The sequence below is a fragment of the Amblyomma mixtum genome, chromosome 8 (genome assembly GCF_055824585.1).
Source record: "Amblyomma mixtum isolate Tamu chromosome 8, ASM5582458v1, whole genome shotgun sequence".
NCBI classification, from domain to species: Eukaryota; Metazoa; Arthropoda; class Arachnida; order Ixodida; family Ixodidae; genus Amblyomma; species Amblyomma mixtum.
The window spans coordinates 115,106,345-115,178,433 of NC_143019.1; the positions used below are offsets into that span (position 1 = coordinate 115,106,345).

The window sequence follows — 72,089 nt, forward strand, 5'->3', positions numbered from 1 at the left end:
CTGTGTGAGCAGGGGCATTGCCATGATGGAAAAACCAGTCACCCGACCGCCACAAATCTGGCCGCTTCCACCGCACACTGTTGCCCAATCTTTTCAAAACATCCAAGTAGAAAGCCCGGCTAACTGTCTGACCCTGCGGAACAAATTCTCAATGGACGACTCCTCTCACGTCGTCGAAAATACAAATCAGCATTGTTTTGAGGTTTAGTTTCACCTGACGAGTTTTCTTGAGGCGAAGAGAATTTGAAGTTTTCCATTGGCATGATTGTTGCTTTGATTCAGGATTCGATTCAGGAACACTTGAGTTGTCCCCATAGCATCTTCCTTGTACGTCTTTCTTAATATTTCAAGAGTTTCTATTCAACTTTTTCCGTGCAAAAATCAAAATTTCACCGGCGCACGCTGTTCACGAAAATCAGCCATTGCAAAAACGACGTTCACACAAAACAGTCGTCACTCTAAAACTCTGCCTAAACTAGTCTGACCTCCTTCAACGATGAAACTCGGCTTACTGACTCTGGAATGTTCGTTCTATGCGCTCCTAGTGGCAAAACGCGGTACCACAGAAGCTTTGCCGACCAAAAAATTTAGTCTGGTTTCTTTTGGGTACCCCCTCGTAGAAGTGGTAAACAAATCTGTAAGGTATTTGATGCATATCTCCAAGGCAATGGCTGTATGAGTAGCGAAGCCATTAGTCAATCTTCAACGGAAAGAATTTTCTCTTTTAGATGACGTGCTTGTATATCAGTGACAGTTATTTGTTGTCCTGCCTTTCGCTGGTGTGGGTCATGTGTGGTGCATCTTCATGCGAGCCTTCTTTTCCTTCACAAAAAATTCAGTTGATAGCCCAACCTGTTTTCTTCTCTTTTCCTGTGTTGCATCTTTTGGCTGGTTTTAAATCTGTAACTGAGCTCAGACCGTGATAATTACAGCCGGTAAACAGAGCTACTGAATGTGAGCTTGGCATACATGCGTACTGTATGTGTGAAAGTGCAGTTTACAATATTCAGAAATGCTTGATAGCCTTACAAGAATCTAAAATTTTGTTGGAATTCCTATTTGTTCTCTGTTCAAGTGTCGGAGAGTTTTTCCGCTTCATCGTGTAATTAGAGCCACTTTGGTACTTAAGCTGAAATCTTTTCTTTAGCCTGCATGTTTCTCACTTTTGGGACAGAAACTTGGAGGCTAATGAAGAGAGTTCAGCTTAAAAGAGTATAGACACCTAATCTTGGTGGCATGTTTTCTTCTCTGTAATGGTGCGGAAGACACTACTATGCATGAATCACCATCTGGTATTCGCGTGAGACCGCTAAATAATTTATAATCAACTTTTTCTGCCATCCTGTTTCAGTGAACAATTTGACTATGGCTATGACATCAAAGAGAGGTTATAGGTCATGTGAGGCGTGGGAAAACTGCACTTATAATCGCTGCTTCGTCATTTTAATTCGCTGCAGCGCTGACGCCAGCATTCCTTAAGAGCCAGAAGTACCAATTGTATTGCAGTTTTTCATGCCTCACGTGACCAATAACCTCGCTTTGACGTCACAGCCATCATTCAGCTGTTGAAACCGAAACAAATACAGCAGGAGAAAGAAATTTGATTATAAATTATTTAGCGGTCATAGGAGGATGCCATGTGGTAATCCGTGCATAATACTTTATGCCTTATTACAAAGAAAAAAACACGTGCCAAACGATAAGGACAGCAAAGTGAGCTATGGAAAGAAAAATGATAAGTCTAACATTAAGAGACCAAAAGGGGGCGGAGTGGGTGAGGGAACAAACGCGGGTTAATAACATGCTACTTGAAATTAAGAGGAAGAAACGGGCCTGGGCGGGGCTTGTAATGGGAAGACAACATAACCGCTGGTCCTTAAGGGTAATGGAGTGGATTCCAAGAGAAGTCAAGCGTAGCAGGGGGCGGCAGAAAGTTAGATGGGCGGATGAGATTAAGAAGTTTGCGGGGATATGGTGGCCACACCTAGCAAAGGACAGGGTTAATGTGGAGACATGGGTGAGTCCTTTGCCCTGCAGTGGGCCTAGTCAGGCTGATGATGATGGTATGTGTCGCACCTGCTGCTTCGTGCTATCAGCTGGCCCATGCTTGGCCGACCAGACTAGCCAAATTTGTGATGTGGGTTTTCTATTGCACCTGCATTTGTGTACACAGAGGACTTGAATGGTAGCAGGCGATGCTGTGCATGTGTTCACGCCACAGCACACATGACCCACACTGAAAGCTTCTCTGCCTTTAGTAAGACAGCTGCATCAGTCTGGGGCATAACGTATCCCAGTGCTAGAGTATGAGTAAATTGCTCTGGAATTTTAATCTGGTATCAGGTAGCATAGCACAAAAGAAGGCTAGCGCGGCTGCCTATATTCTCTTGGGCAGCTGTGTTGGATTTTCAGTGCCTGTTAGTGTAATCCGTGAAAGTTCACTGTAACCCATTCGTTTCGATGTAAATTAGGAAGTCCTTAGAGCCCTGTACTTTTTAATTATAATAACAAGGTAATGCAGTAATTCAATTGTACCTGTTCTCTTTCAACACAGTAAAGTGCTGCTGGGTCGAGATCACAGTTTTACTTTGTAGGTGTGCTCAGGCTGTGATCATCATCATCATCAGCAGCAGCAGCAGCAGCCTGACTACACCCACTGTAGGGCAAAGGCCTCTCCCATGTCTCTCCAATTAACCCTGTCCTTTGCCACTTGCGGCCACTGTATCCCCACAAACTTCTTAATCTCATCCACCCACCATTTTTTCCTGTGTGTGTGTCTTTTTCGCCATTCTGAAATTCAATCATACAAATAGATTGATGCATGTAGTGTCAGGTGCGTAATGTGATACCACCAGCTCACCCCAAGCTGTGCTCAGATTTGCCTCATTGCTGCAGGAGCAAGAAGGCAGGCTTGAGGCTGAGTGGTGCAAAAACATGATTTTTCAAGAATGTCTCTGTGGAAATTGCAATTAATCATGTGAATTTGCTTTCATTTTAGGAGCTGCACACAAGCTGGGCGCCTTTCCATGCTGATCATGCTGGCCAGGTACGCTTATGGTTACATTCCTAGGTTGTTTTCATAATGGCAGTTGTGGATTTCTGTGTGGTTTTAAAACATAAATTGTATAAGTATTTGGCCTGCCACAAAAGTATAGTGGTGCATTCAAGGCCAGTGTTACAAAGGGATGTTTTGATTGCTGCAAGAACTTGAAGGCCCCTGTGTGGTCACTGTGGAAGGCCCCCTCCCTACTTAGGAATTGCTATTTGGGTTACTCAGTCATTTGGCAGAGGAATAGTGTATAGAGATAAGGGATGGAAGAATGCTTCCAACTAAAGAAAAAAATCCAGCAAGCAGTCATAGAAGCAGAAGTACAAAAATGGCAAGGCTTTCTCTAATTTACATCGAATCTTTTTCACTTAGACTTCTTATTGCATACAACGGCTGATGCTTGGCTTACACACATATTTTCTTTAGGTATGCAGTAGGTCTCACATTCTTGTATGATATGGTCACGGTGCCAAAAAATGATGGTGGTGTTAGAAAACTCGGAATGTAGAGGAATTTTATTGCTGACCTTATGGAGAACTATGGTAGCTGTGCAGTCGTTATAAATATCTTCCAATATTTTCACATAACACTCTTCTACACCCTGATTCCACAATGCTTGCATGGCAGCTGTGGTTCCACCAAGTCAATTGCTGTGTGGTAGTCAATGAAGGCTATATATTGGGGTTGGTTATATTCTGCCCATTTCTCTATCACCTGATTGATTGCATGAATGTGGTCTCTTGTTGAGTATCCTTTACGAAAGCCTGCCTGATCATTTGGTTGATTGAATTCGAAGGTTGTTCTGACTCTATTAGTGATTACCTTAGTAAATACCTTGTAGGCAATCGATAGTAAGCTGATCGGTCTGTAAATCTTCAAGTCCTTGACATCTTCTTTCTTATGAATTAAAATAATGTTCGCATTCTTCCAAGCTCCTGATACGCTCGTGGTCACGAGGCAAGCGTGTACAGGGTGGCTAGTTTCTCTAGCACAATCTCTCCTCCGTCCTTCAACAAATCTGCTGTTACCTGATCCTCACCAGCTGCTTTGCCCCTTTGCATTGCTCCTGAGGCTTTCTTTACTTCCTCCCTCGTTACTGGCGGGATGTCCCATTGCTATGCTCTACTGCCTCTCTCCGTAACGTTCTGATTACATTCACTACTGTAGAGATTTGTGCAGAACTCTTCGGCTACTTTAACTATCTTATCCATATTGCTTATGACATTGCCCTCTTTGTCTTTTAGCGCATACATCTGGTTTTTACCTGTGATTAGTTTTCTCTTCACTGATTTTAGGCTACCTCCATGCTTTAGAGCATGCTAGGTTTTCTCCATGTTAAACTTTCTTATGTTGGCTACCTTGCACTTATAAATAACTTCGATAGATCTCCTAGTTCTATTCTATCTCTGAAGTTAGACGTCCTCATGCCTTGGCGTTTCTTCATCAGATCTTTCGTCTCCTGAGATAGCTTGCAGGTATCCTCTCGAATGATCTGACCACCTACTTCTGCAGCACGCTGCAATGAATTTAAATATGTATTTAAAGACAACAGTTGAGGTGGGAGATTGAGCTTCGAGATTTGCACTTCAACTCGGGAGTTATGCCACTGCTACACAGAATACTTGATCGCCGTAGAGATATTTCATCATCTCGCACCAAGCTGCTGTGGCGCCACTGTCACAGTTGATAATTTTGCTGGGAAGCTGTTGTAGCGCTCACACAGTTTTGAAAAGGTGGTATTCATTGTTTTTGTGCTATTGGCAACAGTGATAATATGCTTGCTGCAGTGTTTTGTGGCTAGCCTTCTTTTTTTTTAGTCAAATAAGTTGTACATTTCATGTTGAGTATTCTTTGAGCGATTAAATTGCTTTGATTTTATTCCTTAGTGTATAGTTGCGAGTGCTCCATGTCTGAGTGCAAATTTCTACCACTGAAAAGCCTTCAAAATCTTAATAGATGTCCACACTGTTCTAGGTTCTCAGTGGCTATTGGAAATGCCCATTTAGCTGTATTCAAGTGCCACTGAGTTAATAGCCATTTGAAAGCCTTCAAAATGCCTGTGTGACACGGTTATTAGATTTTGTGCAGGTTTGATGCTGAGCAGTCTGCGTGCTTGAGTCGGGTTTTCCAGTGTCTGTATTTCAAACCTGAAACTTTTCGAAATCATCATTAGTTCATTAATGGAAGAAGTACTTGTGCCCTTTTCTGGAATTTCCAGAAAACAGATTAACTGAATTTTTTTGCATATACTCCTACCTTTTTGCAGGTGCTGCATAGTGAGAACCTGTATCAAGACGCCAACCTGCTGGACTTGGAGAAACTGAAGAAATTGTTTAGCCACTGTGTGGCACCCATCATGAGGGATGTGGCATTAATAAAGCCAGTTAAGGTGACCTTATCTATGTCCTTTTGCAAGCATGCTACACACATGAGAACCATCCCACGAAGCACCGTTTCTGCAAAGCTTGTTATCTCACAACATGCATGCTGAATGAGGCAGTGACAGAGAGATGAGGAGGCCTTAATGCAGTACATTAGCGTACCGTGTTGAGCAGTGATGTAGGAGCCTTGCAGCCATGCAAGGTATTATCGGCATCATGATGGTAACTCCATTAGACACTGTCTAGTGCTCTGTGAGCCAGACTCGGCTCTTGAACATTCTGGGACTCACCCTTGGCTCTCGGACATTCTGGAAGCCTCACCCGGCTTGCGCATATTACGCGAGGATGTCTCCTGCTGTACGAGCCTTACGCGGCTTGCGCACTTACGTGAGAGATGTCTCGCGTTTGCGAGCTTGCTCAGCTTGCGCAAATTATGTGAAATATGTCTCGCGTTCTGCGACCTCGTTCAATCGTCGCATTTTGCGTGGCAATAAACACGCAAAGATAGGCACGCAGAATTCACGCTCAATATTTTCAATAGGGCTATCCTGCAGAGCGACCTTGATAAAATAGTAAATTGGTGTCAGCGTTGGCAAATGAATCTGAATATTAGAAAATGTAATCACGTCCATTTTTCAAATAAAAAGTTCGAACATCCTACACAATACATTGTTGAAAACATAACCATAGAAAGCGTCTCAGAGTGCAAGTACCTTGGTGTTTATTTTATGCAGACTCTTAAATGGAACACACACATACAGCAGACAATATCTAAGGCAAGTAAAATGTTTTACTTTATTCGCAGAAATTTCAAATCAGCATCAAAAGATGTTAAAGAAACACTCTATTTCTTGCACGTCAGGTCTATCCTCGATTATGCCTCCATTATTTGGGACCCATATCAGGCATACTTGATTGAAGCAATATAAAAACTCCAAAATCAGGCTGCACGCTTCGTATCCAATAATTATAACCCATTCCAAAGTATCACTGAGATAAAATCACTGCTGGGATGGGAACCGTTAAACAACAGAAGAAAAAATTTGAGACTTAAATTCTTCCACCGCATTTTCTATAATCAAACAGGAATTGATAGCCGTAACTACCTTTTGGAACCAACTTACGTCTCGACTCGGCACGACCACTCCAAGAAGGTGCGCGAATACAATACTAACACAAACAGTTTTTCTAAATCATTCTTTCCACAAACTGTGAAAGACTGGAACTTGCTGCCGGAAGAGTGTGTTTTAGTCTTTGATAATCGCGATTTTTACTGTCGACTGTATTCCTGACAATCTAATCCTTTCCTACTATTGTTCAAGATTTCTGTTACCTTTAATAATGTTCACTTATTGTTTTGTTTTACTTTGATGTTAACTTCGCTTAATGTTCTTGTTGCTTTTTGTGTGAAAATGAATGCGTTGTTTTGAAACTGTCTTCCCTGCGGTAATGCCTTCGAGGCGACGCAGGTATTCTGTAAATAAATAAATAAATAAAAACACATGATCCTGACGTTCAACACCAGCACACTGCCCGACACAGTCGAAGTAGGATATCTAAAAGTTAATGTAAGACCATACATTCCCAACCCTCGCCGATGTTTCAACTGCCAAAGGTTCGGTCACGGCTCACAAAGTTGCCGCGGCCGGAAAACGTGCGCGAAATGCTGCTCGAAAGATCATTCTGATCAATGTGACGCAGCCCCGCACTGCGCAAACTGTGAAGGAGACCATGCAGCGTACTCCAGGGCGTGTCCGTCCTGGAAAAAAGAAAAGGCGATAATCACCATAAAGACAAGGGAAAACATTTCATTTAAAGAAGCGAGAAGGCGTTTTTCACTCACGAACTCATTCTCCTTCACAACAAAACAAAACTTCGCCGATGTGGTGCGTGGGCGCGGCGCACCACACCAGGCTTCGGCACCCGTCCAGGTCACACGCAGTGAGCCTGTGGCGGTGCCATACGCGCCCCAAGGCAGAACAGCTAACGCTGCTCCGCCAACTGCAAGTCAGGCTGCGCAGACCCCCGGGTCGGCGGGCCTCAAGACCTCTTCCCACAGGTCGAGGTCAAACGCGAACGCGAACGTGCCTCCTGCACGGTCGTCCAGCGCCTCCGCAGAGGCGATGGACACGGCCCCGGGCAGCCCCGCGCCGTCCACGTCGGACGGTCGGCGGATCTCTCTGGATCGATCAAAAAAAGACAGGCCCCGAGTCACGGGGCCCACAATAACTTGATCTACCTTTCCACCCTATAGAAACACAAAATTAAGATGGCTTTCATAATACAATGGAACTGTAGAGGACTTTTAAACAATTAGAGTGACATAAAAGACATACTAGGAGCACACGCTTCTGTCACCTTATGTCTACAAGAAACAAATTTAGGTCCCCAAAAAAATAACTTTCTAAAGAATTACACTGTTTTCCGCCGCGATCGGGAACAGGCGAGCCGACTATCGGGAGGCGTAGCCATCATAGTGAAAAGCGGCATCCCGGCTCGAGAGCTTAAACTAAAAACAAGACTTGAAGCTGCCGCAGCCACTCTGGTTGCCCATAAAACCATCACAGTGTGCTCACTATATATCGATCCGCACTTTAATTTAACACTACATGACTTAGAGGATCTTTTAGAGCAGCTACCAGAGCCATGCCTGGTAGTTGGAGATTTTAATGCACATTCATATTTTTGGGGAAGTGAGAAAACTGACGCTAGAGGCCATCTCGTAGAGGATTTTATTTTATGCAATGACGTCTGTTTACTCAACTCTAATAAACCTACATACTGCTCCCCAACCTCGGGGAAAATGAGTGTTTTAGATTTGTCTTTTAGTTTACCGTCTGTTTTTAACGATTTTAACTGGAGTGTTTTAGACAATCCATATGGAAGTGATCATCTCCCTGTCGTAATAAGTCTTTCATCCTCGCTAACAGTTATTCCCACAAAACCACGGTGTTGGAAGCTACATTTAGCTGACTGGCAACTTTTTACAGCACAAGCTACATTACAGAAAATAGTTTTAGAAAATGTTGACATCAATGAGATAAACGAAAAATTCACGAATTGTATCTTAGCTGCCGCACATTTAGCTATTCCTCAATCCTCTGTAATAGTAAAACAAAATCACAAATACTGGCACACAATAGCCACTGAGCCGCCGCGGTGGCTCAGTGCCTATGGTGCTCGGCTGCTGGCCCAAAAGACGCGGGTTCGATCCCGGCCGCGGCGGCTACAATTTCTTTGGAGGAGAAATTCTAGAGGCCCGTGTGCTGTGCGATGTCAGTGCACGTTAAAGAACCCCAGGTGGTCGAAATTTCCGGAGCCCTTCACTACGTGTCTCTCATAGCCTTAGTCGCTTTGGGACGTTAAACCCCACAAAACCAACAAAACCAAACAAAAGAATGTAAAGATGCAAAAAAGAAACAAAACAAAGCCTGGGGCATTTTTCGGAGATATCCAACACATGAGAATCTCATAAACTTTAAAAAGCAAGAGCAAAAGCACGATACATCAGACGCAACGCAGAAAGGGCGTCATGGCAACAGTACATATCCTCGATTAACAGCTCAATAACATCCAAAAAAATGTGAGAGCAGGTGCGGAAATTCACTGGAAATTTTACTCCTTTCACATTTCCAATGCTAACAACACCCGGTACTCAAACAACATTAGAAGAGCAGGCCAACATATTGGGTGAGCATTTTGCTACAGTATCAAGCTCAGCCAACTACACACACTCCTTTCAAAAGCACAAAACAATAGTAGAAAAACAAAAACTTCCCTTCAGAACATGCATACATGAAGACTACAATCAGCTTATTACAATGCAGGAACTAAACGCAGTACTGACATCCGGTAAAAAGACAGCACCAGGCCAAGACAATATACATTATGCCATGCTTGCTCACCTCTCTGAGACTGCCATAGAGGCTCTCCTAAAATTTTTCAATAAAATATGGATGAGTGGAGAAATCCCCCAAGCATGGAGAGAAGCAATCATAATACCCTTTCTAAAACCTGGCAAACCACCAACTAGTCCCACCAGTTACAGGCCAATAGCACTCACTAGCTGTATAGTAAAATCATTCGAAAGCATTCTAAACATCAGACTAACCTTCATACTTCAGTCCCGGCAACTTTTAGATATACACCAATGCGGGTTTAAAAAGACATGTTCCACAACCGATCACCTTGTTCGCTTTGAGAACACAGTCAGGGAAGCGTTCATCCACAAGCAACACTGTATCGGGGTCTTCTTCGATCTGGAGAAGGCTTACGATACCACGTGGAGGTTCGGTATCCTCCGTGACCTAGCGGACCTAGGTATCCGCGGCAGGGTGCTGAGCTGTTTGAATGACTTCCTAACCAACCGCATGTTCCGAGTCCGCCTAGGCGCAACCTTCTCCAACACTTTTATACAAGAAACTGGCGTACCCCAGGGGTGCATCCTCAGCACGACCTTATTCATCATCAAAATGAACTCCATAGGAAAAGTAATCCCAAAATCCATAATGTACTCAGTTTACGTAGATGGCCTCCAAATAGCATGCACGTCTTCCAGCATACCTACCTGTGAGCGACAGATACAAATAACAATAAATAAACTGGCCACCTGGGCAGATAGAAACGGATTTAGATTTTCTCCTCAGAAAACAGTAGCGGTTCTGTTCTCTTTGAGACGAGGCCTACAGGCGGACCCCACACTATATCTAAACCAGACCCCATTACCTGTCAAACAAGAGCATAAATTTCTAGGAGTAACTTTCGATAAAAAGCTCACTTTCTTGCCACATATATATAGCTTAAAGAAAAAAGGTTCCCAGGCCCTCAATATACTGAAACTACAGTCAAGAAAACGCTGGGGGTCTGATAGGGCATGCCTGTTACATATATATCGTTCTCTGGTTCGCTCTAAGTTAGACTATGGGTCCATCGTATATGGCTCAGCAAGACCATCCTACATAAAACGACTAGATCCTATCCACAATCTTGGTTTAAGGTTGTCTTCCGGTGCTTACAGAACTTCACCAATAGCAAGTCTGTATGTGGAAACGAAAGAAACTTCCTTAGAAGATCGAAGAACTGCACTAACTTGTACATATATCCTCAAAATCCTTTCTCAGCCCAAACATCTTTGTTACCCAATTGTCACGAAATGCCCATCCCGAATACTCTTCAATAACAAGCCTCACGCGATTAAGCCGTTGCTCTTGCGCTTCGAAGAAAAATGCCAAGCTCTGAACATACTAAACGAAATTAAAAATATTGCCCCAAGACACGAAGCGCTACCACCGTGGTACACTCTCCCCACAGTGTGTGACGTCACACTAACACGCTTCAGTAAAACCTGTACGCCACACGACCATATAATACAAGAATATCTAGCACTACAAGAAAAATACAGAAATTACACTGCATATTGTACTGACGGGTCAAAAACTCATGCTCATGTAGGAAGCGCAGTAATACAAGGAAAAAATGAAAATGCAGTACGACTGCCCTCATGTGCTACAGTTTTCACCGCGGGGTGTTATGCTATTAGTGTTGCGGTACAGAAAATAAGAAATGAAAACATCAAAAACAGCATCATTTATACAGATTCACTGAGCGTCCTTACAGCATTAAACTCCAAAAATGCCACAGAGCCACTGATTGGAAGCATCATACACAATATAGTAAAGGTCACAACACGAAAACATGTTATAAAATTCTGCTGGGTTTCCAGTCACATTGGCATTAGGGACAATGAGAGAGCCGACATGTGTACTGCACAAACCAGAACCATGGAAATAAAACATGTGAATTTGCCTCCTAGGGATTACATGAAGTTATTGCATAGCAGACTAAGAGCCAAGTGGCAAGCTTCTTGGGAAAATGAAGGACACAACAAGCTGCATACCATAAAGCCCATTTTAAAAGAATGAAAATCATGCCGCCATAAAGAGCGTTTTATCGAAGTAATTTTATGTCGTTTACGCATAGGTCACACACACATCACCCATAACTTCTTATTAACAAAAAAACACAAACCTGTGTGTGAAATGTGTGGTGAGGAGCTCACAGTAAATCACATTTTAATTTCTTGTTCACATCTCGAAGAACTTAGAAAAAATTTTTTTCCGGTATTTTACAATGAACACATTCCATTTCATCCCGCATTGCTTTTAGGCGAGCAAACACTTGTCGAATTTTTCCCTTCTTTGTAAGTTTCTAAAGAAAGCCAATGTTTTAAATCTATTATAATGTAACCTCTGTACACTTGACATAACATCATCTAACCTTGTGTTTGGCGCATGATAGCCCTAGTTGCTTATGCGCCATGAAACCCCATATAACTAACTAACTAACATCTCCCTCTCCGTCACCAACGCCAGCCGCCATCGTGGCCCACCACCGCGATCCAAGCATGTTCTGAATGACCAACGACGTCGGTGTGGACGAATGGCTGACCCTTTACGAACGCGTCAGCACGCACAACCGGTGGCATGCGGCGAAGATGCTCGCGAATGTGATATTTTGCCTGACCGGCACCGCGAGAGTGTGTTTCGAAACCCACGAAGATGACTTGACCTCATGGGACATCTGTAAGCAGAAGCTCTGCGACCTATCCGATAAATCCATCGGCCTCCAACTCGCTGCCAAGAACGCTCTCGCGTCGCCCGACGAAACGACTTCAGAACCGTAAGTAGCCTACATTGAGGACGTCCTGAGCTTGTGCCGTAAAGTTGATAAAGACATGTCCGAAGCAGATAGAGTCGGCCACATACTGAAAGGCATATCCGGCGATGCTTTTAACCTGCTTCTTTGCAAAGGCTGTTCTACGGTCGCTCTGTTCTTCAGGTTTGCGGGCGTTTCAAGCAAGCCAAACACAGGTTCATTTCTCACCGTTTTGACCGGCTGCCAAACACTGCTGCTAGCTCCTTAGGGGAAGATCTTCCAACATTGCGGCAGTTATTGATCAATTCGCTCTCGCCCTACCATAAGCTTGCCGTCCCGGTTAGCTCAGTTGGTAGAGCGACTGCTCCGGTGTAGCGGTGGTCCCGGGTTCGAACCCCGGACCAGGACGAATTTTTCTTTAACTACGAAGTTTCTGAGAAAGCTGTATAGCTTTCCTTTGTAGCCGTATGGCTGCGCTTGAGTGGATGCCAATGAGTAATTACTCCCCTATTACAGATTTACTCCACCTTGAGGGATCTCCCTAAACATTTGACCAATGCTCAAGTTAGAGTACTGATCAATAATCTGCGACCTATCGCTCAAAGAAAGCCATGGCCAATTTGAAGAAGTGCAGCGGAACACTGCCCATTTCATTTATAATAAACATCGTCGCACTGGTTCATCAACTCCTGTAATAACCGGAAATGATTAGTTTCTCTCCACATCAGAATAAAAGTAACTCGCTTGTCATTTATACACACTTCTTTGCGTAAAATGTGGTATTTCGCCTACAGATAATATAAACCCCAGGAAACTGGTAGGACTCGCCACTAGGATTACTTCATATATCCGTACTTTGTTAGCACAAACAAACTTATGTTCCCGGCCACGGCGGTCGAATTTCGATGGAGGCGAAATTCCAGATGCCCGTGTACTGTGCGATGTAAGTGCTCTTCAAAAAATCCCAGTCGGTCGAAATTTCTGGAGCCCTTCACTGCGATGTGCCTCATAGCCTAAGTCGCTTTGGGACGTTAAATCCCCACAAACAATAAACCATTTTTCTGTTTTCCGGAGCAATTCACACAGGAACAAAATACCACAAATTGTGCTACTAAATGACAACTCTGAAAAGGCAGTAAAGGAACATTTAAAATGTCTTTTTTCCTCCAATGCAATCGCCGTGCTTACTTGCCCTATTTTGATAATTCTCTTCTGAGAACATATGCATGTTATAAACCGCTCTCCATTATCTACAGAAAGGCGCCGTGGTGGCTCAGTGGTTAGAGCGCTCGGCTGCTGATACGAAAGACGCGGGTTCCGCGGGTTCGGTCCCGGCCGCGGCGGACGAATTTCGATGAAGGCGAAATTCTAGAGGCCCGTCTGCTGTGCGATGTCAGTGCACGTAAAAGAACCCCAAGTAGTCGAAAATTCCGGAGTCCTTCACTGCGATGTCTCTCATAGCCTGAGTTGCTTTGGGACGTTAAACCCCAATAAACAAACAAATCATTGTCTACAGCTTATATTGCAGTTGTCGAAGAAACAAATTAATGTTACATATGTTTTTACTTTCCCTGGGCTTTGACCGAAGCAATATTGTATAAATAAGTAAAAAATTATGCTCAAACTTTTTAGCTGAAAAAGAGTTTATTACCTTTATTGGATCTCAATGCAGAAGATACAATATTAGCATGCTCCTGCCCATTGATTCTACGGCGCGAAGATTGAATTTAAATCTAAATAAACAAACAAATCATTATCTTTAGCTTATATTGCAGTTGTCGAAAAACAAATTAACGATGCATATGTTTTTACTTTCTCTGGGCTTTGACCGAAGCAATATTGTATAAATAAGTAAAAAATTATCAAACTTTTTAGCTGAAAAAGAGTTTATTACCTTTATTGGATCTTAGTGCAGAAGATCCAATATTAGCATGCTCCTGCCCATTGATTCTACGGCGCCAAGATTGGACCTATATTCTTGCATTTTTGCGCTGAATATACAATTTGAGGATCTTGGTCGTTGCAGTACTTATGGAACTCTTCTTCACATATACGATAAATACAACGTCGATTAGTGAAGTGTTCAAAGTAGCGCCCGCAGCGTTTGTCGATCTCTTCATTCCATTGGTAGACCTCACATTTCAGACTTCCTGGAAGCAAAGAGACAGTGGATTATTATCAAGAACCAAACTTGACTGGCACAGAATGATAGGCCAGTACACGCAGTCTGTAGGGGCTTTTAGCCAGAAGCATTTTTGAAGTCAGAGGCACAAGATCGCAATACACCGATGCACTGGCTTTAGGCATTCTTCCCCGAAAAAAAAGACCCCGCAAAATAACTCCCTTGAGAAAGCGCTCACAAGAAAAAAAGAGCTCCCTAGTGAAAAATTACATGAAGAATGAAGTCCAGAAACCGACTTGCGATAAAATTTCCCTCTTTATTCGACCCTTCCTTGCCTTTGAGAACTGCTGTAAGCATGTAGTATTCTGCAGCGACAGATCACACTATGGTCATGCAGTGCAGACCATGCCAAGAAAAGTTGCACCACAAAGGACTTGGGCAGGTGACTTCAATGAAGTGCGCAACGATCAAGAGACACTTGCTCTCGGCCACGCTCTTTCTGTTGCCATTTTTTAACGCGATGGATTTAAGGGCCTCGTGTCGCAGAAAAGCTGGTGTCGTCGTCGGCGGCGTTCGCCGTGAGCGGAAAATCTCAGAAGCATTAGCAAATAAAACCGATTAAGAAATTGGACGTGTTGGGAATCGAACCAGGGCATCCGGAGTGCGAGACGAGCATGCTAACCCCTCCGCCACGCCAGCTCGATGGTTTGGGTTGAAAAAAAGCGCGTCTCGTGAATACGGTGTTTTTTTAGTAAAACACGTTGCGGGGCTAGTTGGTTATGCATGTCCTCTGTGTATTCGTCCTAGAAGGTAGCGCTGCTTAAATTTGAACGAACGAAAGAAAACGGTGTTTTCTTCTTATGTTAACAGGTACTATGGTGCACATTAGCAATTATGAGCATAGAAATTACAGAAGTCGCAGTCAAGCGTCTGGCAGAGCACGTTTCCGCTACTTTTCTTCTTCGCTTGGCGCGCACGTAGCATCATCAGGTGGCGCCCATTAAAACCGCTCCCTCATCCTTCTCTCAATGTACGCCACTGCCCCAACAGATATCGCGCGACGGCGGCGCCTCCCGCTCGTAACGTCCGGGTGCAGTGGGCCGTGCGGGGACGCAGGAATCACGCCGTGAACGGCAACAACGCAGAGCACACCCAAGGCGCGTTCACCAAGAAGATTGCGGCTTGCTGCCCATTCGTTCGGCGGGGAAGCTATGCTGGCGTTCGTGGCATCGGGTTTGCTGAGAGCCCTCCTTGAGATCCTGAGCAATTTGTCCACCAGGCAAGGCGTCGCGCCGTACAGCCGATGGCGTTCCGTGGACTCTCTGCCAGGCTGCGACGTGCTGTCGCGTTCCACTCTTAAATTCGAAGCTTGAGCGTCCTCCAACTTATTTCGTGAACGCTCAATGGCAGCTGGGTAGCTGGTGAATGTGGGTGCTGGAGACACAGGCGGGATTAGACTTACAGTGGCCTGTCAGCAATTGCTGCGCCTAAGTCACTGATTTAAATAATTTCGTTCTAATACTGTTCCTTAAGGCCACTTTCCTCTAAAAGCTTCAAGAATGGTTGTGACACTTATTTCTACTAAGTCCGGGAGGCCTCAGGGTACACTATGACAGCCATTACGTTTGACAATGCTCCAGCGGGAGGATGAACGCCTTTGTTTAGTCACTTCCATGCCGATGGATGGCAGCGCTCTAGCCTATAATGTTTCAAGGTTGTTGATCCTGTGTCCGCTATCAAGAGTGGCCTAGTAGATGCTCCACATCGCAGGACGACAAGTAGGAGGCGCTCGCCGTGAATTTACCATGATTTAGCTCTGTTTACCCGCCGGTACATACTACCGGGAACCTATCGTGGATCAAAGCAATCCATTATTTCTCGGACAGCTACTGGCATAAGTCTCTTATGGAGCGGCCCACAATAAAAGCACCTCGGCAGCCATAATGCTTAGCGCAGCACCAGCGGGGACAAGTATCCAGTTAGCGCGCACTGCATGCCGGCACTGTACGTGGCGTAAGATAAGCCAACCACCAGGCTAGGGGAAAGTTTGCGCCCATTAGAAAACCGGCGCGTACCTTGCGACCCCGGGGATCGAATCCCCTAGCCTCCCACATGCGAGGTGGTTTGTCAATTCACAAGGGGCTGCAACAAATTTCGTGTCACTCCTTTTGGGGACATTTTTCTACTTAGACATTTTATTCGAGGAGGTTGCTTCCGGGGCGTTTCTTCCAGAACTCCTTTATTATATATATATAATAAAGCGGGAGGATGAACGCCTTTGTTTAGTCACTTCCATGCCGATGGATGGAAGCGCTTTAGCCTATAATGTTTCAAGGTTGTTGATCCTGTGTCCGCTATCAAGAGTGGCCTGGTAGAGTATAGTGCCAGCATGCAGTATTTATAACAAAGTGATAAAACTTGCGAAAAAATGCTTAAAGCTACCCGTCGCCAGTTTTATAGTGGCGTTTTGCCCACCATGCTATCTAACAACCCCCGTAGGTTTTGGAGCGTAATTAACCCTCATTCGCGTGCTGATTCTCTTTTGACAAGTTTTAATGGTGACCAGCTGGACGATGTCCATTCTGCTCAGCTCTTCAACAATGCCTTCTCATTTGTTTTCACTGACGAAGTCATGACCACCTCTCCAGTTCTCAACCCATTTCATGATTATTATATGCCCCCAATAGTCATTAGAGAAGATGGTATTCTTTCTTTGTTAAGTAATCTTAAAATTACCACAATCGCGGATTCACTGGGCTTTAACAATAAAATACTAAAGAACATATCTCACAATATTTTCCAAGTTTTTTCTGCCCTTTTTTCTATCTTTATCATCTGGCTCCATCCCTCACAACTGGCGTATAGCCAAAGTAATTCCAATTTTCAATTCTGGCGTCCGCTCTGATCCTCTAAACTATAGACCCATTTCATTGACTTGCACCTTCTCCAAGCTCCTTGAACACGTCCTACACACTCAGATCAGTCATTATCGTGAAGATCATAACATCATATTTAAATATCAGCACGATTTTCGCAAGGGCTTTTCTTGCGACACTCAGCTCGCCGGATTTAATAATATTTACTTCTTTTGATGCAGCAATTCAAGTCGATGCTTTGTTTTTAGATTTTGCAAAGGCATTTGATCGGGTTGCACACCATAGACTACTTCTCAAGCTATCGCGTCTTAATATTCACCCTCAGGTGCTAGCATGGATTAAAGACTTCATTTCATCTCGCGTTCAGTTCACTTCTGTTATTTGTTCTAACTCTACAATGGCCCATGTCACATCTGGTGTGCCCCAGGGAAGTGTGCTTGGACCCCTTCTCTTTCTAATATTTATTAATGACTCACCAAATTGCATTTCCTCACAAATTAGACTGTTTACTGTCGACTGTGTTGTGTACTGAACCATTGCAAATGACTCTGACCGACAATCTTTACAAACTGACCTCGATTCTATTAACATTTGGTGCCAGTTGTGGCTTATGACCTCTCGTCTCCTTTACTACAAAGACAAAGCTCGTCTCCTTTACTAGAAATTCTTAACGCATCCCAACCACATGCTCTCTTAATGACATAACAGTTCAGACAACTTCCACTTACAAGTATCTAGGAGTTTGCCTTCAATCAGACTTAACCTAGAACTATCATATTAACTTCATTCTAGCAGCTGCTGACCGCTCTTTTCTCCATTTAAAACGTAACCTTCGACATGTTCCGGCGTACGTGCGTAATCTTGCTTATATTACACTAATTCGACCTAAAATTGAGTACACCTCCGCCATATGGGACCGAGATCAAGCCTACATCAAAGATAACATAGAATCCCTGCAAAACCGTGCTGCTCGTTTCATTTATTCCGACTACTCACGTTTTACTAGCGTCACTGCGTTAAAAGCTCGTGCTGGTCTTGACAGCCTTTCCCATCGTCGTAAACTGGCCCGATTAACTCTTTTTCACAAAATTTACCATCATCCGTTGCTTCACGACGATTTCTTTCACTTACCCTCAGCAGTGTTTCCCCGCCGTGACCATCCTTTCAAGATCAAACGCATCACATGTCACACTTCAAGTTTTGCCAAATCATTCATACCCAAAAACCATTATTCATTGGATCCGGCTGCCTTCCACAATTGCAACTGAAACTAACGCGACATCATTTCATGAACTTTTAAAAAATCAAAGCGATGTGTAGTTTTCTTCTAGGTCTGTTCTGCTCACCGTAATGTGTTTGAGTTTCGCTTTTCGTTCTGTTTATTCCGATGTTTTTATTTTTTGTTTTTTCCTTTTTTCATTTTGTGTATATTGCGCCTTGTTGTTCCGCCACATTTCGATTGTCGCTGACTACCAGTCATTGCTCTTTTCTTGCTTCTGTTTTTGCCCTGTTACTCATGTTAGATGTTCCTTCTAGGTATACAATTTGTAATTTTTACCATCCCCTATGTAATACCCTCGTGAAGAGGGCCTTTAGGGGTATCTTGGAATAAATAAAATAAATAAATATATATAATTACTTGCCAAATTACAGCACTTTCATCAAGTTGGGACTGATATTTATTAAACTAACAACGTGCGCTGTCACATCTACGGGTGTGCTATCTGGCTGGAGTTTCTCCGGTTTACCCTAGAACCACGCGTAACACACAGTTCTGTCACGATCGTACATATCGTCGAGATGAGCATCGTTCCTATTGGTGGGGGAGGAGGGGGGTGCCAAAGAAGGATGCCTAGCAGGGAGTGGCACTGAGTCAGGCAGGTTGATGACAATGGGCAGTGACAATGGACAATCGGATGATGACAATGGGATGACAATGGGAAGCTGGCGCAACGCAGGTTCACTGGGATGTAAATGGTAGAGGTCTTTTTTCACGTGTAGATAAATATTTGGCTAATGATAAGAGCGCATTGCGTTTGTCGTTCAATTTCCTGACGTCATTATTGTGTTGGCGCAGCGTTGGAGGGATGTCATTTGTCTCGACGGCAAATGAGCGGTTTTACTACATGATATGACTTGTGGAGTATGTGAATTCCTAAAGCGAATTGACTGACTACCTTTTAGAGTGCAGCTTTTAGGCGTTCCAGGGTTGAGCGTCGCCGTCAGCCTCACCGTAACCGAGCGATGTAGTGCATCGGTGGATGAAACAGAGCCAGCCTAAACCGCAGCGGAAGATTAATGGTGGCGATAACGAAGCACGATGAGGAAAGCGGTAGCATAATGGCACGTGGCGCGGCAGCGACCAGCGGCAAAAAGAGGTTATTCTGGAGCACGCTCGAAGGTTCGCGCTCCCGCTAGCGACTGTCAGCTGACGGTCCTGGGGCTCGTTTCACCGCGACCTTGGCGAAGCCTGCTTTCTTTCTCGGCGCCCCCGCCAGTTTAAAGAAATTCCATGTCTGGTTATTTCGACAGTGCTATACGGATCGTGCTGCCATCGCCTTTCCCATTTTCCCCTAATCCTTCTGCAAGAGCTCCTTATTGAAAGTCTCATTTTGAGGGGCAGCTGTGCCGGTCATTGGCGGTGGCATTCTGCCGCACCGTTTTAAGTAGCATGCGCGGATTCGTCCTTCTGCTGTTTGCGACCGTTTTTGCCGAAACAGTAACATGGGACATTTTTCGTGAGATAGCTACTGTGCCATTTCTTTTTCACAAACACCAACTTTCAAATTTTGATTTTCTATTTTGTGTTTAATTTTGTGCTTTCATAGAAAATATTGTGTAATATACTTTGTCACGTGAGCACCTACGCGTGGAATTGATGAGAAATCGTTACAAATAGAAGGAATATGGGGAAGAAGAGGTGTGGCGGCGAAAAAGAATTGCGCTGAAGGGTCGACTCAATTCCAAGAAGCTGCCATAACCACCTGCCAGGCGGTGAATTTAATGGCATTTCTAACGAATGACATAAGCCTGAGTGGACATCCTTTCTTGCGTCGTTGTCACGCGACGCAAATATTTCCAGTGAGGATTCGCCCGAGAAGGGGCTCCACCGTGAGCTCAGCGGCGGCGGAATGCTGTGCGCTCTGCCGAAGCCTAAACCCAGATCCGCCTCCTTTCGACATTGCATGCTTTGTGTGCGGTCGCCTATGGTTCAAATAGTGCAGCAGCTGTCCTCAAAATATCGTATCACCAAAAAACGTAATCGTAGGCCAATTTTTGAGCTGGCGAAAAAGGGCAAGTAATTAATAGGAGGGAAAGTCGAAGCCAATTTCCATCTTACCCTTGGGATCGAGAAATGTAAGAAGAAAACACTTGTCTGTATTGTTCCAATATCGTAAGGTATACTTTCTGTCCTCTTCCACATCTGGAAAAAATATATTGTAAAGTGATCAAAAAGGGCTTTACGAAGAAATGGAGGAAGGAGTTTTTCACTGAAGTCGGCTAAAAATTGTTATTTGCGTTTAGTTAATACGGTAACTTGTTTATTTAGATTGCTTCAATTTATTCGTCGTATCTCGAAATTCATGATTAGGTCTTATCATTTTGAGCAAAATATTCAGGCAGTATAATTTTTTTATTGCAGCTCAAGGGCTCCATCTTGGGAACTACATAAGGAATGCGATTTGAAAATTGGCGGACGAAAAGGAGACTATGGTGTCAAAATTTGGTGCGTATTCGAAGGGGGCCGGCGCGGGCAGTTAGAACAGGGGAGAAGGAAACGCCGGAAGCGCCTAGCCTTGTGTGTGTTGCTGCCTTTTCTACCATTGCTCACTGGTGCAGCGCTAAGGGATTACTTCGCCACTATGTGGAGGGCGTAGCATTGAGTAGGTTGAGTGATATCCTCTCCCCCTCACTTGAGCGACGGCAGCGGCACAACACAAGAAACATGTGGAAGCTTCTAGAAGCCAGTTTCCGAGCCCGACCAATGGGGACGTGCGCCCGGCGCTAGAAGGAGAAGGAAATTGCACAGCTCATACTTTGGGTATGTGCGTGCCTGCCTTGGTGCGAAGAACGAGCAGACGCGGAGTTCGCCTGTATATGAAGGGCGTAGCCTGCTATCTGTCAGTCCGAGCCGGCTTTCAAGCGTCAGAGAAGCACGCCCGCTCGACTCCGTGGACAGCACCACTCGCCCATCCACGGTCCAACGAGGCAGCGCGCGCCAGCCTGCGGGACGGCATCGTCGTGAAGCTCTGGTCGTCGGGCTGCCGAAGTTCCTGGTATACAAAATGTGTTTTGTTTCCTGTCATTTGTGTTAGTGCACTTTAGGTGCAATAATTCATTTATCTTGTAATCTCTCTGGAGTGTAACTTTGGTCGAGTTGTACTGTATTGTTAATCACTTTGTATGAGCTCGTACGAGTGATTATGAAATCTTCTGTATCGTCTCATTGCTGTATAAAGTGTGTTTTGTTTGGGAACCTTTGGCTCTGGCCAATTCTCTGGCTTGGGACCGGCGAAAGCTGGGCACCAAATGATCAAAACCTCTTGTCACTTGGTAGGTGGTCTCTGGCTGAGCCTACCGCTCTGAGTCGAGGACACCTCCTTCGTGACCGAGGCCGCTACCGCCCCGTGCTCTAAGATTGTCCAGGAATGCACTCATAAGCGCGCGAATTGGTGAAATATGGATGGTCATGGTCGTATTTGATAGCGGATTTAAAGTAGGAGCTTTTGGTTATCTTAGCCATTTGGGCGATTATTGCAGACGATAGCTTCCGTTCCAAAAAACATGCTTTCCAGGAATCCAATACAAATAACCAAATGCACAGCTGGGCAAGTTGATAATTATTAATACCGATAAAACACCGCAAAACGTGAGCGACAAGATGAAATAAAGACAAAGAACGAGCGCTGATTCTAGAATAAACAACAAACGTAAGTTCAAATTGGGAACGCGCATGGGCCCACCCAAAATTTATGTAAAACTGCGTTGTACACCCTAAAGCAACAAAAATTCTTGGAGGCAGATCAGAGGTAACAGTCGTCTCGGTAGCTGAGTGAGTATGGTGATCGGCTGCTACACGAGCGACGCGGGTACGACCCCAGCAGCAGCGTTCGCATTTCGATGGAAACGAAATGCTAGAGGCCCGTATACTGCGCGATTCGGTGTACGTTAAATAACTCCAGGCAGTCTAAATTTCCGGAACCCCTCAATGAGGCGTGCCTCACAGCCTGAGTCGCTTTGGTACGTTAAACCAAACAATAAACATACCCCACATAACACCCCTAATTTTCGAGCTTCCTTCAGGCACCACCTCTGATGAAGCGGAGGAGCGTATGCACTCGTTTGCTGAGGAAACTCCCACTCTGAGTGCCTACTCTACCCGCCGCCCCACCTATCCCCACTACCAGAGGACAATCAATCTGGCGTCGCCTGCAGACGCGAACGCTGCCTACAACAGCCAATCTTTCTAAATTTATGCCGGTATCCCTTATATGCATCTTGTGCTTCCACCAGAAGACCATCCTTACCCATATCCTCCTATCACGCCCGGCGTCTCCTCCCCCCGCCAGGCCGGTGCCTCTCCGAACCTGGGACACCCCACTGCTGTCTGCGGACCTGGCCAGGCAGAAGATCACCGTCCGCCGGGCCGCATACGTCATGGACAAACACCACATGAACGTTAAGACCATGAGTGGGGTCGTGCGGAGGCACAGGAGGCGTGCGGGCCTGGAATTATCTTGCTAAATAAACTTTCCCTATTGCCAAATAGCAAACCTGATGTAACAGACGGCGCGAATTCCTGCGTGGTCCCTCAATTGGTACTTGACCACTCAGGCTGAACTGTAGGTCCAGCAGCCATCCTCAGTCTCCTCGCCCCCCCCCCCCCTCCCTCCCAGTGACAACGCGGAAAATTATTTCGGGGCCCTCGGCAGTGAAATCGGCACGCTGCTCACGGTGAGATGTTCGAAAAGTGGCCGATAGTGGCAGCATGGCCAACGCAGAGCGGCTAGAGTGGCTGCATGCGGCAGGTGGGTTTTTGATGCGATAACATTAGGGGGCGTCCCTTGAAGGTGACAACTGTGCGGCGGCGCCGCTGCCGGCGTCGGCGTCTGTGTGAAGGCTCCTCCTGCTATGCAATGTGAAAAACACCCATGAAGGAATGTATTAGAAAATTACTCCAACTGCAGGGCTTCGGGTAAACTATACAGCCTTCCGAAAAATTATTTGTGCGAAAACTGTACCTTGCAGTTACTATTTCTTCTCGCATTGCTCGAAAAGGCTAACCTAGATCTCACAAGCCCCACAGGGGGATGATTTTTGAACAGTTACTTGCTAATGGAGTGGCGCATCGCTAAACGGCAAAATCAACCTAAAGGTGAGGAGACGCGTTCTGCTTATATTACGCAAATTTAAAGCTTAGTTTGCGCCCTAACTACTTCGCTACACGGCTAAGAAGCCAATCACTTTGTCTGGCTGCTTTTTGCAAAGAGGGTACAAGCTGCCTACTCCAGCAGTAAGCAATCCCTCCGAAGCGGTAAAGCCGGCCAGAACAGTTACTCGTCATCAAACCAAGAAGAAAGAAAGGAGATCAAGAAAACATCCGCATCCCCATCGACGGCGCGAACATAACGCCAACCACGCAAGCACGTATTCTGGGTGTCATCTTCCAGAACAACGGCAAGGCGGGGGCGTCACTCGCCAAGATCAAGGTTTCAACGGAACAAATTTCGCACATGATCAGAAGAGTAACGAACAGAAAAAGGGGATTCAAGGAGGACGATGCACTGACGCTCGTCCAGGCCTTCGTGACGTCGCGCATCGTTTACGCGGCGCCGTACCTGAAGTTACTCAAGAAAGACAGGGACCAGTTGAACATCATTATACGCAAGGCAACCAAGATGGCGCTGGGCATACCGACGTATTCTTCGATCTACAAGCTTCTCGGCATGGCCAAGCACAACGACGTTGAAGAGTTAATAGAAGCTCATCTGTCTAATCAAAGAGTCCGGCTCAGTCAAACTTCGGCGGGACGTCGCGTTCTTGCCAAGTTGGGCTGGCAAGAGGCAGACCGGAAGGAAACGGGACCGTTACCCAGGTTGTGGGCGCATAAAATCGTGAGTAAACCGCTGCCTCGAAACATGAGGCCGGGTCGTAACGACGGCCGCAGAGCGGCTCGTATAGCGGCCTTGACGGATACATTTGAGAAAATAGAAGAAGAGGAACAGGGTGTCACTCTCTTCACAGACGCTTCGTTACCCATGTTTTCATCGAAAGCCACGCTGGCATTTACGACGCGGGATATGCTCGTAACCTGCGCCTCTATTGAGACGTCTTTTCCAGAGGTGGGAGAAGAGGCCGCAATAGCGCTTGCACTCGCGCAGCCCAAAGTGGGAAGAATTGTCACCGACTCGCAAAAGGCGTATAACAGTTACAGAAAGCGGTGGGTGTCTCTTGCGGCACTAGGAATTCTCAAAAGTAAACGCGACTTTCCTGAAAGGAAAGTTGAGTTGATATGGACACCGGCTCACTCTGGGCTGGAGGGCAACGAGCTTGCCCACCAGTTCGCCCGAGAGATGGAACACCGGGCAGAGGAAGGTGAGCCACAGTCAATTATTAGTTATAAGGAAATTACGAACTATTACAAGACGGAGAGGCGACGTTACCCCGATCCTCACAAATCGCTTACCAGAGAACAGCAAGCGATCTACAGGCAGATACAGGCAGGATCCTTGCCGCACCCTTACCTTCAACACAAGATGTACCCGGAAAGGTACCAGAAGGAATGTGATTTCTGCAAGACTGAGTTAGGCACGCTCCAACATGTCATTGGAGTATGCAGCTTCATCAAGGAAATCCCCCCACCTCTTAACTGCCCCACTACCCCAGCCCATCCCTCATCCTCCCTTACCGAGCGATGGGAGACCTTGCTAACCAGCCCCGCCGTGGAAGACCAGCTCGTCCTGATCTCCAGGGGCCAGGCGGCCAGGGATGCATATGGGTCCCGTGAAGGGGGAACCACTCCCATCGACGGCGTCTAAGCAGACGTCGTATTTAGCTCGGGTAAATAAAGTTGTTTCTCTCTCTCTCTCGGGAAGAACAGCAGCCACAGTTTGGTAGTATTTTAAACTCAGTGAAGCTAAGCAAAAAGACTGGCTTCCGCATTCAGGAAACTACGACGGAGCGCTTGCTTGTGGCCTTTCAGCGAACAGGTTTGCACCTCCTCAGGTACACAAGACAAGGTTACTTTGCTGAAGTATTTCTTACCTTCCAGCGGGCTCATGGTAATAGTCGCGTTGAGGTCTTGCCCTGCTCCTTCTCCCAGAGTTCCAAGGTATTTGGTGTGACGTCTGTAAAATACTACTTTCACTTTATCCATTCAATCCAATTCGGAACCTGGGAGGACTGAGCGTTTAAACACTGGCTACGAAAAAAATAGCGCCAGAGTGCTCACAGAGAGAAAAAAAAAGTCATTTGGCATACGCAGAGCGGTTCTGTGTGACAATAGAAAAAAAAAACAACGACAAAAGTGGAAGAACAAGCAGTGCGTAATAACTGGATACTGGGAATGGTGGGATTTCTAGGTAATATGAAAACAAAAAGGGGGGAGAATTTTCCTGAAAAGCGCCTTTAAAACAACCGCTGCTATTTACTTTTCTGGTATTTCCCCCTGCGTGCTTATTTTGCGGACGACGCCTTAACGAATGGTTTCTTCAAGGACAGTGTTGGATGCACAATGGAGACAGAGTCTTTGGGCACAAACGAAAGTTTACTGCACGCAGTGGCGGTCCCAGAGAGTGGTTTTAGGGGGGTCGCGGAGGGAGGGGGGGCAGACTTCTGTATGCCAAAAAAGAAAAAAAAATAGGAACAATTTTTGAATATTTTATTTACACCAACATTTTTGTGCGCTTTGTTGTTGAAAAATAACTGGCGAACAATATAGATGTTATACCATTACTCATTCTTTGAATGATAACTTTTAATCGAGCAATATTCATTTCGATGCCAGGGGAAACAAGCCGACGGCTGAGATATCCCGCCACGGCATGTCCACGAAGGTAAAAGCACCTTCCCGGACATTTCACCAGTGGGATTAGCGGCCTTCATTACTCAGTTCTGGGAAGTGGCTTTGTTCCGCCCTCAGTCCCCTCCGACAAGGCGGCTGGTCGGCACTCCTTGTCAAGCCAGAAAGGGATGATCCCCTCTGTCGTCACTGTGTCCCATGGTGGGATAAAGACATGAATGGGTGGCTCCTTGCGGCCCCGGCGCTGTTGCTGGCCACCGCAACCGCAGGTGAATGGCACCGCTGTCGCCGTGGTCGCCGCGCCGGCGGCATGGCGACTACAAGTGTGTGTGGAGGGAGGGGGGGGGGGGGGGGAGGGAGGAGGGCAGGGCAGGAACACGATACCTCGACAATCCCTACGAACTGTGCTCGTATAACTACCAACGTGTAGAACGTGGAATTGAGTGAAATAAGACAGGCGCTAACACGGTGAACGTACAAAGTAGGGGACTACTTGACGCATCTAAGAGCTTTCCAGTTGTGAAAAATTATATCTCGCACTATAAGAGCCCGAAAACGGACGTTCGGGAAAATGTGCAAAGGCTTTTGTAGGGTGGCGACCGCCCCCTCCGCTTCCCCCCCCCCCCCCCCCTTCCCCCCCTTAGGACCGCCACTGACTGCACGTGACTTGTCCTAGGGGTAGAGGCTTCAAGAAGCCACAGAAAGAGAATTGCACGCGGCCCCATGGGTGCTATGCCATACACAGCAAGCTCAGTACGAGCGGGACGCTTTCTTTTAACAACCGTGAACACATCTGTTATTCTTGATCTCAAGCCTAATTTCTTGCTGGGTTGCCCGCCTTTCCTACGTTGTGACGCCGGTCTGAAAAATTTGTGGTTAGCAGTGGAGGTCATACCGCCGCATACGCAAGCGCACCGCGGTTTTTTGAAATGTCACTGACATTCATCCCGTCCAGGTCGCGATATGAAAGGGGGCTGGTGCTTCAGCTTGCGCGAGGCTGCGGCAGTTTAACTGCGCAATCGAGCGCTTTGTAGCAACGCTTTTTCGCCGGGCGTGCCACATATACTTTAGAATAAGTGTACACTGTCTCATTATGGTATTAATAATCTCACCTTGCGGGTAGCAAGAGAATGATCGACAGGCCTACCTAGAACGTTGGCTCTACTTATTCGTCGCCATCGAACCGCCTAAGAAACTCAAAATTACTCGATTACATGGCGTGTATGGGGGCTGCCGGCGCAAAAAAATGACGAAACAACTCTTGGTTCGCCAGGCTAGAGTCTTCGTGGTTCCCTAACAGCCTCATGTAATAAAAATTCACCGCGAGATAATTTTGTTAAGTTCTATTCTCTAGTGAACTGCCGTCAGTTTTAAAGTTCTACTGATTGCGTTATAGAACAATTATTTTGCGGACGTGCGGTCATCACTGAATTCCCAGATTATATACTACTAAGCAAAACATCTCATCAGATTCGCGAGCAAGAATGACAGCATCTGTAGCTCAAATGAACTTTATAATCTCTACTAGCATTCGGGCTTAAAGCGAGGTTTGAGAGATACTTGGCTCAAGGCAACGCTTTTGCATTGGCGCTCAAAGAGGACTGATTTCTTGGTGCTAACACCCTCGAACCACACCTTATTTCATTTTTTGTAGCATGCTGCAGAGATTCCGACCTTATGATCTGGAAATGGTGCCCTTCCATTATCACTTGTGCTAGCTCCAATAATATTTGTCAGCGCGACAACCAGCTTTGTTAGCTATGCGACTAGAAACACTGATTTAATGACAGTTCTAATAGACTGCGCGCTATATTTACATAAAACTTTTTCTCATTCTGAAAGGTAAGTACGGGCGGCTAAGTGTCAGAGGCATTCATAATTTTGAGACAACTAGCGACCTAGTGGATACTTATGTATTTAGACTAAAGCAGGAATTCTGTATACTGCATTCGAAGTTCTGTATTGCGAGCTTTGTCACATTCAAGGTGCAATTGCTATTGTCGTCTTTACAATTTCGGTGAATAAAAGCTCATGAGAATACACTGCTTTGTGTTTGCATAGGTTGTATGTCCCTGCGTGATACGGATTCGCAAAGAAAACAACAAACAACAGAAAACAACAGACGGCGTTGACCTAAAAATGGACATTGATACCGGATCCCCAGTCTGCGTCATTTCAAAAGCTATCTATGACAAGCATCGTAAGGAATGGCCTCCGCTTGCGAAATTGCCGATAAAGTTTTCGTGCTATCTCGGGAAGCTACCCGTGCTTGGGGTTGAATGCAACCTGGTGGTGTTAAACTGCAAAGGCCCCAGTCTTTGTGGCCGGGATCTACTGCAGAAACTGGATGACACGGGAACGGCTGTCCTTCACGTCAAGGCGCAACCCAACAAGACCAGCATAATTCCGCCAGCTGCCCCGCTACCAGCTTTGGCACTACTGACCAGTTACGCCGATCTTTTCACCGAGACCACGGGACTCCTGAAAGGCCCGCCAGCCCGGATTCATCTCAAGAGCGGATCGACTCCGAAGTTTTTCAAGGCAAGGAAGGTTCCTTTTGCGTACAAAGAGAAAGTGTCGCAGGAGTTGGATAGGCTCGCGGAAGCGGGGATAATATCTCCAGTGCCATATTCGGAATGGGCCACGCCCATTGTTCCCGTCTTGAAAAAGGACGGCTCGGTGCGCATTTGCGGAGACTTTAAAGCTACACTAAATCCAGTGTGTGAGATTGAGCAATACCCGCTGCCAGTCATTGACGATATGTTTGCCAATTTAGCGGGAGGAGTACGGTTCAGTGTGCTAGATCTGCGGGATGCCTATAACCAGGTCGCGCTAGACGAGGATTCGCGGAAACTGACCGTCATTAACACTCACAAAGGGCTCTACTGCTACAATCGGCTACCATTCGGCATCTCGTCGGCGCCAGCAATCTTCCAGCGGAAAATTGAATCGGTACTCCAAGGGTTAACCGGCGTGCAGGCCTACCTTGACGATGTGCTGATAGCTGATAAGAGCCAAGATGACGCCAACTTGAAAGCAGTGCTGCAGCGCTTCAGGGAACATGGTATTAAGCTGCGCTCTGATAAATGTCGCTTCGCCGAGCAAGCAGTCAAATATCTTGGTCATCGCATTGACAAAAACGGGTTGCATCCAATTGAGAAGAACATCGATGCTATCCGACTAGCCCCTTCTCCGCGTAATGCTACAGAGTTGCGTGCTTTTCTTGGATTCATCACGTTCTACAATAAGTTTCTCCCTAATCTGTCCACATTACTTGCTCTTTTGTACAAGCTGCTGACGAAGGGAGCCAGGTGGATGTGGAGCGAAAAAGAGCAAGCTGCATTCGAGCTGGCGAAAAAGGCTCTTTGCGCAGCTCCTGTGTTAACGTATTTCAATCCGAAGCTCGAGCTACTTTTGGAATGCGACGCCTCTCCTCATGGGGTAGGAGCGGCACTGTTCCATCGCATAAATGGAGAAAACAGGCCCATTGGATTTCGGTCCCGGACCTTGACTTCGGCTGAAACGAAGTATTCACAGATTGAACGGGAAGCGTTAGCTCTTGTCTACGGTGTTTCACGTTTCCGTGACTACCTACTTGGCAGGGAGTTCACCCTGGTCACGGATAACCGTCCTCTGCTTGGCCTTCTGCGAATGGATCGCCAGACCCCAGTCATGGCCGCCGCCAGAATACAAAGATGGGCGCTCTTACTGGGAGCGTACAAGTACAAGCTGCTTTGCAAGCCCGGTAAAATGATGGTAACGCGGACGTCCTAAGCCGTTTACCTCAAACCTTGCAGGAAACCGAGACTGCACCGGAAGGCGACGCAGAGTTTGTTCTCGCCATCGACCAGTGGGACCAGTCGGCCATCACCATAAATGAATTGCGGTCACTTACAACAACGGACGAGGTGCTACCCCTTGTATGCAGGTACGTCCGTGAGGGTTGGCCCAACGCGTGTTCAACCGGTAACTCCCAGATGATGGCTTTCTGCAAAAAGCGCCAGGAGTTATCTGTTCAGGATGGTCTCCTACTGTGGGGACATCGTGTAGTAATCCCCAAACAGGCACGCGCTAGAATGCTGATGATGCTGCACGAAGCCCATCAGGGCGTCTGCACCATGAAGAAGGTAGCGCGGTCTAAATTTTGGTGGCCGGAGATTGACCTGGATATTTGCCGAATTGCCGCTCAATGCAGAAACTGTGTCCAGGCTTTACCAATGCCACCAGCTCGTGAGCCAGTGAACTGGCCAGCAACCGAAGAAAAGTGGTCCCGTCTGCACCTGGATTTTGCCGGACCTATCAGACATAAAATGTTGCTAATCGTGGTAGATTCCCACAGTAAGTGGATCGAGGCAATTCCACTAGCGCGTGCAACGTCAAGTAGCACGGTAAACGCGCTGCGTACGCTCTTCAGCCAGTTCGGACTACCGCGCACTGTAGTAACTGATAATGGCACGCCCTTTACCGGGTCGGATTTCACCACATTCATGGAAAGAAACGGCATTGCCCACACTCGGACACCGCCCTACCATCCTCAGAGCAATGGACTCGCAGAACGTGCAGTCAGGACGGTGAAGGATAGATTAAAGAAGATGCCGGGCTTGGATCTCTCAACCGCACTCGCGCGAGTTTTGTGTCGTTACAGGAATGCCCCGCGGCAGTCCGGCCTTTCACCTTCAGAAACACTGTTAGGTTATCGACTACGCACTCGACTTGACATGTGTTTTCCTCCCAGGAACAAAGCTACCCAGCTGTGCAGAGAAGCTAAGAGAACTTCGGACGACGCCAGTTGGAGTTTCGCTCCGGGGGACCCAGTACTAGTCCGTAACTATGGAGTGGGTGACAAGTGGACACCCGGAAAGGTGAAGTCGACAACAGGCGCTCGACTAGTGACTGTCAAGACTGAAGATGAGGTGGTGGTTCGTCGTCATGCTGATCAAGTCCGCAAACGCTACGACGAGGGCTGCACACACACAGGGACAAACAGTCAAGCAGCAGCACCATCGTGACATCCGCTGGCTGAAAACAGCGCACCCACGTCAGCACCCGTTGACGTGGGTGCGCTGTTTTCAGCCAGCGGATGTCCCGATGGTGCTGCTGCTTGACTGTTTGTCCCTGTGTGTGTGCAGCCCTCGTCGTAGCGTTTGCAGACTTGATCAGCATGACGACGAACCACCGGCGCCATCCACAACGCCATCCCATCCTCGTCGCCACTGTTGGGATGGTGTTGTCGGTGGACAAGCCGCTCCCGGTCGATGCATCAGACACCGTAGCCAGGCCGGAGAATGACGCTTTATTCTCAGATCAAGGGGTATTTATAGCCAGAGGGGCGAGGGAAAGAGGGGCGAGGGAGAGTGAGAAACGAAGGAAAGATCGGTGTCGGCACGGGTTCAAGTTGGTGGCTTATCGCTTCTGCTATCTGCAGCACTGGTTCTGCATTAGAGCAGAAAAAAAATTTCCTTACGTATATAAAAATTTCTGAGAGGGTCAGGATCAACATATCTCAACAAAGCAGAAGTTTCGTGTGCTGATTCTGCTCAACTGAGCAAGCTTATTCTGCGGCCTTTGCCAACATTAAGCTCAAATCATTTATTTACATGAACGTGCACTAAATACAGGTTCCCGACTGATAAATACATACGAGCCGCAAAACGCAGAAAAGCAAGACGTCCCTTTTTGATAAATAAAGGTTACTGTTTGCTAGAACTTCCAATGTAGACCACTTTTCGGCTGTGGGGGAAGTATCTTGACAACAACACTGAGTTACCCGTCTTACAACTTCCTTAGGAAGAGCGTCTCCATGGAAATATGCGTTGAAAACTGGTTGTGACCAAAGGCAGAACACTTGAATACTATGATTGCCTTGGACAGCCGTAGTCCATGACGCGGTTGCTCTCTGCTTCGGGGGCCTAGAATTCGCCCCCCGACAAAATTAATGACCAGTTGAGGACCACGCAAGAGTAAGAAATTGCAATGGTGACTTTTGCAAGGGTTAATGAAATGAAAAAAAAAATGTATTTCGATGCACACCTGTGTAAGGCGTTGAGGGGAGCTTGGCGCCCGAGATCTGGGCCCACGTACAGGCTGGTGCCCCTTACGATACAACTGGTAGCATATCAAATGATTTTTTGCTTCTGTTAATAACTACTGCTCAAAGACATCAAGGATCACCGTTCACCAGTCAAAGTTATATTTTTGAGACGTGTGTGAAATGTGCCATTATTCACATTTCTGGTGGAAAAAAACGTCTTCCCTAATAAGGCGTTTATGAAGAAGCCATCGTCCACTGAACTTGTTTACGGTTCCTTGTTTATTTGATCAAGGCGCCGTTGTTCTTGAAGCCTGCGCAATGTGCATGTGAAGCCTACGCAAGCCTGCGCGCAGTAGGGAATTTTCTTTTCACATTATGTGTACCCAAACATAGTACATGCAATTCTCGCAGTGCAATCTTTTGATCGATTTCTACGGGAATCTGCTAGAAGTTCACTGTGAGTGACCGTATCTTTTGTGTGCTCTATGCTACATTAGTAGTGGACCTAAATAGAGATCAGAGAGAGAGAAGCGGTGTAATAAAATTCTGGGAATTTGACCGGCTTGGAAACAACGCTGACATGCTACTTTGCGTTGGGGAACGTTTTTGGGACAGAAAGGAGAAAAAAGAAGGGTGTCGAAGAGATCTGAGTGAATTAAAAAGGTTAAACACATGCGGTCTCTGAATTGCTTGTACTTCACAAGAGAATGCGGATAAGTTTAAAAGTGCAATGTCGAGCAGGTCGGCGGTTCAGTACACGGTGAATACGAATCAAACCATAAGCAAAAAGGTTTTTAACGTGTCAGTTGGACTAGTGTCCTCCAAGAAGGGAGAAAAAATTTTCAACGCACCCCGCTGCTTCGTAGAGCAGGTAGACTGACCTAGAACACAGCTCATTGCTATTATAGCTTGCGGGAGGGTGTCCATTTGATGTTCGTAATATGCTTGCGCGTCAGCGGAAGCTTACCATTCTGAAAATAAAAATTTGCGGGACACTTTCATTTCAACAGCATCTTTCGCAATGCTGACTGGTCGCTTCGCCCAAGCGGTATCGGAAGATAATGGTACACGCTGGGCAGTTTCCATATGACTAGGAAATCTGGGGGAGGGGGGGTGGGCGGCCTCTAGGTTTTAAGGGTGGTTCCGTGCAATACAGAGCCTATCACTTCCTCCATGGGGGCATTTGTTTAGAGCGAACGCTCTAATCCGGACGTTCAGAGCCTAGCAAAATCAATCTCCAGCGTGTGTTTGCCTGACGTGAGCGCTCCGTCCCGCGGGACTGCCCGCCCATCGTTGTCTTGGTAGCACTAAACCGGATAATGGGAACCCAGCAAAACCGTCTTTAACATCTGCGCTAAGGAAAGACCGCCACTTGAATCAGTCGTCGTGTGTTTGGCTCAGTTCAATCATTCGCGCATGTAGCATCAATACAAACAGTCTTTGTAAAAAAAAAAAACGATCTTTCGCTCTGAATCGAATGCTGTAAACATGGTCTGCCAATTTTTCGCAAGTATGGAGGTGATATATATTGTGAACAAAATTCTCCCGAATTTCTAGCGCTGGGGACATCCCGGATATCTTCGTCTGCTTTTTTGGCGTGGAAAAAGTTTTGGAGCACGTTTACTTACCTGCACAGGTTAAGAATAATCGAGGTAATTGTAAACTGCGAATATATCAAACTGCAATAGGTAACTCATTAGTTGGCTAAGTTATCCAACCGTAGTAAAAAAGGCTTTTGTGATCCATTGTCTCAATTAATTTGGTTTTTACAATGCATTTTTCGCAAGAAAGGCTTTTACTCACCTTGCCTCACCGCCTTTGTATGATATGTCGAAAAAATACTGAAGACCCATATGTTCTCTGTATTGGGTAACATTCACACATGTCCATCTCTTTGGCATGCTCTTGCGACTTCGCATAAACAAGAATATTGGGTCAGTGGTGTTTAGAGCCTAAAAGAAAAGTAGTAGCAGATTGTACCCCAAAGCTGCATGCATGTTGTTTAATATTATCTTTTCCACCTCAGCGGTGACGAAGTGGTCTGAGCATCCGCCTAGCATGCGGAAGGTGCGGGGTTCGATCCCCAGTGCCGCCGGGTATCCACCGGTGATACAAGGGGTACAAGCTTCCTCTCTTCTTGTGCTTGGCTTCGTTTGGGTGAAATGATTTGGAAATGGGTCTATGGCCCCATTTTGAGTAGTTAAAAATACCTTGTGCCATGGCGCTCTTTGGCCACAGAAGCCTTCGCGCCATAAAAATCCACTAACTTTAGAATATTATTTTTTCCGTCACTAGTTTACGTCAAAGTTAGTGTGAAGGTTTTTCCGGATGGTTTGTTGTCTGGTGAGCAATTAAAATGAAAGACACAAACAGGTGTAAATGCACTTCCGAAAAAATGGGCCCATAATATGCTTGAATTGTAAATTGAACTCCACAGGAAGCCCACCTGGCCCAGGCGCTGAGCCTCGTTTCGTGGAGTCTAACGCCACGTTGATTTCACCTGTTGCTAGAAAAATTACGAGGAACTTTAGCGGCTAAAGTGGTGAAAGGCGAAAGCCTGAGTGCTGCATTCTGCTACGCGATTGTTCACTTTACATTCTCTTGGTGCATAAATTAACTGCCAATTAATCACGCTTAATCTTTATCTTTAGGAGTGGAACGCGACAGCGTGTTGTAGCGCTGCCAGGCAGTCCACGGAACGCCTCCACCCGTTCGGCGCGATGCGTTGCTCTTTGAATGCAACGCTTTTTGAGTAAAGGTTCTACGTCTTGCTCGTCGGTAAATTGGTTTTTGAGGAAAGGAAATGTATCTGTCTCTCATATCTCGGAGGATACCTAAACCTCGCCGTAACGGGAAGGGAGGAAGATGGGAGTGAACGAAGACACCGTATTCACTAGACGCGCCTTTGTTCATTCTAAACCATCGAGCTGGCATGGTGGAGTGGTAGCGTGCTCGTCTCGTACTCCGTAGACCGAGGTTCGATTCCCGAGCTCGGCCAATTTCCTACTCAGTTTTATTTATTTATCTGGTCTGACTAGAAAGGCTAATAAGGCTAATTGGTTAAGTAAGTCCCGCTAATTTGGAGCATCACTATACGATCCCTTTAATTGGTTGCATGGTTAGTAGCCAAAGTAGAATTGGCCCAGTTTGAAATTCGCGCACTGTGACGTCACGACCGTTTCAACCAACTGAAAAGCGTGACATTTCTGTCGACAACTGCTGCTTACAACGATGAGGCATTAAAGGCTTCCGCCTTAATAACCATAAGGCTGTCATGAAGTTCAGTGGCAGCCTGCGCAAAGATTGCGAAAAATGTGTGTGCGGAAACGATGTGTGCGATAACTTGTTAAAGGCCTCAGCCATGTCTCTCCAATTAACCCTTTCTCTCGCTAGTTGCGGCCACCGTATTCCCGCAAATTTCTTAATCTCATCCGTCCACCTAACTTTCTGCCGCCCCCTGCTACGTTTGCCGTCTCTTGGAATCCAATCCGTTACCCTTAGGGACCAGCAGTTATCTTACCTTGGCATTGCAAGCCCTGCACAAACCCACTTCTTCCTCTTGATTTCGACTAGGATGTGATTCACCCGCGTTTGTTCCCTCACCCACTCCGCCCGCTTCCGATCTCTTAACGTTACACCTATCATTTTTCTTTCCATAGCTCGCTGCGTTGTCCTTAAGCTGAACCCTCTTTGTTAGCCTCCACGTTTCTGCCGCATAGGTGAGTACCGGTAAGATACAGCTGTTGTATACTTTTCTCTTCAGGGATATTGGTAAGCTACCATTCATGATCTGAGAGAACCTACCATATGCGCTCCACCCCATTGTTATTCTTCTGGTTATTTCCCTCTCATGATCCGGATCAGCTGTCACTACCTGCCTTAAATAGACATATTCTCTTACTACTTCCAGCACCTCGCCACCAATTGTGAACTGCTGTTCTCTTGCTAGACTGTTGAATATTATTTCCGTTTTCTGCATGTTAATTTTTAGCACCGCCGTTCTGCTCTGCCTGCCAGACTCATTGATCATGCTTTGGAGTTGATGTCCTGACAGACTTAGCAAGGCAATGTCATCAGCGAATAGCAGATTACTTAGGTATTCTCCATTAACTTTTATCCCCAAATGATCCCATTTCAGGCCACGGAATACCTCCTGTAAACAGGCAGGGAATAGCATTGGCGAATAGAAATAAAAATAAGAAAACAATAAGAAACGAAAAACGAAAAAATGAAAATAACAAAAGTAATGAAAGAAAACAAAAAAATAAACATGAGAAAAGAAACAGAAATAAAAATTAAAATGAAAGCAATGTAACATATGAAAAACAAAAATAAAAACAAACATACTACATGAGAGTTTGACCCGTCGCGTAGCTCCCGGCGGTGGCCACGGTTGACCTTTAGCCGCAGCGAAGTCAAACAGATGGAGCGCCGTTGGCATAGCAACCGTTTCAGCTGCGCTCCACCAGGCTCCACGTTCGTTACGCAACTTGCCCGGTTTAACCAGAGCTAAGCCACAGCTAATTTTTCAGGCTCCTTCTTCCGCACACTAATGGAATTGAATGTGCCATCTCCTTGAACGTGCCAGGCTTCCCTTTGTGTTTTTTCTTTATAATGGCTCTGCTCGCTTTATTATATTTCCAAAGATACGTTTCTAATTTGACTAGCCAGCTGCTCGCGCGCCTGCTATTACGTCCAAGAGCACCTGCATGTTACCAGACGGAAAGGTTACGTTAGTTGTGGATAGTCGGTGAACAGAACTTGTTTTATCAAACATTAAGTGCAGGTTGTGAAAACTCCCACACTATCTGCGCATAAATTTAGAGTTTTTGTTGCCTGTCTGAAGGGAAATGCCCCCTTTAACCAACTCTTGATGTTCTTCATCACTGATACAGGTTGTTAGATCAGAAAAATAAGGCCGCAGTTTCTGTTAGCATTTTTCTGCCCAGTAATTACTTGGTGCACTTGTCAACCAGCGTTGTCTTCTGTAATTCAGTCACTTAAGCAAAGCTTTGTGGTAACGGTCAGCTATCGACGGCTAGCCATAAGAGCGTTATTAGCTTATTTATTTACGAATACTGCAGTGTGAAGCCTTAGCAGGAGGGGCATACATGAAACGTAAAAAAAGAGCAGTTTTACATCAAGCATATATAAATGAAAAGCACAAAAATCGTTGCACAGGAACTGGAATATCGTAGTAGCAGAATGTATCGGCATGAAACCTCGTAGGAGCAGAAGTTATCGGCACCGAATCAGACTCTAGACGAAGATGTAGAAACCTAAGATATATTTTGCAGCTACAAAAGATCTCGCAAATATTCAGGACAGTTGACTGTAGGTAAGTCTCCTCTATCTCGTCCTGTTGTTTAGCGCTGTTTATATGTACTTGTCACTATGGAACACCAACTCGCCCAATCTGTCGTTCTGCTACAGGTAGGTGAAGTCAAATCGAATTTGAGTCAACATCGTTTGCTTGCACTAGAAAAAATAGAAATTGAGGGATGTTGATCGAAAGGAAAAAGTTCCTGACGGTTCAGAACAAAATATGGAGCGAAAGCAGGCTTAGCGCGCCATGTACAAGAAAGCGAGATTGAGACGTTCACTGACTAGGCAACCAGTTGTGCGCCTTTCCTTCCATCAAACTTAATCGGCTCCACTATGTTGTCAGCGCCAACGCCAATCAACCCAATGAACGCCGGTGGTCCACTTGTTTTGTTGGTAAATTGGTTTTTGAGGAAAGGAAGGGGCGGAGTGGCGGTCACATATCTCGGTGGAGACTTGAACCACGCCGTAAGGGGAGGGAGGAAGGTGGGAGTGAAAGATGAAAGAGGTGCTGTAATGGAGTTCTCCTGAAAAACGTCAGGGGGTACGGCGGGAACCACATTGGAGTAATGCGAAAGCATTGGCACCTCCTCGCCGCCTCTAGTTGCTCCTGTTTTCCTCTATGTTGATTGCGACGTTGCGTCTGACAATCGAATCACATAATTCATCTTAAACCACAGCTAATGCACCTTACTTTATAATTAATTTGCATTTAACGCACAAGTATAATCGCTTCATTTAATAATATTTCCCAATTTGGACAATTAATCCACAATTACCTCGTTTATTCCACACATAATTCATTTAATTTGGAATGAATTAATTTGATCCACTAATTGATTTACTAATAGTTCTCGATTTATTTATTCTAATTCGCCTTTAATTCATTCTAATGCATCATTAATTCATATTATACTCACATTAATACACATTGAATCATAATTAATCCACTTTCATTTACTATACCCTTACAAAAATGGATGTCGAGTTTCTTTTGAACATGTATGGAGAGCCTAATGATTCTAAAGGATCTCTATAGAAACTCGCTGTCTATCGAGTCAGCTCATTAAGTAGTCTATTTACTCTTTAACGAGACCTAACTATAAACTTTTGCTCTGTACGCAGTCAACAGAGATTCTTTAGAATTGGTTCTATAAGAGTTCATAATGAGTCAAATTTTATAGAATTTCTTTCGTGCCTTCACTATATGAACTCGCTCCGTTCGCAGTCAGAACAAATTCAATAGAATTTCCTCCGTAAGACTTTATAATGAGTCAAATTTTATAGAATTTCTTTCGTGCCTTCACTATATGAACTCGCTCCGTTCGCAGTCAAAACAAATTCAATAGAGTTTCCTCCTTAAGACATTATAATGAGTCGAATTTTATAGATCATGTTTTGTGCCTTCCCTATATGAACTCGCTCCGTTCACAGTCAAAACAAATTCAATAGAATTTCCTCAGTAAGACATCATAATGAGCCAAATTTTATAGAACTTCTTTCGTGCCTCCACTATATGAAGTCGCACCGTTCTCGTTCAAAACAAATTCAATAGAATTTCCTCCGTAAGACTTTATAATGAGTCGAATTTTATAGATCTTGTTTTGTGCCTTCGCTATATGAACTCGCTCTTTTCGCAGTCAAAACAAATTAAATAGAATTTCCTCCGTAAGACTTTATAATGAGTCGAATTTCATAGATCTTGTTTTGTGCCTTCGCTATATGAACTCGCTCCTTTCGCAGTCAAAACAAATTAAATAGAATTTCCTCCGTAAGACTTTATAATGAGTCGAATTTTACAGAGCTTGTTTTGCGCCTTCGCTATATGAACTCGCTTCGTTGGCAGTCAAAATAACTTCTATAGAAATGGCTCGGTATCGCTTCAAAATGAGTCAAATTTTTTAGAGCTTGTTTCGTGCCTTCGCTAAATGAATTCGTTCCTTTCGCAGTCAAAACAGAATCTGTTGCATTCTCTTCGTAAGACTTCTTAAGCCAAATTTTATAGATATTGTTCGCAGTTTTCACTACCTTATATCAATTCGCTCTAAAAGCCGGTAAAATTTTAAATCAAACTGCACATCAGCAAGCTAGAAATAATTCAACGCAAGCATATAACATTAAATTTTCGAAAGGCACCTCTGAATCGACGACCGATCTCAAGAAAAATTTGGCAGAACACAGCGGCAATGTATTCGTTTGCTTTCTTGAGTAAAAAAACAACCTCACCGCCGTTACGATCACTTGAAATCTCCAGAAACTGGATCAACAAAGCGTACAAATACCTGTAACGAATATATTTTTCCTCATTGAAAGACAAAATACGATCAGCTCTCACTACTGACTAATGAGCATGAATAGGAGTAGCCTTGTACATCGCTGTCATTGCATTCGCCTTTTTTCGAGTTCTTGTTGATTTGTGTCTGCACCAGTTGTTTCCTTTTTTTTGGCGAAAAAATGGGCCTTCTTCCCGTAGCGTCCTGTCTATAGCATAAACGCTGCGCACGTGCTGTACCACGAGCAATGTTTGCCGACCAAGCACACGACGCACTGTGCGACAGTAATTCGGTGCAGTATTAGCAGAACCTCTCCAGAACTTCGTAAGTCACCTTTCCAGCATCGCAAAAACACTTTTACCATGGCGTTGCGGCTCGCGAGGGTCGGGAGTTGGGTGCAGCACTGAGGCCTGGCAAAGCTGCGTTTCACCGTTCCGTCGCGACTGCAGCGTGGTGACGGTTCATTTGACGGCTTGACAGAGTTGCGCCTAATTCCTTTATCGCCGCAACAACACAAGGCAGAAGCGTGCACAAGAGGCGCGACATTTTTCGGACAATATATTTCTCCAGCGCTGCACCCGATTTCTGCCGCCCCCCCTCCCTCTTAAAAAAAATGACCTCAATGGTAAAGACCCCTTCCGCTGTAAAGAGAGGCTGACTTCGTGAGTTTTGCAAAAGAGTAAACCTGTAGTTGAGACGGGCAGCCGCTACAGTAAACAGGCCCATTATTAAGATTATGTTCCTAACGTGCTTTTTTTTATCTTCGCTAGTATCTGTAGACATAAATTAATAAATATTGTTTGTTTTAAGCGCTTCCCACATTTTGCAACAGACCAGCTATCAGGCCTACAATTCAACTTCACTGTGTGACGAAAATTCCTTTACCATGCTGGCATGGCCCCACCTTGAGTATTTAGTCGTTAGGTGCGTATTAACTCTATGTTAGGTGCAATGCTGGCTTTTCTAGTCCGAGCAGATGTGCGCGCGCTTCATGCGGACGCCTACCGCGCAGTCTGATAGTCGATCCTCGACTCAAGGACGCTGAACCAGGCGTTGCCTTCTCAAGGGAGGGAGAAGCGTCTAGAACCACGTTGGTAGAAATGCCAGCACTTCTAATTATGAGTCCTGCCACACAGAATGAATTTCGCACCACAGAGTTACCGGCTCTCCCAAGGAAACAGAAACCGAAACTCCGTCCACGAGCAGCGGCAAAAAATAAAACAAAAGTCACACCGAAGCCAATCCAGTCCAATCCGAAAGTCGTCAGCAGCGGCGCCATGTTCCTTTTGTTGCCGGCCGGCCGGGTGGCGTTTCGGGCGTAGTTTTTTTTTGTTGCTGTTGCGCCTTGTGTGGTGTTTTCGTGCTGTGGTTTTCGAATGTGCTACAAAACTGGTGCGTGACCTGCGCGCTTCGAAAGACCTTCTGAAGCACCTGAAGTTCTTCTCAAGATATTGGACGTCGTATTGCGCCCTGCACCACGCCGTGACAATGCCGGCATCAACGTGGAAGAACGAACGACCTTGTGTGATTGCTTACGAATGTGAGTACAGTGCTTGAAATTATCTGCCAAAATGTTGTACTGGGGTGCGTGAAGTGCTGTAAATGCTGCTGGGTGTTGTCTGACAACTTCTTCGGAGTGCAGTAGAAGTTTGAGTTCGATGCAACGGCTTCCGCATGTGCGCTGTTTGCACGTGACCGCGAACCTGTCACACAGCCACGGAAACCGTCGCTTCGCGCCTATAACTTCCTCTCCGCAGCGACGAAGTTGTGACATGGAGTACAGTTGCATGTTTTTACTCTCATGATATCGTTGTGCTCATTATTGCGATGATTGGGACCAACGAGCGGAAAGCACTGTGTTGGAACGACGTATGCTTCTCAGTGGCAGTAGTTCCCGGCGTTTAGTTTTTTCGTGCTTGTATGTGTGCGTGTGTACATGGTATAATTCCAAGCTGAACAAAACATGGTCTGCCGAGTCCACGTTACAAATGCTCACAGTACTCAGGCCGTTCAGTGCCTAGAAGTGGAATGACGATGTAGCTACAACCGACTAGAGTTGCGCACGTCAAATGCAAGAGGAATGTTGCGGATGAGTTTCGCCGCGAAAATAACTTTTGCTAATCTCTTTCCGGCGTTATTCGCTCATAGAGAGTGTTTGTGGGCACTGGCTTTGGTTTTTTTTTTTTTGGCATTTCAAGCATACTTCGTACTGGTGCAAAAATGAATTGCACACTTACGGCTGTACCATCGCAAATTGCGCATGATGTTTTCGACTATGCTTTGAAATAATTTTATTTCGAAGGAATTTATGGTGACGCATGCGGTTTCTCCAGAGTTTATCAAAGAGAGAAGTACTGAGACTTGGATTTGGCCGAGATGTTCCCACTTGCACTGTAGTGTCATGCCGTAAAAAGCTTATTATTTTATATTGTGTTTTGTTATGTCTGTGGTATTGGTGCTGATTCATTTGCCTGGCTGTAATCTCACTGCTTTTCTGCAGCAACTGGAATATAGCTTTATTGATCTCGCTACCAGAGTGCTAGAGATATCGTGTTTTTAATTTATGTAACTGAATGGAGTCATTTATATGGATGCAATGGATTATACTGGCTAGCAGTTTAAAATAGTTATGTGACATTGTTAACGCACTTAATATCTTTCTACAACTATTTCAGCAGTGTCAATCCAGCATTAGTGGAGCAGGGAAGTGAAAAGTTTTCTAAATGCAGCAGGATCAGAATCCATCCCTTTGCTTAACGAGGGGGTCGTCGGCATTACCATCTTGTCAGATGTTTAGTGAGTGCAATTACTGTGTTTGAGTGGCCATTCCCAGAGACTCAGATGTAGACGCTTTGTGCTGCCTGTGAACTACTGAGGTTGAGTGACAGCTGTTCTCAGTTTTTACTGCACCTAATTTACTTACTGCAATTAATCAGTCACTTGTAAAACACAGAAGACAGGTGAATTAGTTCTCTAAAAAAAGTGATTGTGATTGTCACTGCATTATAGTGGCAATAAATATGTATTAGATGAATACTGTTACAGGCTAATGTAATAGTTATTCATTCTTATGAAATGTTCTAGTCTGGCAGCAGTATCAGTCACAGCTGGGTGGTGTTTATAGTTCTTTTCGAAGTGTACATGCCATTTATTTTGAAATCATATACTTTCTGTATTGTGCTGTTAGTACTCTTCAAAGCTAGATCACTAGAGTACTACTGCTTGTAGATTCTGATATGATTGATGCTTTTGTTTGCATTAGTGTGAAAGCAGTTGTGTGCTAGGTCTCACTGACTGATTTTTTTTCTTTGGCCTATACGCAGACATCTGGGTACTTCAGACTGGCAAGCATGGGTGGTGCCTACCTGACACCTCCTCGTCTCTGCACAGACAACAATGATGCACCTAATAATCTACCGGCCATGTCACATCATTGGCTTACTGCAAGTGGTCAGCACAGTTTATGAATGGAAATGCTGGTATCTATGCAATTGAATTATTGTACTGTGGGATATGCACAATGAAGATCACATCCAAAAAATAGATGGAAGTGCCGATATGAACCAACAGTGCCTCCTTTTGACCAATTTTTATTTTCAGAATAATGCACTCAATTAAAAGATATGAATTCTAAACTAAATATGTCTATACCAGCATAGTTAGGAAGTCAGATCTTGTATCAAGCATTTGAATATTTTAAATGTGTGCTTTGAGTTGGTTGTTAATATCCCAGCACATTTATCCTCCTTACTATTTACTACAAAGGAATGAAATAGATTGGTTTTCGAAATATTTGTTTTGTTTCTCCTCTAAACCGAATATAGCTTTTCTTATCATTTTTCTTTTTGTTCAGTTCACTTGATTACTGCAGCATATCATAGCTTTCTTTAGCAGTGAATTTTGCAGCCTGCTTATGATGGTCTCTTAGATTGTAGGGCAAGCTGACCATTGTGAATCCAGGCAACACTTAAACTCAGCTCAGGAAAGCATATGCATAGGTATAGTATTAGCTGCTTGTGGACACCAGCAGTTGAGTGAAGAAAGGGGCTGTAACAGATGACATTCACAGCTTATGTTGTCACCTAACAAGGATTATTGAGCAGCCAACTGTCAAGCATCCTATTCTGGCCGCCCTGTATTCCCTATGGTTGGATCAATTTGTACATGTGAAGCAATGTAGGAAAACACAAGTTACATATATGTAATGAAAGAAACCAGTTCTTTTGTTGGCACAGTCAGAGATTCGATGTACAGCTTTTTTGTGGTTAATAGTGAGTAGTCCAAACCAGTCTGAATTAAAATGCCAACAAAGGCGCGTCCTTGTAGCAAACGGTAATATGCAGGATGGCTATCTGGTTCATTATTGCTCAGTATCAGACATAAAGTACTCCTTGAAATTTGCACCCTCATGGGACGATTTTTAGTCATGTAGAGTAGAAATGAATAATGTACTTTGTTTTGTCATTCTTGTACTTTGCGTCTTGCTTGAATTAAGAATTTATTCCTGCTCAAAGGAGTACAGACACCTAACTTTTGGGTGCATGTTTTCTGCTTTGTAATGATTCGTAAGGCATGGATTATTATGTGGTATTCTAGTATGCCCGCTAAATAATTTACAGTTCAATTTCTTTCTCATGCTGTTTCGGTTTCAACAGCCGAACGATCACTGTGACATCAAAGTGTGCTTACAGGTCTAGGAGACATGAAGAAACTGATATAATCACTGCTTTGTCCTTTTAATTTGCTACAATGCTAAAGCCAAGCAGCCTCAACAGCCGGAATGACAACAAATGAAGAAGCAGCAATTTGCTGTTTTTTCATGCCTCATGTGACCTATAAGGGCACGTTAACGTTACATTCGTTGTTCAAATTTTGAAACCGTAACAGCATGAGAGCAAAATTCAATTATAAATTATTTATAGTTTGCAGCTGAATACCACCCGGTGATCCATGCGTAGTAGTGTCTTCTACATTACTGTGGAGAAGAAAGCATGCCACCAAAATGAGGTGCGTGTACTGTTTTAACAAGAGGCAGTTTAATTCTGGAAAGTAGATCTTACGTGTCCTCTTCAAAACAATTGTGACTCCTTCATCATGTTCACTCTGCTGTGCACGCAATCCTTGGGGCAGCTGTAAATGATATCCTTTCAGAATACTACATAAAGGTATACAGTGCTTTCTAACTTTTAATTCTCACAGAATGAACATGCAGCTAGCCTTTTGCTGTGGCTCCGACTAGCATTGTGTACCTTATGTAGGGCATAAGTGAATAAAATTAAGGCAGGCATATACTCAGAGCTGTTGAAGGCAGAAGGCTAGGCAGTATTTGTTTGAGTCGCTACTCCACTGTTTTTTCGTGAAAACATACTCTTTGAGGTGTGATCTTCGTTGCACATGTGGCGCAGAAAATTAATCTAAAATTACTTGATTGTCTCAAAATAAAATGTGCTCGTACTGTTCGTGTGCCATGTCTCCTATCAGTTTCATCATAACTAAGGCTCACCAGGAGCTGCAAACGTTCAATTCCATAAGCTGCTGTAAAAGTTGCTAAGTGAAATAAAGTTAGTTGATTGTATGTCGTGTGCTGTTGCTCTGTATGGTTTTTTGCATGCTTACAGCAATCAGTGGTTACATCATATATGTTACATTGTACATGCTGGGCTTCTATAGGAATGTGGTGGCCAATTAGTTATTGGAACTCATTACTCAGATCTTATACAGTGTCAAAAGCATCACATTGCAATGAAATAAATGCATTCCAATGGATTTACGTAAAATTCATATAACTAGTTTCAAAAGAAAGTTGTTACAGTATTTCTTTTAAAGGATGTTAGCCGTGTTCCTATAACAATGCGGTGGCCAATTAGTTATTGAAACACTGTACCCAAATTCTATACAAATTCAAAAGCAGCACATTACAATGAAATGAGTACACTCAAAAGAATTTCTAAACAATTTCTCAAGGAGTTTCTAAAGCAAGTCATTACAGAATTTCTTTTAAAGGACATTAGCCGCATTTCTATAGCACTGCGGTGGCCAATTAGTTATTGAAACACTGTAGCCAAATTCTATACAGATTCAAAAGCAGCACATTACAATGAAATGAGTGCGCTCAAAAGGGTTTCTAAAGAGACTCCCCTCAAGGAGTTTCTAAAGCAACTCATTACAGTTTTTCTTTTAAAGGACGTTAGCCGTGTTCCTATAACAATGCGGTGGCCAATTAGTTATTGAAACTCTGGACAAAAATTCCATACAGATCTAAAAGAAACTCATTACATTTTAATGAGTAAATTTGAAAGACTTTCTAAAGAATCACAAAAGCAATTTTTGTAAGGGTAATGCACCTTAATTCATCTTAATTTACTAGTGGGTATATATAATTTGTCACTTTTGATTAGATTTCGGTTAACTCCAAAGCCCCCATCGTTTCACTTCAGTATTCATTTCGGATGTCCAAATTTCGGGCCGCGCATTGGCTCCGCACGTCCTTGTGTGCACGTGGTAAGCCACGGGTGGGGGGGGGTCACATGGTACGACACTTTCGGCGATCCAAATTTCACGATACTCGCACCACGACCACCTATTTTTGTCGCTTTTGGGCTCTAATTAATTAACTAATGATCCGACTAGCACGAAATTTTTCGCCCGGCATCCTCACATCACCCTACTTTGATTATAACCTCTTAGACAATATGTCTTTATAGTTCCTCGCAACTGCTGCCGACACATTTTGCGGACACAAACCCGCCGACATAGCCTAGTAATGCTTTCGCATTACAATATTTTGTAGATAATTGCTGCTAGTGCAGTCTACGGAGCGCGTGACAGAGTTGCGGTGAAGAAAGGTTCCCTACCAAGGACACAGAGAGGAAATCTCTAAAATACAAATTACCCAGCTCTTTTGATGTTAAAAAAAAACATTGCTTTTACTTCAGGGCACTCCGCAGAGGTTATATAGAATTTATTGTCCATATGCTCCCTACAGTGCGAGGTGCCACAAACTTCATAATTTAGGCGGATGATACTTGTTGTTCCTGCATTTGGTTCTACATTCACTGGTTCGCAACGGCAGTGACAGAAGTTTTTGGATCCATGTATAGTTGCGAGCTTTGCTTCCTGGGCTCGTGAAGTAAGTAAGAAAGAGCAGAAAGTTGTGACAGTAGAACATTTAAACCACTGAACACTGGCTTTTGTGAGCATCAAATGACTACATGTAAATGTCCAAAGCACATATTTTGGTTAGTGCTTGTGTAAGTTCTCAGAATTACAGTTAAGAACCTAAAGTGATAACGAAAAAGAATTACAGAGTGGCAATTTTTTACTGAAGGAAAACAAAGCGGATACTTGAAATCGCGCCAACAGTTCAGGGGAGTTTTGAACAATATAGACAGTATGTGAGTTCCACGAGATATTCCCAAAATATTCTCGAGAAGCTCATAACTTCCCATGCTATCTATATGTGACAGCCGCGTGTGCTAAGTTAAAGGGAACATATATTTTCAGATTTCGAGCTCGAGCTGCTCGCCTATACTTTTGTTCTGCGATGAAAGGTGGAAGCTTTCGCGCTTGGTAATCCTGATAAGTTATTTCTCCAGCAGTGGGTTTAGCAGACGTTTCAAATAGAATGTTCTGTGCATAAAGCTTCAAACAAGAGAACAAAAATGAAAGACCTGGACATATTTATAAGGGGAAACAATCAAATGACATGAAACGAAAGCCAAAATCAAAAATAAAAATCTTTCTAAGGCCTGCAGTTATGTTGCCTTTACGTAAAAGAATTAAAACATTTGCGAAACCGCCGGTCGGAAAGGGCCCCGACATTGCCCTTACTATTAGAGAAGCAAGTGAAAACGGACTTTCTACATAAGCAGCTAAACTCGTTGGTTTCTTGTACTTGATGAAGGCACCTGAGTGAAACTAGAGTGAAACTCAACTTTCAGTAGCGCATTTTGCGAGCTAAGGCTTGTAGTTGAGCTGGCTGCTCTAAACGTAAACAACCCATCAGCCGATGCATTTGGACCGGCAGCTCACGCTGAACTTATTGGCAAGTATGTAGAAGAGAGTGTGAATCTTAGCCGAGTTGACGAAGTCAACAACAGCCTTTTCTGCAAGCTCCTGAGCATAATGTACGAAGTCTTCTACTTCTATTGGAAGCTATCGAAACTTGAAATAGGAATGAATAACAGCAGCAACAGTTGCACCCTATGCACTAGGCTTGGGCGGCAAGAGACGAGCGAACTTGCGAGTAAATCCATCTGTTATTGCCTACAAAAGCGGTCTACAGTTGAAGTGGTCTCCTTCAGGTCTTTCGTTAAGCTTTGATTTTACTGTTGGCAGCAGCTGGCAGCACAGTTGGCAGCAGTTCCCCATATAAAGCAGCCAGCTTCAGCTTAGAGTCGACACAATGCTCATCCTACCGGTTGCACGACGTCGATGCACTCGAGAAGGGAGACAAATTCAATTTCCTGGAACACCGGCAGTTTCAGTGCAGCGCATAGGTCTCATAGTTCGCATTTCGAGCGAAGAAGGTCCTGCATGCTATAAAATAAAGAGCTCCAGCGCGTTACAAGTGGTATGTGAACAGAATGTCGTAAAATAGTCGCAATTGTTTCCGATGACATGGGTTTCCGAACGCAGCTTAAAGACCTCAGCTATTTGACGTGGTAGATGTATGAACGCGCTCAAAACACGCCGTAGACACTGATGCCTTAGCACCCGAAGCTGGTACAATACATCTGCTATAACTAAAATATAAAAAAATAGTATGTCAGCAAGAGCATTTGTTCACATCCTAAGAGGTTTCAGAAACCTACTGTCAGCACGGTCCCCAGCGGGTCATCGCACCAACAGCAGTCGTCGCAGATTCTTCGTTTGGGCTGGCTCCCTGTTCCATAGTCTGCGCAGGCGACAATTTTCGGGAGCTACCTTTTCACCGGGCCGACAGGGTGGTTGTTTTTGTGTGTTTGCGCCGAGAAGAGAGGAAACCGCACGACAAAACGCGGATTTGTCCTGTGGTTTCCTCTCTTCGTCCTTCGTCGTTTAGCGCGGTAGCAATATGCACTCCATTGTCACAGCCCAACTAGACAGCCTTCACCTGTTACATGTGCAGTTCACAAGGGTACAAATTTGGGCGAGTGGGTAACTGTGATTCATGGTATGTGAGGTAGTGCAAAACGTGACAAAGGACAGAGAAAGACATACACAGCACAGGCGCTAACTTCCGGCTGACAGAAACCTAGGTGACCAAGACGAACGTTAACCGTGAGGCTAGCAGGCGTATGCGCCTGGAAGAAATAATGAAAAACAGGTGAACGAGGAGCAAAGTACGAACGACTCAGCGATTATTGAAGAAGGCCAGCTCACTTTCGACAGGGATATAGACGGCTTGCTGACATATATATCATCCAAGGCAGCGATACGCGCTGTTTCAATAATTTTGATTGTTAACTGATCCCGGTCTCTGGCCACGATTGAGCACTTATTCAAAAATGGCACACAAACCACACTCCTTACAGTGTAAAGCCTGATTGCTGCCAGTAAAAGTTTTCAAGTTGTTTTTATGTTTACGAAGCCTATCACTTAAGCAACAACCAGAATGACCAACATACCGCTTGCCAGAGGAGAGTGGGATGTCATAAACAATGCCTTCAATACATTTTACGAACTTTTTTTATGATTAATGGTGCACTGGAGCTTTTGGAGACGTTTATCAGCGGGCAAAGTTTTTTTTTTGGGGAAGCGCGCTTAGTATTTCAGGGGATGAAAAAAACATGCGAACATTCGTTTTCGTCCCAATTTTCTTGAGATTATGGGACAGGCAATGAATGTAGGGAATGACGGCATTCCACCGTCCTTCTCTACGGCGCTACTGTGAGACGCGTGCGCACCTACGCGCCGCAGCTCGGCTTCAGGCACGACTTTATGGCATCGGTGTTTTTTGTGCTTGGCGCCAAGTAGCAGACGACACTGTCTATTTTTCGTGCTTTTTTCTTTATTTTTCATTTTCGTCATCCTATTCTGCGTTTACGCACCTTCGCACCACCCTGATTCTCACGTCACGGTTGCGCCGCGCTCTGAGCGGGTTGGCGAATATCGAGAATCGGGCCCCTGGTCAAATAGGCTCTGTGATTCTCGCTCGTCTTGAGCGGCTGCAGCTCGGGAGTGAAGTTCTTGGTGAGAGGCAGCATACTGCGTATAGAGGTATTGCTTCACGCTTCGTAATTCTGCTAGTGCAGGCCTTTCAGCTTGTTCTGTCTGACTCAGCACATCAATGTAATGCCACGGCGGTGTACCCATGCCATCAAGATTTGCTGGTGGCACAGCACCGTCACTGCGTTGCCTCTCAGCTTGACTACTGGAATCTAGTAGCGCCTCCCCCGTTCCATGTGACCTTCCTGGACACGTCTTTGAAAAGCCCTGCGCTAGTCTGAAGCTTCAAAGGGCTCTGCGGACAGTTGTTTAGGCTTGTTGTTTTACGGATTGTTGTTCTGCTTCGCCCACGTTGGTGATTATCTCCCCGCAGAAGTGATTGTCATGCCCATAGTGCTTCGCTCACATGACGAAGTATGAGTATTTTTTGCTTGGTGCTTTTATGTGATGATGTGGGATCGAACCCCGCACCTAATGCAACATTTGCAGAGTTTTAAGACCTATTAAAACAATTGCTTGCAGCTCATCAGTTAAAAACCAAAGTAGTGGCTCTCAGAGCAAACTAGGGGTGTATAGAAATATATCTTGTTTTTAGTACACGGTTTGCTGATTTAAAAAAAAAACCGAACGTATCGACAGCCTGGAATGTAGAATTAATTCCTTGCCGATAAAAATCGTAGGCTTTGAAGATCGCAGTAGGCGTTGCAACCTAATTGTTTTTGGCGAATATGAGGAGCCAGATGAAACTGAATCTCACCTGAGTAAGAAATCTCATCGTGAGCACCGAATACGCGGTTTTCCGCAGTCTTGAAAGATTGTCTACACAGAAGGCTTCTTGTACTTCTCTCGGTAGAATTCTCCGTATCGAAAAAAGCGGCGTCAGAAGGCCCATGGCACTTTTTTCCAAGATTAAAAAGAAAAACAAATGAACCTTAAAAACGCACGTATACCTAATGGAAAAGAAGTATTAGTTAGTGTAGACTACTCAAAGCCACCCTCAGGAAGGAAAACTTCTCTGGGATAGAGCAAAACTTGATAAAGGTAATAGAAAGAAGGTGACCTTATTCATTGAAAACTAGTGCATTAATGGCCAACTTCACTAAAACATCTTGTTGGGCGACTTCGTTGTTCATCTTGATGTAGAAGGGCTTATAGCGCAAAGACACGGACAAGAAAGACGAAACGCACACACAAGCGCTAACTGTCAACTAGCTTTATTAGTCGAAAGCCACACCTTTTACAGGTACGGCTACAAAAGGTGTCTCTTTATTGGTCGAAAGCCACAGCTTTTAAAAGGTGTGGCTTTCGTCCAATAAAGCCACACCGTTCATCGGGTTCTATTCTCTCCCTCTGAGTTCCTATTCGATTACTGAGGCCATATGGCAACCTGCAGACATGAAAAAATATACCTTTTCGGGGTCTTTAACTTAAGTTAAAGACGCCGAAAATTACAGAATAACACTGGGTAATTACCCAGTATTATTCTGTAATTTTCTCGTCTCACTGCACACATTACGCGTATGCTGAATACTTATTTATTATTATGTTACGCCAAAATTTCAGACAGCTGGTGGGACTAGCTACACGTAATAATGGTTCTCCCACTACTCTTCCTGGCTTGGGTTTCGTAAGCCGCTTTCTCGAGAAATTTTTATTTCAATTCTTGAAGAGCTGTATGAACATCAGACAGTAATTTTTATCCCTCTTGTTGCTGACAAATGCCCCGCGTCGCTCAAAACCATGCTTGTAAAGCATTTCTCACGAGCAGTGAACGAGAGGGCCGAGAGAGGATGAGGGATTAGATTATTTAGATCTCTGCCTTTACAGCGTTCATAAACCTGCCACCACTCAGCTGTGGCCGAGTTTAAAGCGCTTGTGGGGATACTTTACTACACTGTCCATTATTACTTATTCGCTCTCGCCCGACCATATGGTAGCCGTCTCTGTCAGCTCAGTTGGTAGAGCGATTGCTCCGGTGAAGCGGTGGTACCGGGTTCGAACCCCGGACCAACGAATTTTCCTTTAACTGGGGAGTTTCCGTGGAAGCTGCATTGTTTTCCTTTGTAGCCGTATGGCTGAGCTTAGTCTGATTTGGTTTAGGGGGTTTAACGTCCTAAAGCGACTCAGGCTATGGGGACACCGCAGTGGAGGGCTGTGGATAATTTTGACTACCTAGGACTCTGTAACACGCACTTACACCGCACAGTACGCGGGCCTCTTGAATTTCGCCTCCATCAAAGTGAGAGCGCCGCGGCCATAATAGAACCTGCGACTTTCGGGTCAGCATCCGAGTGCTGCAACCACTGAGCCACAGCTGTGGCTGTGCTTGGGAGGATGCAATTGAGTAATGTGATCCATTATTACAAATTTACTCCTGCATGGGGGATTCCTCCAAACATCTGACCAACACTTTTCCTACTTCGAGTTATTGATCAATGCGCTCTCATCTTACAATAGGCTGTCCCGGCCAGCTCAGTTGGTAGAGCGACTGGTTCGATGAAGCGATGGTCCCGGTTTCAAACCACGCAGAAGTATGAATTTTCTTTTAGCTACGCTGTTTCCATGGAAGCTGAGCTTTCCTTTACTTCATTGGGGTGGACGCTCATGAGTATGTTGCTCATTTATTATTGAGACGTCAGAAAATTTGTAAATCATTTCGCTGTAGCCAGCGAGACGTCTTGCACCCGACAAGAAATCTTAAGCACTTAAATATAGCACGTTTCCCGTCGTAGCACCATTGAAAGACGCAGGCTTCCATGAGCAAAGTTCTGGGCTCAGCTAAACCACTTTACTCCCAAAGCATTTTGTCTAACTTTATTCTTTACCAACAGAAAAATTTAGGAATTTTTGGGTTAAAAGGAAACAATCCCGGCTTGCCAATGGCACATGACTTAGTAACGGATTCGACACTACACTGAAATAAAAGTTTCATTTTCATAGTGTGTTCTCTACACAAACATCGAATATTCAACAACATAAGAGTAGCGCAAAACCAGGACGACGGACACAATGGGAGAGAACACACACCAACAACACAGGCGCCTGTGTTGTTGGTGTGTGTTCTCTCCCCTTGTGTCCTTCGTCCTGGTTTTGCGCTACTCTTACGTTATGGATCAATACCGACTTGCCCAAATTTCCACCCTGGCGAATATTCAAACCCGTGCTTTGTGTTCGCCGCCTGATCATGACCTTCTATTACAACCTGATATAGTTACAACGCTTTTGAATCTGAAAACAAAAGTGAGCTCTGGTTCCGACGAAATACTCATCGATTTTACACCGCCATCCTGGAATTGTTTCTTACTTCCTTGCCAATATTTTTCATTTTTCTCTTTTATCCGAACCCGACCTTCCGATTGGAGAGTGACACGTGTGCGCCCATCGACAGCTAAGGAGATACCACATTGCTTCATAGTTTTCATCCCATATCGTTGGCCTCATCTTGGAGCACACATCTTGAACATATTATAGTGAATTACATAGAAACATTTTTTGATGACAGCTGTGTAATAACGGCATTCCTGCATGGTGTAGGGGAAGGGTTTATTAACAATCTGCTCACTTGAGTTCTTCATAATTTGCGGACGTCCTTGAGAATTCAGGGCAGCTAGTGTCATTTTCCTCGATTATGTCCCATGCTTTGATTTAGTTCAGCAGTCCAAACTCATTCACACACTTCAAGCAATCGGTCTCCCTTCTTTCATTGTTAACTGGGTTCGTGCTTATTTACCAAACATGTGTCAATGTGTAAGCTTCATTGGCAACTGTTCTAAGAAACTTCCAGTCACTTCTGATCTCCCAAATGGGAATGTCCTTGCGCCAATATTATCTTTATCTGTTGTACCGACATTACTGACACCATCACTAACCCTTTTCAGATTAGGCTGTTTGCTAATGATGGTGTTTGTGTATAAAATTAAGGCTCTAGGAGTTCAGATTTTTGTTAAGTCTAACCTACATAAAATCATGTGTGGTGCGACAATTAGAAAACGAACCTTAATTATGACAAGACAGTACTTGAGCGAATCCCTCAGAAATTAAACATTCACCCTTCTTCCTACAGCATCCCACCGTTACACCGTTCGGAAGTTCATCACTGAAAAACCTTGGACTAACACTAACGAATAACCTTGGCTAGAACCCAAACATATTGATACCATGTGCTCTACTTCCTTCCACAATGTTTGTTTTTGGTGCAAACTAAAACAAGCCCCTGCTAACGTTAGTCTAATGGCACATCCAACCCCGATTTTGCCTAAACTAGAGTACGAGTGCAATGTCTGGGATCCTCTCTAGAGCCAGATACAACTCAGGAACGAAGCGGCTTTTCTCCGTCAAAGGAACCTCTTCCCCTTCTGCATTGTCATGCTAGCAGGGTCACGAGAAGCTTTCAAAGCCATTGGCTGGAAGGGGCTCCTTGGACAGGGAAAAGCCGATTCGCTCCGACTATAGAAAGGATTCAACCGAAAGCCGTTAGGTGCATATATTCTAAATATTGCGCCACTGACTCACCCACAAGTCGGCTGCTTCATCATCACGTACCATCCGGCGAACAAACATAAACTGAAGTTTGTTTTTTTGCAGAGATATAACAAGCTGTCTGTCGCTCCTCACTTGTATCCTACACCGCTAACTTCCAGTTCAACAAAAAAATAGCGACTTAGAACTCCCACGTAAACTATATATAGACACTTAGAATCACTAACGTCCTACTTTGGAAGAATCAAAACTCCATTTTATTTTCTTACCACAGCATAAACGAATGGAACCAGCTGCCACTATCATCTCGTACTAGCGCTCACGCTTTCGGTTGTGCTATTTGTTTAACTCCTTGCTGTGTATTGGCACATGCATTGTGCGAACTGTGGCGGTGGCATCGGTGTTGCTCCCTTGCTTCAAGTCGAGGAACACGAAGCCTTGTGTGCGCGCCGACTAAGGGATAGCCGGCTGGCTTTGGTCCCATATTTCACCTGTGAAAAATTCCTGGAAGTGCGACGAAGATCCATGCACTTTGACCGGACGACATGTAGGAAAGCAGCAAAGACGCAACCCAGCTCTGCAAGACTTCCACCCGAGTTCGCCCAGCAACTTAGCCTCGCTCACCCAGGCCTTGCTGCTTCCTTGACCTCTTGCCTCACAGCTGCTTTGAACAATGGGCTACAATTATTTGCAGCGGGCATATAGAAGGAGGCTGCCAGGCTCCACACCAAGATAAACAAAAGCTTTACTGGCGTGGTCGTCCACTTTAGTGGCGTCTTCATTGAGGATTCCTCGCACGACTGAATTTTGGCTACATTATTGGCACTCGGTCCAGTTCTTGACTATCAGACGGAGCCACAGGCATAAAGCTTCAATTTCGTCAGCTAGAGATTCTTTTAGCGGAGAATCACTGCCTACGAGAATGTGAACCATAGGCCTCATGTACGCAAGGATGGTCATCATCATCAGCCTGACTACGTCCACTGCAGGGCAAATGCCTGTCCGAAGTCTTTCCAACTAATCCTGTCCTTAGCAAGCTGCGGCCACCGTATGCCTCACAAATTTTTAATCTCATCCGCACACCTAATTTTCTAGCACCTCTGCTACGCTTGCCTTCTTTTAGAATCAACGCGGTTTCCGTTAAGGGCCAGTGGTTATCTTGCTTTCGCGTTACATGCCTCAAGTCCATTTCTTTCTCTTTAGTTCGACTAGGATGTCATTAACCCGCGGTTGTTCTCTAACCCACTCTGCCCACTTCGGATCTCTTAATGTTACACCTATCATTTTTCTTTCAATAGCTCGCTGCGTTTTTCTTAACTTAAGCTGAACCCTTTTCGTTAGAATCCACGTTTCTGCCCCTTAAGTGAGAACCTGGAAGATACAGCTGCTGTATACTTCTCTCTTGAGGGATATTGGTAAACTGTCATTCATGATCGAGAGTACCTGGCATATACACTCCACCCCATTCTAATTTTTATAGTTATTTTGCTCTCATGATTCGGTTCAGCGGTCTCTACCTGCCCTATGTAGACGTATTCCCTTACCACTTTCAGCCCCTAGCTACCAGTTGTGAACTGCTCTTCCCTGGCGACGCTATTGGTTTGTTAATAGAAGGTTGTGGCCAAGTACAACTTCAGGGTGGCCCAATCATGCTTTGGTGAGAGAAGGCGTTGTCGGTTCTGGTCACCGACAGCAGGCTGCACCGCAGGCCTGGTTTTGCAATTACAACGACGCGCGTTTTTTTTTTTTCATTTCAACCAGGTGCAGAATTGCGTGGCACCGAGATTCGAACCCCGGTGCACTTTCACGCGAGGCGGATGGTCTACCTCTACTTCATTGCTGTGGAGCTATTTTATTCGTAACAGCCACTAACTTGCCATCAGACGCGGTCTCTGGACTCAGTTTTGCGCTAGTAAATTGGTGCTTATTAAGCAATGTTTGCGTGTTTTGACGTGCGCAGCGTCATTGATGCATGCATTGGAAGAGACAGAAGTAGTGCATGCACTAGAAGAGGAAGAAGTTAGTTGGCTCTCGTTCGCGCGCTCGGACCACTGAGGGACCGCCGCAGTTTTGTCGTCTCTGCTCCGGTGTTCTATTCCGCGTTGCACGCTACAGTTTGGTGGAGCAGTGCTGGGTACGCTTCCCGACCTGCGCACTCTGTACAGCGTCACTGCGGACCTCACACCGGTTCACCAGCGACCCAGCCACCATCTCCGCGGAGAGTCGCCTGAATTTGGACCCCTTCCCCCGCCAACAAGGACGACGCAGCCTCGACCGCCGAGTCCGACTGACATGGCCACTGACACCAGGCCCCCGCCGCCCATCCAGCCTCTACCGTCGAGTCCAACTGCCATGGCCGCTGACACCAGGCCCCTGGCGCCGATCCTTTGCCACCCACCGCGAACACCGCCATCTTTTCACGGTGACGTGTTCGAAGACGCTGAGGACTGGCTGGAGACCTTCCAGCGGGTCGCACGCTACAACGGCTGGTGCGACGAGCGCAAGCTAAATAACGTCTACTTTGCCCTGGAAGAGTCTGCTCGGACGTGGTTTGAAGACCACGAGGCTACCCTTGCCACCTGGGAGACGTTCTGCCGGAGTCTCCTGGCTACGTTCCCCAACGCTGACCGCCGGGAGAAGGCTGAAGCTGCGCTGCACTCCCGAAATCAGCGCACGAACGAAAGCGTGCGCATGTACACCGAAGACATGGCCCGTCCTTTCAAGCGCACTGACCCCAACCCGAATGACCCCCTTTCAGCTTGTCTTCGGTCGCCAGGTGACCACTCCGTTGGATGCTATGTTGCCCGTCGACCCTTACTGCGACTATGACGCTTACCTCGATGTAGGTACCTTCGTTCAGCGTGCTGAGGAAGCGCGTCAACTGGCCCGCCTGCGAATCCACCGTCAACAGGAGACTGACGCCGCTATGTACAACTTTGGACACCGTTTCGTCAGTTATGCGCCCGGCGACCTAGTGTGGATTTGGATACCTGTTCGTCGCCGCGGGCACTCTGAAAAGCTGCTGCGCCGATACTAAGGCCCTTATGAAGTAGTGCGCCGCATCAGTGATGTGACTTATGCAGTTGATCCCGCCCGACAGCTTGTTCATCGCGCCGGTCGCACCGAACTGAAGTCGTACACGTTGTTCGCATGAAGCCTTACCACGACCGGCTACCTGACTGAACTGCGGTTCATTGCAGCTGTGTTCTACCCTTTCGCTGACTTTTCTCTAATAGCCGCATCGTGTCGATGCTGCAGAATAGGGGGCAGTGATACATGCATTCGAAGAGAAGAAGTAGGGCATGCACTAGAAGAGGAAGAAGTTAGTTGGCTCTCGCTCGCGCGCTCGGACCAGTTAGGGACCGCTGCAGTTTTGTCGTCTCTGCTCCGGTGTTCTATTCCGCGTTGCACGCTACAATATGTAGGAGATTAAAATCGGCCGCTCCTGTATCGTGCAGGATTGTTGTTACCATTTACACTGCATGCCAAGTTAATCGATATAAATCTCTGGTGCTCCGCATTTTAGTCCATAAATTTTCCTGAACTTCTCCGAAGATCTCCATGATATATTTATCGCCGTATAACATCACTGATTTATTTACTTACTGCAGATGCAATTCTATCAAGAATAATATAAAGCACGCTTTGATTCTTATTTGACGATTAGCGTGAAAGAGTTAGAAAGGTTTTGTCACTTTGTCAACTTCGGAACAGCATTTCGGAGGCAGCATGAGTACGACCCCGCAGAGATAGGCAATGCTGATCGGACTCATGTCGGGTTCGATGCCTCTGAAAATTGCACGGTGGAAGCCCAAGGGGCAAAAAGTGTCTCTGCACACGCTACTGGCGCCGAACAGCAAAGATGCACGGTGATGCTTTGAATCACTGCTGATGGAAGGAAGCTTCCGCCATACGTTGTCTGTAAGAGAAAGACTCTGCAAAGAGAGAGGTTCTCCCAGAGTATCGTAGTCCGGGTGCAAGAAAATGATTGCATGTCTCACGGATTCGTTATAGACTGGGTGAAAACAGTGTGGCAGAATCAACCGGGAGGACTACTACGCCGCAAGGCCCTTGTTCTCGACAGCTTTAGAGAAAACCTAACAGACCTAGTGAAGACTGTGCTGGCAGACTGCCGAGCAGACTTGGCCGTAATTCCTGGTGGCACACCTAGCGTGCTGCAGCCGCTCGATGTTTGCGTTAACCGGGTGTTGAAGACGGGCGCGGGCAACCACGCAGCTCCGAAAGGGCTGCTGAAGCGAGCGTCCGGACAGAAAGCGTGAGCTTGGACTCCGCACGCGTGGCGTTCGTTGTCAGCGGACACCATCTCAAAGAGTTTTAGAGTCACGGGGCTCTCAAATGCCATGGACGGCACAGACCAGTTTTGGGAGCACGCCAGTGAAGCGAGCTCGTGGTAGTTCGTGACAGCGGTGATAATTCCGATGAGCGGAGCTCGTCTGACGGCGATTAGCGCGAAAGCGGCGATGAATGGTGAAATAAAATGTTGGTATCTGTCGCCAGCTTTTTATTATCTGAAAGAATAGTCGTAGTGGCACAACGTTAAATTAATGTGTAGCTATAGCCCTGATTCGTATATAAGCCGCACATGAGAAAATTTGATGGAGAGTGAGCGGCTTACACACGGACAAATACTGCTCTGCCAGTGCCATTTTTACAGCACTGAGAGCAAGTGGCCCCAATGTTCTATAACAAAAATGTGAGAGTAATTTGCTGATGTTGCGTGATTATGCCATATCCATGACTGTACCTTAGGGTGAAGGTTGTAACAAGCAGGAGAGGAAAGCTTCAGAAACAGAAAGTTGTTATCTTGAAGAAACTCGAAAACTAAGTATTTCTTGATTTGATGAGAAGGGCGGAGCATTTCAAGCATACAGGGCACCCTATCTTTGCGCGGATGTTTTTCCCAAGCCACTGAATTGTAGTTTGCGCATTCATGGTAGAGGAAAAAAACTAGTGGTCTCACAAATCAGTCCACCGCAGCACGAGTGTTCATGATGAAAAAAAATTCATTTTCGGGAGCTTGATAGCACCCAGAATTTCTGAAGGATCGACGAGCACGACGCATTGTCAGATTGGCGGGACACTTTCTATATTCAGTAAAGCTCGCCAACAATATCCATTTTGTAGTCACTCAAGGAGCCTTTGCCTGGGCATATTTTGAAAAATGAAGCCATCTAAATGGACGGCAATTAAGGGATAGTTTGAGCGTTAGCAGCGCGCAAACTACATAAATGTACATACAAACGCGAAAAAAATTTCGCATGCTATAAAATCCAATTTATAAGCGGCGACATTGTTTAGGAGTAAGAATTACTGCTAAGCAAAGGAAAGCATTGATGTTCAGTACATAATTCTTATGATAATAAAGTCGAATGGTGTTATTGCTTTTAACTCAAGCACTGATATTGAAATTGGACTCACTATGACGTAATAATAAGGGAGTTTGGGAATCAGTAAGAATTACCGGCATTTATAGAAAGTGCTGTTGTTTGGCCCACAGCAGAGATCATTTGACTTGTTTGAACCTTTATTCACAAGTTTTTTACATCGTAACACATCTAGGAAACTGTTAATGATGTGTTTTATGGATTTACATTTTTTACACTCAGTTGTCAGCTGCGATTTTTTGCGCCGAAGGGGGAACTAGTACGCACGTTCTTTTCAGACTGATGGAAAAAGCTGGAAGCCTTTGCGAGATTTCATTTCTTAACACCTTTTGCTGACGTAGATCACTCGTCATGTCTCACAAGAAGGTTGCTATTTCTGTATTTAAAATCAGCGGTAGTAGCAACGGAGGAATTTTGAATGGTATCATGCCACAAAAGACCTTATATTTAGTGAATTACATATGTCTAGGGAGTAAAATCATTTTGCATGTTCTTTTGTTTATATAAAAGGTGCATAAGTTGTCCTGAAGATGAAAGAGTGAGCAACGCGTTTCGCTAATTTGGCAGTTCTGTTATAGCGAAGAACTGCTCTAAGGAAGTGAAAAGCTGCTGAAGCAGTGAAACACCCGGCATACTGCTGCCGTGAAACCACCAGTGTTCAAAACGCATGCATGGCAAGAGTTACATGGGACATTGCGTCAAATATTTGCTTTGAACTGCAATATCTGCAAGCGCATTACTCGTTTTCTTACCGCTTTAAAGTCTTCCAGCGTCGTACCGTGAATTTCTATAGTGAGCCCAATCATAAGAAGAATCTGGAGGCATCGCATGATTCCACTCAAAGGGAGCATTGAAAACAGTTCCTAATAAACATCAGCCCTCCGCAATGGTGTTTTATAGCTGCAGTAAATGCAATACGTCACCAATAATTTATTCAGGTAAGAGTGCATGAAAACCAAAAAAATAAAAGTCACTCAACCTAATCAGTAACATAAAACTCCTCCATGATAACAGCCTCAGAGAAATAATTTCATGAACTACTTAACGGAAGAGGCATTGTTCAAGAGCATCCTTTCAAGCACTGTATAAGGAGGTCTGTGCAGGCGCACTATTCTTTTAGTTCGTGCAAAAGAGCAACTCTTTCGTATTGTAGAGGAGCAGATGGCTCTTTCTGACGCAGCACGGGTAAAATTGAACTCCTGCAGAGATGAATAACCTGGCATCTTTCACGGGCGCTAAGACTGACGTCAGAGGGAACCGCATTCTGGTTTCTTAATTTAACGACATTACAAGACAGTGGACTCCATTGTTGCTTGGCTGCCTGAGCTGCAAGCAGCATTAGATTTCGGTAAACTTCTGTTCATGTTCGCAGATTGTTGCGAAAGTTTTCAAGCTTCAGTCATGATTACTTTTTCGGATTTGCTCATTCTACCGATTGTCTCAATGTGTTAAATTTTTCATATTTTATTTGATTTTCTTTTTAGAATAGATTGCCGAACAAATTTTTGTTTCTTAACTTTAAAAATGCTACAATCACCAAGCGGTGATATTAGCAGGTTGGTGTCACAAACGTAATGCATGCTCGTACAACAGTATGTACAAAAAATGCCTAGGTGAGTGAACCTATATTGCACAAAACAAAGCTACAGGATGCGTTTAACAACAAAAAACCCGAAAATATTAGGAGTAAGTTTAGACAAAATAAACAAAAAACATTGTCACCGGGAACACGATACAAAGAAAATAATGTCGCTGTAAATATGACAACAAAGAACTGAATATCAGTGTCAAGACGACTTTATTTTTTCACAGATTCCAGTCTGCTATTCTTCGCGGAAATAACGAATTTCTGAAAGAGCCATTAACCGAGGAAAAAGGAAGTTTTAATAGTATTATTCCTTCCTAGTAGCCTACCCGAATGAGAAAGATATGATTTCTGATACGCCAATTTTACAATGCCCCTCAATTAGTTTACATAAGAAGTCCAATCGCGCACAGCGATTTCTCTGTGCCAGAGAAGAAAGGTTAGTGCCCTTTAAAAGTTCTGTAATGGAAGTGCTTGTGAATGTGTTGTAAATAAAACACGCGGCTCATCTTCGCGGTGCGTATTGTGGTGAAGTTTTGTGAAATGTCCTAATATTGATTTTTGCAGTTCTTGTGAGGATGACCACGCAGCTCGAAGAACTGATGGGTTCACTGAGCCGTCGGTGTAGCTGTGAAGCCCGTTCGCATGGTGCTGATGAAAATGTTTAATTGTGCTTTGTTCTAGTTTTGCAGGCGATAAATTGACCTTCTTCCTCATGCAGTACATTGAAAAAAGCACACGAGGGTGGTGCTGGCTCCAAAGGGGAGAGGACAGTCGAGAGGCGGGTGTAAACTTGAACGGAATGATGACGTCATGCACATCAGTTCTATTTGTGAGCACCGTACGCGGCCTGGTAATTTGAAGGCTGGCAAGATGGTAAGAAGGAACCCAAGATAGGTGTCGAAAATTTGCCCTAAGGGTGTCCTCTGTTAGGTAGGTAAGGAAAGGATTCTCCTGAACGATTTGTACAGTCGCGGCCGTAGGGACACATTTCGGCATTCTTAAGCAGTTGCATGTATATTTGGCTGAAAACCTTAAATGCTGTCCAACATTTGTAAAACAGCATAGCTCTTGCTGCTAGGTGGTATTGCTTTGTTGTGCGAGCCCCCAGCTGATAAGACGGTAAGTATAAAAGAGGGGAATGCTTTTCTGTGGCGCTAAAAAAGGCGTCTCCGAAAAGTTTTACATTCAGCACCGCTCACCAGACGAGGGCAAGGGAAGACATGATGAATTTTAGCAGCTCAGTTTTCACTAGTCGTCGCGTCTTCTTCTTTCTTCATCGTCTCAAGTTTTGTACGAAAGTGAATTGTACGAATGCACTGAAATGCTCTACTTCAGAGACCGATGCACTGGTTTTGGAGGAGCCTCTTTGGAAGTATTCAGAAGCAAAAATTATGTTTATGATGTTTTGATGCGCTAATAATAGGTAAAAATAGGGACTTAAAAGAAAATGTCGTTAAATTTTGGCAACACACAATCCGTATCAGAAAAGAATGCATTAAAGATGAGGTTATTTATTTTTCCAGAAAAGAGAGAAAACATCTCCGCGCACCAGAAATGATCGGCTTCCTGCAAAGCATCGCTCGGGATAATACTGTCGCAGCCTGCTACGTGGAGACAGAGAATGCTGAAGTGTTCACTTCAGCGCGAAATCGGTCTAGCGAGAAAGTCTAGCATGTCACATGTATTGTTTTGGACGCTGTGTCTGAAGACAAAAAAGCGAGGTTCAGAAAAGAGCTCTACAAATAAAACCTCTTTGTACGGCCTGCAGAGGATCTAATGTGCTCCAAATAAACGTTCCCGTGGCCTCCGCAGCTCTAAAATTAATTTTCTTTGTGGTTAGTGTCAAGATCATTCCAGTGACCAACAACTACGAAATGAGAATATTGCTTCAACACTAACAATGCCGATATACTGGGGTCATTTTACTTTTGTAATCTTTATGAGTCCGGTTTTGTAGTGCGGTTTCTTTATGATGCGATATATTTCAGATATAAAGTGCGGAAGGCAAATACAGCAAAAAAGAAAAGCTTTTCAGAATTGCGATGATATATGGTTTGGTTTGGTTTATGGGATTTAACGTCCCAAAGCGACTGAGGCTATGAGAGACGCCGTAGTGGAGGGCTCCGGAAATTTCGACCACCTGGGGTTCTTTAACGTGCACTGACATCGCACAGTACACGGGCCTCTAGAATTTCTCCTCCAAAGAAATTCCAGCCGCCGCGGCCCGGATCGAACCCGCGTCTTTCGGGTCAGCAGCCGAGCACCATAACCACTGAGCCACTTTGGCGTGTGGTGAAAGAAATCCAAAATAATGTCAGGTAGTGATGACTGCAGTGAGGCGAGCTGGGAAACTGCGAGAATGGCTTCCAAACGAAACTCTTTATTTGGGCTGACTTGCGCCCGTAATGAACTGAACGACTCGGAGGCGGCGTAGCAACCGGCGTGCTCGGCGGTCGCCGAACCGTATGTCCGCAGCTCTCGGCCGGCTATATTTAAAGCTTATAGCGAACTTTCGAGATGAAGCGTGCAAATTTACTAGAGCATTCTGGAACAACATAGAATTGGCTCCGCCTGGATGCGAACAATCGAGATACATCTGGTCGCGTCTTGATGAGAAACCAAGCGATAAAACTCCGTGTCGGCTGCTTTGAGGAATGAAGAAACAAATACTACTAATATTCGCGGTATTATGCTCACGGCAAAGGCCACAGTACTCGATAGCTCAGCAGGGCACCGGACTCTAATATATTTTTCCAACTTCTAGATGCACTCAACATTCTATTTCGAAGTCAAAAGCCGCAAATACGGTTCACAAGGAAGAAATTGACCCCGCTCGATTTTTGTTTTGCAGAATCACCTCCGGCTAGTGCAAGTATTACCTAAGTATTTTTGGCATTCTTCACAGAAGAATGTGGTGAAGCAATCCGCTTTACCCCTTGTCTGTTGGCATTGATGTAGCTTAAAATGAGCTCTTTGATCGTGTGATAGTTTTACAGAGAAAGTTGATCAAATGCGGCACAATGGCATCATTCAGATCCAAAGTAACTAGAGGGCGTCGCATTCTATTTCTGTGAAAAAGAAAAAAAATGGTCTCGATGAAGTACTGCCTGGATTTTAGGCGCCATAAAGCGATAGAAAAGCAGAGTTTAGAAACAGAAGAAAACTCTGAAAAGGAACCCTTAGCCTGCAATTATACTGAGATGAAGTGATCGCTGCGTATTTTAAAGTGTGATCACCGTGCTCCGAAAGAGTGCATGTAACGCAAGACGAATACTGCAACATCACAACATACCTTATCAAACAGGTAGCCGGATGCAGCATTAGAAGTGCGTTGTCGTACCGCTGTCTAATGTGAAACCCGGTCCGGCTCATCATAAAGTTCCCTGCGCTAGCGGAGAACATGCCTCTGTCGATAAAGTAACTTTATCGAGAACGAGCATGCTTCGGCAGCAAACGTGCCAGTCAGGCAGTTGGATTAATCGTTATCATGAGCTTTTCTCTCTTGTACTTAAGCCATGGAGGCAAGAGTAAAAGTTAGGTCGGAAGTGTGCACACGATCTCTTCTGTGGAGCAAAGACTGAAATGCGGCTAGGAGGGCTCTCACAGAGGGTCATTAGATCGTTCGTCACCCTTTCATGTCCAATGCATAGTGAAGATAATCTAGTGTTCACCGTCGAGGCAGTGGAAAAATTTTCTTAGTGCGCGAACACAATTGAACGCAGCGCTGAATCAAACATAGTAGTAAGTTAAGCACAGACGTTACGACGTACTGCGTAGCCATTTGCTCAAGCCGCATTGCGTTTTTCAACAATGAAGTTGTAGCTTCAAGTGTTTACCTAAAAGAACCAGTGCTCGAGATTCTGGTGGCAATCATGGTGTGTTATAATTGTACTCTTAGTTATTTTGAAGGAACGTGTTCTCGGGAAGCGAGAACGGGGTGAAGATCAGGTATTTTAAAGGTGATCGTTTAGAGAAGTGCTGTATACAACACGAGCGCTTAATTAGAACATCACAACGTCGCGCTTTGCCCCACATGTAGCGTTCTGCGAGAAACTTTTCCTTAATTGTCACAGACGCGAAAATTGCTAAAGTTTCCGTAATATTGTAACGACCAGAGCTGCCGTGAAGGTATTGTGGGTTTTTTGCGCAAAAGACACGACACAAAGAAACGAGGTAGACAGGACAAGCGCTTACTAACAACTCAGGTGTTTATTGACATAACATTTGCTTAAATACAGCAGCTGCTCTTATCAAACACGAAAAGGGAAAGAAGAGACTTAGCATACATATATCAGATCAGCACAGATCAGCATATGTATGCTAAGTCTCTTCTTTCCCTTTTCGTGTTTGATAAGAGCAGCTGCTGTATTTAAGCAAATGTTATGTCAATAAACACCTGAGTTGTTAGTAAGCGCTTGTCCTGTCTACCTCGTTTCTTTGTGTCGTGTCTTTTGCGCAAAAAACCCACAATGCTTAGGCACCAACTAGCCTGCAAAAACATACTCGCCGTGAAGGTAGGCGTCGGGAAGAAGCTAAGACTGGGAGCCTTCTTTTAATTAAACAGCCAGGACACAGGACTGAGCCAGCGCGCCTCGAGAGCCCACCGCCGCTTCGTCGTCGGTTTCGACTTAGCGTGGAAGCCGCGCGACTCGTTTGGCGCGTCCCCCCCCCCTCCCCCGCGAAAGCAAATATCGTCGCGATGTGGGATAGGTTATGTACAGGGAGAGAAGGAGGAGAAAAAAAAAAAGAAGAATAGGGGTGAGGTGACCTATACAATTCGCGCTAGTTGAGATGCGGGGAGGGTCAAGTTCGCACCTGAAGTAGGGGGATGAAGGTACGAAAGAGCATGAACGCAGCGCTCGGTCACACGAAAAGTACGGCTTTAAGCGCACTACATGCACGATTTCAGCTCGTAGACGCTGAGGGCCAACGATCACAGTTCCATGGGGGACAACTTTGTAGCTGACGTTGTTCAGGCGGCGCAGGACTCTGTACGGGCTAAAATACCTATCTCTAAGCTTTTCGCACAACCCCTTGCGGCACACCGGCGTCCCCACCCATACCTTGTGACCCGGCTCGTAGTGCACGTCCCTGTGCCGAAGGTTATAGTGTCGGGCATGGCGGATTGCTGGGCCTTGATGTGCAAGCGGGCCAGCTGACGGGCCTGCTCTACTTGTTCCACAAAGTGGCCTGCTTCAGGGGGGAGCTCTGCGTCGCCGTATGAGAGCATATCGTTTAACATCATACGGTTTAAGCACGATGTCGTGCATAAAGAAGTGGGCAACTTCGGCGGCAGTATCTCGCGCAAGGGCCTTCGCTTCAGCGTAGCGGGTCAAGTTGTCAGTGGCGACAGTGCGCGGCTGGCGTATGCAATTACTTTGTTGACACCATTTTGATGCTGAACTAGACCGGCGCCAAGACCGACATTTATAAAATGCGTGTGAACCTCTGTGTCGGCATATTCGTCGAAATCTGTCAGGATGGGCGGCGATTGGAGCCTGCGTAGTAACTCGTCAAAGGCAGTCTGCTGTTCGTTGCCCCACGAAAATGACGCGTCATCCCGGGTTAGGAGCACCAGAGGGCTCGCGAGCTGGGCGAAGGAGGCGAAAAATGTACAACCCATCCGGTATTATGAAGGCGGTTTTCTCATGGTAAATCTCATCAACTTCTATCTCCCAATAACCAATCCTGAGGTCGACCGAAGAGAAGTACTTGGCTTGACGAATTCGGTCGAGGCAGTCGTCGATACGCGGGTGCGGATACACGCCTTTCTTGGTCACACTGTTAAGCTTCCTGTAGTCGACAGGGAATCGTAGTGTCCCGTCTTCCTTTTTCACGAGGACGACAAGAGACTACCACGGACTGCTTGATGGTTGGATGACGCCGCCTGTGAGCATCTCTTTGGCCTGTGTTTGAATAGCATCACTACCAGAGGAGCCGTGAAGGTAGGCGTCGGGAAGAACCCAAGAACCCAAGCCTTCTTTTAATTAGAGAGCCTGGTCCCAGGACACAGAACCGAGCCAGCGCGCCTCGGGAGACTACCGCCACTTCGTCGTTGTTTTCGACTCAGCGCGGAGGCTGCGCGGCGTGTTAGGCGCGTGGCAATATAATGTGAATAACCAGTTGCAATAGGGTGGTTTCACGTAATATTGAAGAAAGGGTGGCTAGCCGACCTTTTAAATTTATTTGAAATTCTTACATATTGTAATGGAAACGACCGGCAGCCGTTGAAGCGGTGAGACGAACAGGTCGACGAGGGCAGTGCTGGTTCCTTAATGACTCTTGGGAGTGTGCTAGTCTTGATGCTATTCGATCAACGACCACCGACCTGCGCTTCGAAGACGCACCTTTACACTTGGTGGAGGTGCCTCGATCCCCGTCTTGGTCCTCAGCCTGGAACTTCCGAGCGGAATGTTACACGCCCCGGCCACAATGCCCGGCGCACCGACTCAGCCATCACCGCCCACGCCTGTCACCGTGCTCTGTTCCGTGGTGCAACGCCAGCGCGATCCTTCTCCATTCAATGGCATGGACAACAATGACGTCAATGACTGGCTGGCCTCATACGAGCGCGTCAGCACTTACACTCGGTGGAACGATTACGTCAAGTTGAACAACGTCCTCTTCTACCTCACAGACATTGCCAGCCTATGGTTTCGTAACCATGAAGCCGACCTTCCCACCTGGTTCTCATTTAAGATGAGCTCCGCAGACGTTTCCGGCCGTCCCGCCGGGGGAAACTCCGCGCCGAGCAACGACTCCGTGCTCGCACTCAGCTACCGGCCGAAACTTTCACGAGCTATATTGAAGGCATTGTTGATTTATTAAAGCGGTTCAATCGTTCGGTGTCCGAGACAGAGAAAGTAAATAACATTCTTAAAGAGATCGCCGATTACGCATTCCAAATAATCCTGGCAAAGAACCCCACCTCCGCCAGTACCGACATCGAGCTGTGCCAAAGCTCTGGCGAGCTACGCAAGCAACGCGCTTCTACGCGGCAGTCTATTGCGCCTACCGAGAGTCTTGCTGGCTTGGCCCTTGCTCCCTTGTCTTCGGAGCAATCCTTGTTCATGGAGCGCGTCAAAGATTTCATACGCGAGGAAGTCGCCCGCCAGCTTTCTCTTCTCCATCAAGATCAAGACCCTGTCTACCCTACTCCCGACATAGCGCCCTCCCTTGCTCCGACTAAGTTTTTCAGGAGCAGGTTGCTGCACTCCTGCCAACCAGCCCCCCGCTTCCTCTTGTAGCAACACTGCTCAGCTATGCTGAAGCCGTCACCCGAACACTGCGCTCTCTTGCCCCTCGCACTTACCACAGCAGCCCTTTCTATTATTCCCCGCCCTCGTCCATGCCACCTCCGCCAGCCTCTTTTCTTCGCGCCCGACGACACTCTACGAGCCCTTGGCGCACCGCCGATAATCCGCCCATCTGATAAGCTTGTGGGCTTCCAGGCCAGGTCACACGTCTCTGCTTTCAGCGCTTGCCTCGTTTTGGGTATGAAGTGGGCCCGTACGGATGCGACCACGAGCCGCCCTGGCACAGTGGTTCTTCTGGCTCGCCTATGGCTCGCCCCCCAGTATCCGACTCGCCGCACGTCTTCACCTCGCCGCCGCTCAATTTCCCCAATGCTCCGGCTACCGGAACCCCTTCGGGAGGAAAACCAAATGCCGCAGTTCCGGAGGCAAGAACTGCGTCTTCCGCGAACTCGTGAAGTACTCAGCTTCCTTCTGCTAACATGATTCAGGCGTTTGTCGAAGGTATTCCTGCTCTCGAGCTCGCTGCCACGGCTGCTGCCGTCTCTGCGATTAGCGACTCTCTTCACCGGAAAATTCGCAAGGTGATGACGCCCCTCTCTGAAGTTTCGCTCCGTACGGCCAGCTCGCAGCGCATCCACCCCATCGCAGCCTGCACAGTACGCCTTCCTACCAACGACGTAGCATATCCCATCGAGTTTGCTGTGCTGAGTGATTGCTCTCACGATGTTCTCCTAGGCGACGACTTCCTCTCAGCCCACCGTGAAGTGATTGATTGAGCTCGTGCTGAACTTGCGCTATCTTCCGTGTGTAAGATCTCCTTGTGTGACCTCCCTGTGCGCTCCGCTAAGCTTCTCGCAGCTGCTGATACCGCCATACCTCACTTCTCTTCTCCCCTCGTTCCGCTCTGACCTGACTCTGCCTTCAGTAGCCGTGTTCTCTTCACACCCACCCAAGCTGCCACCCGCCACGACCGTCTTCTGAATCCTTTTGCCGTTCTCGCGATTTCTGATGGTAACGGTACCATCTATGTCTGCAACCCTTTTGCTTGTCTTTCCTCTGTCCTTCGCAGCGAATGCCTCGCCCGTATCAAAGAACTGGACCCTGCTATTTTTTGAATTGGCTTTTTTTTAATTGGCTTTTTATTTGCAGGAAACAATACAGATGAATCCCTGCGGGTGGCGTAAGGCTAATGGCTTGGAAGCCTGACGAGGCCTTAGCCCCCTCACATCAGTTACAGCCTGCAGCAGCAGCAGACACACATTTTCTGAATTTAAGCATGTACGCGGTTGCAATAGGATAACATGTTCACGCTTTTCAATTACAACACTCCGATCCCCGTTCCTGTCCCGAGGTTGGTGCTCAGGACTGTTGTGCGGCCACGCCCGATCCACTTCCCGTCGATGTTTTTCATACCGCCATCGCTGTTGACCTTCCGCCCGCTCAACGTGACCAGCTACTGACACTTCTCAAACGCTTCGGAGCGTCTTTTGACCTTTCCCAATCTTCCTTGGGCCGTGCGTAGGCCGTCTCTCACGAAATTCACACAGGTACGTACGCCCCCTTGCGCCAACGACCGTACCGCGTCTTGCCCACAGAACGCAGTGTCATCACTGACAATGTCAACGATATGCTACAGCGCGGCATCATACAGCCCTCTCACAGCCCTTTGGCCTCGCCTGTTGTGCTGGTGACGAAAAAAGATGGCTCCATCCGGTTCTCTGTGGACTAACGCTTTCTCAACCAGATTACACGCAATGATGTTTATCCTCTACGACGAATCGACGACGCACTGGATTGCTCGCAGTGAGCGGAGCATTTTTCGTCCTTAGACTTACGCTCTGGCTGCTGGGAAGTCCCGATGGCTGCCGCTGACCGGCCGAAAACCGCTTTCGTCACCCCAGACGGCATGTGTGAATTCAATGTCATGCCAATCTGACTATGCAATGACCAATCCACAATACAAACAATGATGGATAATATTCTCAGCGGGCTTAAATGCGACACATGCCGATGCTATCTGGATGACATTGTCGTTTTTTCCAAATATGTTTATTCCCACTTAATGCACCTCCAGCATGTCCTCACGTGCCTTACTGAAACCGGGCTACAACTAAAACTGAAGAAATGTTACTTCGGTGCCAGGAAGCTGACGATATTAGGCCATGTCGTCTCCAAGGATGGCGTTCTTCCTGACTGTGCCAAACTTCACGCCGTCGCTGATTTTTCCACACCGGCCATCTTAAACGAACTTCGCAGTTTTATAGGCTTGTGTTTTTACTTCCGCTGGTTCATCGGGAATTGTTGTCGCGCTGTATGAGTACAAATAAAAGTTCTTGCAGAAGTTTTGAACCCTCTTGTGGAGCTGTCAATGAAGTGACTATGTTTTCATTGTTTTCCGTGTTTTTCTGCCAAACTGGAATAAACTACTCAGTGCAGCCAAAGCTGACAGAATGAAAGTTGATAATGAATATCGGTTCTATATTGCTGTGAAAAATATCAATGGGATGCTCTATTCAAAGCATGTTGCCGATATTTCTAGGGATCGTTATCATTTGTGGAACACTTCAAACATTTATTAGCTTCCTGTAAAGCAATTTTGCTGTAAAACAGACAGCTTCGGTGTCCATGGAATAATGCCAGCCTAAAATTAACGCTGTATTAATAACGCTGTAAGTGCTCGCCTAATCGTCCTGAATAACGGGCACTGAAAGCATTGCCCCCCAAATCAAGCGCATTAGTGCGATCAGAAAGGCGTGAATGTTTAAATGACAGTTTCCTGCTACCCATACACGAATAGAAAAACCAGCCTTGGAGGGCACCAAGCAGAACTTTAGTATTCAAAACCCGCCGTTAGTCCCTAAGTTTGCTCACGGCAAGGTTCTTTCAACAAATGCGTGCCGCGTGGAAACTCAATGAACTAACTGCTGAGAGGGTAACGGGGGGAAGAGCCGCAGCAAAGAAGCGCACAAACACCGTGCAAGAAGAGATCGAATTATACGGCACTCGATTTTATAAAGCGCAGTATGTCCTTTATGGCCAGTGAAAAGGCCAATGAAAGTGCGTGTATGGCCAGTCTGGAAGACTGCGATAAGAGCCTCAAAATTAAGCACTTTATTGAGCTGGCTTGTGCCCTTAGAGAACCGAATGACTCGGCTGCGGCGATAGCAACAAGCATGCTACGCGGGTATAAAAAAGATTCCCTCTAGCTCCTGGCTGCGCTCAATTCAAAGCTCACAAGGAACCGTCGGCATAAGGAGCCATAAGCAACTACAGCAATCTCGAACAATGCGGATGCAGTTGCCCTTCGCGGTGATCGATCGACATAAGTCGCGATGCGCTTCCTGTCACGAACGAAACGAAAACACCGCGTGCGGGCGGCTTTGAGCGTTAGCAAGCAGTACGGAGATGGAGTACAGTACGGATGAATAAAAAAAACTCAAATATGAAGAAATCGCCACGTTGTGTTCATGCTGGGAGGCGTC

At 45.7% G+C, this 72,089-nt stretch overlaps 1 protein-coding gene and 1 long non-coding RNA gene across 2 annotated transcripts in view; both read left to right on the forward strand.

The window, feature by feature from the left end:
- Positions 1–5,542, forward strand: part of LOC149334033 (uncharacterized) — a 6,888-nt gene extending 1,346 nt beyond the window's left edge. The window contains exons 2-3 of the mRNA XM_089557838.1: positions 2,999–3,046; positions 5,316–5,542. Coding sequence (XP_089413964.1) covers positions 2,999–3,046; positions 5,316–5,540 — 273 coding nt within the window. The 3' untranslated portion in view covers positions 5,541–5,542. The remainder of the gene's footprint in view (positions 1–2,998; positions 3,047–5,315) is intronic.
- A 34,528-nt stretch (positions 5,543–40,070) lies between these two features.
- LOC149334034 (uncharacterized) lies at positions 40,071–45,305 on the forward strand. The gene is made up of 2 exons (XR_016284712.1): positions 40,071–41,270; positions 43,054–45,305. It is a non-coding gene; the product is annotated as an uncharacterized LOC149334034 (long non-coding RNA).
- Positions 45,306–72,089: the final 26,784 nt, after the last annotated feature.